General features: G+C 46.6%; 1 protein-coding gene across 1 annotated transcript; it reads right to left on the bottom strand.

Annotated features, from left to right (window-relative positions):
* Positions 1–15,035: 15,035 nt before the first annotated feature.
* On the bottom strand, positions 15,036–52,002 carry Kl (klotho). The gene is given in 7 exon segments (XM_028878104.2): positions 15,036–17,051; positions 18,728–19,829; positions 25,381–25,433; positions 25,436–25,648; positions 27,173–27,683; positions 51,162–51,263; positions 51,265–52,002. Coding segments are annotated over 7 exon segments (3,048 nt in total). The 5' UTR covers positions 51,997–52,002; the 3' UTR covers positions 15,036–16,716.
* Between the last annotated feature and the right edge of the window lie 20,087 nt (positions 52,003–72,089).

Raw genomic sequence — 72,089 nt, 5'->3', positions numbered from 1 at the left:
CAAGACATCAACTATAGTCATTTAAGGGGAGGGGAGGAGGGAACCTCAGCTGAGAAAATGCCTCTATAAGGTCAGGCTGTAGGTAGACAAACCTGGAAGACATTTTCTTTTATATATATATATACACACACGGGGGGTGGGGGGGGGTTGTTCCGAGACAGGGTTTCTCTGTGTAGTTTTGGTGCCTGTCCTGGAGCTAACTCTGTAGACCAGGCTGGCCTCGAACTCACAGAGATCCTGACTCTGCCTCCCAAGTGCTGGGGTTAAAGGAGTGTGCCCCTGCTGCCTAGCTTGGAAGGCATTTTCTTAAACAGTGATTGATGGGGGAGTGCCCAGTCCATTGTGGTGGTGCCACTCCTGGGCTGGTGGTCCTAGGTTCTGTAAGAAAACAGGCTGAGCAAGCCAGGTGGAGCAAGCAAGCCAGTAAGCAGCACCCCTCCATAGCCTCTGCATCAGCTCCTGCCTCCAGGTTCTTGCCCTGCTTGAGTTCCTGTCCCGACTTTCCTCAATGGACTGTGACTTGGAATATGTAAGCCAAATAAACCCTTTCCTCCTCAAGTTACGTTGGTCATGATGTTTCATCACAGCAATAGTGACCTCCAATAAGACTATCACAGTATCAGAACTGCAGTCTGATAAAGATCATGATGGTGGGAGACTGCGGTGGAGACTGTGCACATGACCGCAGGGGAGCAAGCTGTGAGTGAAGTCAGAGCCAGTCGGGGGCAGAACAATCTTCAGAGGCCCGTTCCTAGTGGTCTGCTCTGCCAACTGGGTCCCACAGCCTCCCAACGGGACACCACCTGCTAGGAAACAAGCCTTCAAAACTTGAGTTGGGGAGAAGTTCAATTAGTACCCTATAAAAAGCTGTTCTTTGTCCAGGAGGAAAAGGCAAGCATTGCAGATTGGTGCCTTATGTGGTATGTCTGCTGTAATCGGTGCTGTGACGTATAATATGGCTAAGAATAAAGACTGCACTCTGCTTCCCCCAGAAGCCGAATCCTTTGCCCATCTTCATTTTGGTGTCCATGGTCCCTTCAACCCTGGTCTTTCCCATGTCAAATGATGCTCCAAAGGATTCCTGACTAACTGGTTTGGCTGTGATTATTTTTTTTTTTAATGGCTGAAGATACTATATGATAAAAATTAATTAAATTATTTCTCTGTGGGGACTATTATTCAACTATGAATAAATAATGCTGATATAAGTATCACATGTATTCTTATGACATTATATTGCTATGTATTTTTTAAATTATTTTGGATTTTTTGTTTTTTTTTTTTGGGGGGGGGGCAAGGGGAGAAGGCTGAGACAGAGTCTTCTGCAGCCAGGCTAGCCCTGAGCTCATTTGCAACAACTGAGAATGACCTTGAACTTCTGATCCTCCTGCCTCCGCTTCCCAGCTGCTGGGCTGACCTGTGCTGTCGATCTCTTAATTTACCCAGCTGTCTGGCACTAGCTCTCCCAACCCCACCCCTTCATTCTTTCCTCTACCCAGAAAGGTGAGTGACATCTTCAGTGTGTACACGGGTGACACACCACGGAATTCCACGTGAGGTGCTGCACATCAAATATCCGCCTGAGTCCGCTGCTCTGAGTGACTTGGTTCTGTCTGGAAGTTTGCTGTGTTTTCTTTTCATTCTTAAGGTTTGAAAAGTTTTCCAGACTAGCATCGGTGACTGGGCTGCTGTTTCATCCCTTCTGCTTGGAGCTGAATGAATGGTTCCACTCTGCACAGTGGGATTGTTCTTGACGCTGGAGACGTTTTCTTACCCCTTCAGTTAGTCACTTCCTCATCATTGCCCTTTCCCCGGATCTTCTTCATCTTTGTGTATTCGAGAAGTAGTCTCAGAGAGAGTCAAACCATAATCCTGTCTCCTGGCGGTCGTGGCTTTTCTCTCTCTTGAGCTATTACCTAGACTGTTAATGTCAGTTTCAAAGACACTCGCTTCACTCCATTTGCTAGCAGTTCTTCGTTGTTCTTGGTTTTGAGACAAGGTCTCACTATGCAGCTTGGAACTCTTTCCGCAGACCAGGCTGCCCTCAGACTCACAGATCCGCCTGCCTCTGCCTCCAAAGTGTAGGATTAAAGGTGTGCGCCACCAAGTCTGGCTGTTTATTAGTATTTTTCAGTGCAATTATCTATCAATAATCAATCACCAATGTATCAATGTTTTGAATATTTGTTAATGACTCTCGGATGTTTCTCAGTTTGGTTCAGATATAACCAGGCCATTTAAGATCTTGCCAGACTGTTCCCCCTGTCTTCCTTCAGACAACGAGGCCTTGCTGGACACTGAGGCCTGTTGCACATGTTAGATCCCTTCAGATGGATAGGTGCTTTCCAGTGTGGTCTGCATAGATCAAGAGTGCTCAAAACCCTTTTAGGGTCTGCAAGGTCACAAATGTTTTTGATATAATGTTGACAAATTGTACGCTGTTTCCATCATTTTGAAATCTGTTCTAACAATTAAAAAAACATAGGTAAAACTGCTGCTTCTTTAGTATGAATCAAGGCAGCTTCATGCAAATTTATCAGCTGTTACCGTGTCCTTCACCGTCACATACTGAGAAAGTGAAGAATTAAAGACTCAACCTCACTGAAAAGGTCACTGTACTAAAAAGCAAAGCCGACCTCCCTCTCCAGCACAGTGGTAGCCAGGTTGCTCTAAGATCATCCTCTGTCTTGAGATTTTTATTGCTGTGAAGAGACACCATGACCATGGCAGCTCTTATAAGGGAGAAGCATTGAATTACGATGGCTCACATTTTCAGAGGTTCAGTCCACTATCATCATGGTGCAGTATGGCAGCATGCAGGCAGACATGGTGCTGGAGAGGGAGCTGAGAGTTTTACCTGTTGACTCACAGGCAACAGGAAGTGGTCTTTTTCACTGGGCGTGGCTCAGGCATATATGAGACCTCAAAGCCCTCCTCCACAGTGACACACTTCCTCCAACAAGGCCACACCTCCTCATGGTGCCATTCCCTTTGGGGGCCATTTTCTTTCAAACCACCACACCTTCCCTGTAATAAGCCAACTCTTGACTTTGGAGAAAGAAAAGAGGATGGAAATGATAGCACATGGAACACACACCAGCGCTTTTACAACAGCTGTAACTGAGGCAGAAGAGAGACACCCACCCCACCCCCAGCTGCCAAAAAGCAGGGCATGCTCTGGACCCACTGTCCGGCCTGATGGCATGCCAACTGTTCTCCTGAACAAGTCCCTTCTTCTCTCATGTCGTGGTGTGTGTGTCTGTGTGTGTCTGTCCGTCTGTGTGTCTATCTCACTGAGTTTCATCAGGGCTGCTTGCATGAGCACAGGTGGGAGGTTGTGACTGAAGCTTGGTTACACCATGGACGGCCATGACAGTCCTTCTTCCTGTCACCACTGTCAACACCCCATAGGAAGGGGGGTGTCCTACGCCCTTCCATGATGAAACAGTGAGCTGCCCAGTCTTAAGGGTAACCACAGAAATGAGTCAAAAGTCCTCGCTCTAAGAAACAGGAAATCTGGATTTGTGTGCTAGGAAGTGAACTCAGGTCCCTGGAAGAGCAGTACATGCTCTTCAACACCGTTCCGTCTCTCCATCAACACAGCTACTGTGAAATGCAAAGGCACACAGTGATTTCACAACATATCCTAATTGTGCCTCTGACGTGTCCCTGTGATTTGGGAAGCTTTGATGGTGATTTCTGAGCCTGCTACTGAAATCACCACCAGGCACTGACCTGACTTCCACCTGAGGAAGCACTGGCCTGCCTCAAGGCAAGCGTGTGATACCTGGGTCAGGCCCTGTGCATGTGGCTGCCACCAATCCACGCTTACCCATGCCACACTGCAGCTGGTGTAAGGAAGGCGCTCTTATACTGGCCCATCAGACGTCACCAGAAATCACAAGTCCAAAGAGAAAATGTCCTTAATTTTGAGACAGCTACAGAGGGACATTCATTCAGCCAATGGACACTGGAGGGAATGCACGGGCACAGATCACAATACCTTGAAGCCACCCTGCCTGGGAGTTGAGAGACATACCATACCGTTTGCTTTCCTCCCCCCTAGTGGTATGGATTGAAGTGCTTAACATGGTTTTTGTTGTTGTTTTAATTGCCAATCTGATAAATAATTTACCTTATAAATCTGCTGTTTACAACCTCTCAGAAATGGCAGAGGCTTTGGGTAGCCCTCAAAGCCAGAGGCTGTCTTTCCTCTCCTGGTAAGTCAGTTGGCCGTCTTCCCTGGACCACCTACCTTTGAACAATCACTACTGAATTGCGGGGGTTGTTGGGCCTGAGTCCCAGTCGCCTGGCTTGGAGAACATGACGGCCATGAACGCAGCCCACCCACGGCAGCAATGCTGGAGTGTCCCTACTCAGTTCCCAGCTCCCCACCTGCCTGTACTGAACCTGCATGGTATTACTATCTCCACACCCCAGTTTCTTGTGTGTAAAATGGGGATACAACACCTTTCAAGATAGGGTGTGACAAATGCTTTCTGATATCTGTGGGGCGTTTACCCACCAACCCCACAGTTCCCCAGAGTTTTCTTGAGTGTGAGCCCAGGAAATATTAGATAGAAGGATTTATTGCAGAGAATCTTGTGGAGATAAACAGATAGAAAATAAAGGATAGCCTCGAGAGGGCCTGGAACCTATTCCAACAGGGCCCCGACTGTCTCTGCCCCAGGGTTTTTATAGAGACGCCAAGGGAGGAACAAAAGACCTCCTCCCCCAGCACAGCCAAGTGGAGACCATCTCAGACACCTGCACTCAGGCCCGTGGTCCTGATCATCCTCTATGCGGACCTGCTGGGTAAAGCCACAAGGAACCGAAGAACGGGCTCCCACAGCTATCCAGTTCCAAGCACTTGCGGTACAGTCTCTTAGCTTACAGCACTCATGCTCCAAGAAGACAAAATTCCAGCTCTCTATTCAGTGTCTGAGGAAGCTGACCACCATACCTTACCACCATACAACGGTAAATAAAGATGACATATGGCCTAGTGAAATGGAAAAGGACAATTGTAGCTAGAGTTTTCTGCCTTGCCACAGTCAGACAATCTCTGTCACCCCAGTCCACACCTCAGACCAACAGTAAACACAGAGACTTATATTGCATACAACTGTATGGCTGCAGTTCTTCTAACTGTTTTATAGCTTAATTATATTTCATAATTATACTTGCACGTGGTGTGCTGACCGCGTCTTCACATGTGCTGTCATGGCTGCGGTGATGTCTCTCTGATCAGCTTCCACTTCCAGAATTCTCCTCTCTCCTTGTCCACTACTTCCTGCCTGCCATGCAATCAGTGTTTTATTTATTGACCATCAGAGCAATTGACATACAGACGTCCACAGCAGACAATTCTGGTATTTATAACTATGAAACAAAGTTTTACAACTGTGCTTTAAACTTCCCAAACAAGCTCTGTATTTTACCCCCATTTTTGAAAATTAAGATTTTTTTTAAATAAATGCTTTAGCTGACTTTCTGAAGGGGCTCACCCAGGAGCAGAAACTACTCCAGAAGGTCACTGAGAATTTGAAACTGAGGAAAAGCTGCCTCAGCGTTAGCTGAGGGTAAATATCTTTATGTCACACATAGAGAAAGAAGCCACTGGGCCTGTAGATGATGAAGCCTGTCCTTGAAAAAAAAACCAGGAGAGTCTCTGTACACAAGCCACACCCACGGCTGTCATTGGACGGCTGGCATTGCTGGGTCTGAGTCCAGCACTTCCTCCTACCCACACAAACAGAACACAGGCATTTCTTGAATACCATGCTTTAGTTGTGAGATGAAGCTTTCAGACATACATGATGCCTCAGCCTGATTTTGAGACATAAGTCAACACTGGGTTCTGCAAAATGGAATTTAGGATGGAACCAGTGATTTCACATTAAATTACATCAACTTCATTGGGAGATACAAAAAGATTAATTAGGATTAATTAATCAGTCCTATATGATAATAGATGGCCATTTAAAAATCTTTTCTTTCTTTCTTTCTTTTTTCTTTCTTTCTTTCTTTCTTTCGTTATTGTTGGTTTTTTTGTTTGTTTGTTTGTTTGTTTGTTTCTGAGATAGGGCTTCTCTGTGTAGCCCTGGCTATCCTGGAAGTCACTCTATAGACCACATTGGCCTCAAACTCAGAAATCCACCTTTCTCTGCTTCCTGAAATGCTGGGATTAAAGATGTGGGCTACCACTGCCCTGCCAAATATTTGTTTGTTTTTTGACAGACTTTATAAAGTGTAAGTATGACCTATTAGGAAATTAAAACATCAAAGTGATGAATTCAAGGCTGGGAAGCTGAGACCAACGTACTCAAGAGTCTCTGTGAATTGGATCTGTTTTGCCGATGTTTATCGCATAGATAACTTGAAAGTAATTACTCTTAATACACAGTGCTCCCAGTTTACTTTCAAGAGCAACTTGTAAAGAAAAGGATTCTCTTACTTATATGCCCTAGACACACTCCATCACCGAAAGAAACCAGGGCAAGAACTCAGGCAGGAACCTGGAGGCAGGAACTGAAGCAGGGGCCATGGAAGAGCGCCGCTGACTGGCTTACCCCTTGGCTTGCTCAGCCTGCTTTCTTAGACAAGGTGCCCCGGGGTGGGTGGCACCACCTACAGTGACCAGGAACTCCCACATCAGTTGTTAATCAAGGAATGCCCCCACAGCCTTGCCTAGAGACCAATCTGATGGAGGCATTTTCTCAACTGAGGCTCCCACTTCACAGGTGACTGTAGCCTATGTCAAGTTGACAAAAAGCTATTCAGCACAACACTATTTTATTTTATTACTATTTTTATTTGTTTTGCCTGTAGGCACGATTGTGTACCAAGTGTACACCTGGTACCCATGGATACCAGAAGAAGTCATCATATCCCCTGGAACTTGGTGAACTACCTAGTGGGTGCTGGGAATTAAACTTGGATCCTCTGTAAGAGCAGAACCACTGAACCAGCTCTCTAGCCCCACACAGCACCATTTTAAAGAACCATGTTTTGCTGAATGTCTACTGAGAAGATGACTAAATATCACACTGTATATAAATTATCTAGCACCACTGATAACCAAGGCTTTTCAAATGTGTCTAAATTGGCTAGGGAAGAACAATATGTTTGATAACTCTAGTATCTTGCGCACATTAATTATGTGTTAATTATTTGTTGAATGAACTAATTAAGGTCAGTGTGTTATTACAGTTATTTTTATTATATTTTAATTCTCAAAAAACTGCAGTCCATGAGGATCTGTTAAAATGAAATAAATATTCTAACATCATTTTTAAATGACTGAGACAGAAGCTAAAGACATTTTACAGCCTGGAGGTGGTCACCATGAATACCATTACCATCATAAATATTGTTAATGTGATGTCAATTTGGCAAAATGCCAGTAAGAATCCCACTGGGACCCAGGTAATTTGGGGAGGAGAGGAAAAGCAGTTACCTGACCTGTAATTAAAGAACCACCTGTAATCTATTTCTATGTTCTGCTCGTTAGGCATTCATTTACATAAGATATGTTTGTTGAGTGATTAATAAACCTCCTACAGAGTAACATGACAAATAAGATCAAAATCTTGCTTTGGAGAACCTTATCTAACGGAAAAAATCAACCAGGCAAGTCCCAGTAGGGTGTTCTGTAAGGTTTCCAGAGGTCTGCTCACTGAAGTCATCAAAGACAGAAATGACCTCTGGCACAGAGAGGACTGGAGAAGTCTAACCAAAGAATCCGAAGGGAGAAACTGCTGTAAGCATAAAATGAAGTGTGTGTGTGTGTGTGTGTGTGTGTGTGTGTGTGTGTGTGTGTGCTAGAAAGAAGCACTGCGGTGAATACAAAACGTCGAATTTCACACCGAAGCAGCTCTGAGGTGGCCAAGTCAACCAGGGAAAAAGAGGGATGCTCGGAGGGAAACCGGAACCAAAACGTAACCAACATTCCTGTGTTCACACCCACCCGGCCAAAGCTAGATAGGCAGTCTAGGAGATACAAACCATGCCTGTTAGATGCTTTTCTCCATTGCTGTGATAAACACCACGGCCACAGCAGTTCTTACAAAGGGGAAACATTTAATCGGGTGGCTTGCAGTTTCAGAGGTTTACTCCATTATCATCATGGTGGACCTGGAGTCGTACGGGCAGACATGGTGCTGGAGAAGGAGCTGAGAGTGGAGAAGGAGCTGCATCTTCATCCCACAGGCAACAGGAAGTGAACTGAGATACTGGGTGTGGCTTGAGCATATATGAGACCTCAAAGCCCGCCTCCGCAGTGACAGTCCTCCTCCAACAAGGCCACCCTCCCAGCACACCTCCTCCAACAAGGCCACACCTCCTCCAACAAGGCCACACCTCCTCCAACAAGGCCACACCTCCTCCAACAAGGCCACACCTCCTCCAACAAGGCCCCACCTCCTCCAAGGCCACACCTCCTCCAACAAGGCCACACCTCCTCCAACAAGGCCACACCTCCTCCAACAAGGCCACACCTCCTCCAACAAGGCCACACCTCCTCCAACAAGGCCACACCTCCTCAAAAGGCCACACTCTAGCACCGCTCCCTATGAGCTTCTGGAGGTATTACATTCAAACTACCACAGCCATTTAGGAAAGAGTTTATTCTGGCTTATGGTTCCAGAGCAATGCGAGTCCGTCTGGTGAGGTGAGGAGCTGGCAACCAGGCAGCAGGCATGCGGCAAAAGGAGCCAGAGGCACACCTTACCTGCGTGGTGTGGTGCGTGTTGTGGTGTGGTGTGTGTACTGGCTGTTGTTTTGTGTGTGTGTGCGACAAGCCAGCGAACTGGAAGTGGGTGACATTTTAAACTCCCAAAGCCTGCCTCTACTAACAAACTCCTCCAGCAAGGCCACACCTCCTAAATGTCCCTCAAAATAGCGCCACCAACCGGGGACCGAGGGTTCAAATGCCTGAGTTCAGGGGGCCCATTTCTCATCCAAACTACCATGCCCAAGTAAGTAACCCACATGTGTTTTGAAGTTGGTGCTGCCATGATCCCAGCACTTGCGGAGTTGACCCGGAGGGTTGTTCCGGGTCAGCCTGGGCTACATAGCAAGCACCAGGCCAGGCTGAGCTACAGGGTCAGCCTCTGTCTCAAATATTCCAAGTTGGAGAAGCCAGGACGAGATGACTAGCTCTCGTTTTGGCTTCCATGGTAATCCCACCGCCCCGGAGAGGCTGCTCCAATGGGGCTGAGGACTTTCAAAAGCTCAGGGTGACCGGACTGCATTACCAAGGTTGGAGCCCACTGGTCATAATCACCTCCATCTCTTCATAGACAAATACAGTGCCCAGGGGAAAGGTGTCTTGCTCCAGGTTATAAAGCAACCTTGCAGGTAGAGCTAGCAATGCCAAGACCCCTATCAGATTTGGGACCGCCACTACTCCATAAGAGCTGGATCCCTCCCCACCCCAAGCCCTCTACTTCCAGATGTAGGAGTTGGCAGAACCCTTTCTTTTCAAGAGTGTTTTCCCGGGGCTGGGATTGTGGCTCAATTGAAAGCGGGCTTACTAAGACTGCAAGAACTCTCAGTCCCCAGCACCACAGACACCAGGGGTGGCCATTTATGTTTGTGATCCCAGCTCTTGGGAGGTACAGACAGGAGGATCGGAAGTTCAAGGCCATCCTCTGCTGCATAGTCTAGGCTGCATCAATACCAGTCTAGGATACGTGAGACCTTGCCTCAGACAGAAAACAACAAAAACTTTGTGGTGGTGGATTTAGCTCAGTAAATAGTGGAGCATTTGCAGAACGAGTAACAAGTATAAGGTCTGAGATTCAGTCCAGCACTAGGGGGAAACACACACACACACACACACACACACACACACACACACACACACAAGCGCGCGCGCGCGCACAAAGAGCTCATTCTGTCATTCTGACTTCCTGGATGCTCTTGAATATCTTCCTGAAAGATTTGTCTGTACTCTGGCTTCCTCGCCTTCTTACACAGACCGAATCAGCTCTTGCTCATCTTCCATAGGGCCCCATGGGTCTCAGAGAACAAGCTGCCAGAACTGCTCCGACAGCCCCTTGCCAGTCATCCTGCCAGCCCACATGCGCTGCCACCGTCTCCCAAGGCACTTCAGAAGAGACCAGAGTCACCTGCGTCTTGACACACCCAGGCTCCGAGACCTGTGGGTGCCACTCCGTTCAGGGTCCCCCAGAGCGGACCCCTCACCCGCTTTCCTGCTTCTCTGGTGGAGTCTTGGCGGTGGCATGTGTCTCCAGGCCTGCTGGAATGGTGCACCTCAACTTCCTGTCTGACGGGATGACTAATCTGCCCTGTGCTTGTGACGGTGGGTTGGTAAGTCAGTGACAGGCAGGGATAAATTAAAGTCATTTTATCATGGTACCAATAACAATAAAAGCTGCTTGATTTATCATCTTGTCTACGTACTCATCTTCACTGTCAATCTTTCTCTAATTTTATGTCCATTACTCTCCTTTCTGGCTTAGCACTTCTGCCCCACCCCCACTCCCCACCCCATCCCCCCACCTCCATTCCCATCCCCACCCCACCCCCACCCTGTCTATTGAAACATTTCTATTTGAGGCCTTGCGACTATTTACCAGGGATTCAGGACAGCCTGTAATTTAAAGGGGGACACAGGCTATAAGGCCTTTGTGTCCTAAACGTAGCACTATGGCCTTGAACACTGTACACTTTGCCGGCTAGTCACTTGGATGTGATTAGCCAAAGCTTTGACTCACTTGCAGTGAAATTTCACTATGTGGAATGCCTTAGGCGACACTGCGCTCCAGGCGGTGCGTAGACAGCTGACGGTACAGCCAAAGGAATGGAATTTCCAAACTCATCAATTCTCGGGACTTACTAAGGGGAAGAGGGGGTGTTTCTATTGAAAATAGTTTATACAAAATAAATAAAGTCATTTACTGTTAAATTGTTTTACCATAAACTAGGCATATTAGAAGATTGTACTAAACTCAGAAACTCCACTAAAGGTTTTGGAAATACATGAAAAATGAATTTGTAGGCCAGGCGGTGGTGCCGCACACCTTTAATCCCAGCGCTTGGATCTCTGTGAGTTCGAGGCCAGCCTGGTCTACAGAGCGAGATCCAGGAAAGGCGCAAAGCTACACAGAGAAACCCTGTCTCGGAAAAAAAAGAAAGAAAGAAAGAAGAAGGAAGGAAGGGAAGAAGGAAAGAAAGAAAGAAACAAACAAAAAAGAAAAGTGAATCTGTAACTATTTACCAATTAAATAACAAAGAGACAAATTGTCATGTCTGTCTGTGTCATTGGACTGTTTCAAAAGAGCAGATGGTACAATACACAAATACAGAAGCCTTTTCCCCCAATGGCCTTCGGATTCTACCCATAAAACATCTGTATAATTAAACAAAATAACACAACAAAATAATTTAGTATCATAAAGTAAAGGTAAGAATTGAGTTTTCAGTTTTACTAGGGGAGTCTGTCTATGAACATGTCTATGAAAAGTCGCAGATAAAATAACTAATGCTCCAGGGTAAATAAACCATTTTGATAGTAACAGACTTTGTTTTGCAATATTATGCTCTAAATATTGAGTTATCAACAAATCTGAAACATGTTGAGAATAAGTGGAATTAGTCTAGAAAAAACTTTGTCTGAGTGTATCCTAGGCTTTTCATCACTGTGATGAAATAACAGTCCCCCTCTCCCGCCAGAAAACCCCAAACACCTTTAGGAGGGAAGCCATCTCCTTAGCCTAAGACTTTGGACTTTTGTTCAGTGTTGAAACTATTAAAGATAATGAGGGGCTGGAGACATGGCTCAGTGGTTAAGAACTCTGGCTGATCTTCCAGAGGACCTAGGTTCAGTTCCCAGCGCCCGCATGGTGATTGGTAACCATCTGCAACTTCAGTTCCAGAGAATATGACGCCCTCTTCTGGCCCTCATGGGCACTTCATGCACATGGTGCACAGACATACGCAGGTAAAACACTCATACACATAAGAATAAATAAAATCTCAAAAAACAAAAAAGGACAATAAGGGACTTCTGCATGCCATGTATTTTGTGCCACGAGATGGCCACGAGTCTATAGGAGCCATGGGTAGAAGGTAATGGTTTGAATGGAAAAGCTCCCCATAGGCTTCTGTGTTTGAACACTTGGTGTCCAGCTGATGGCCCTGTTTGAGAGACTTTGGAGACAGTAGGAGGTTGAAGTGGGTTACTAGGGGCAAGCCTTGAGTCTGCATAGCCTTGCCAGCATGTTGTACAGCAAGAGGCCTGTGCCAGATGCCAGGACCTTGACATGGCGCTTCTTGGCAGAACTTTGAGCTAAATGAACGTCTATTCTTTAGGAGCGGTCTAGTTTGAAGTACTCAGTCACCACAGTAGTAAAGGACGGCAGCCCCACTGGCCAGAAAGCCCTGCTCCATAGGCCATCTCTTCTTGCCCCACCCCAAGTCCCCAGCTCTGAAATGAGAGGCTCCTTACCTCCTCCATCTGCCCGTGGTTGGCATGCTCTGAAGTTCTACTGGACACAAGGTTCCCATGATGCCCTCATTCGCCTGAAGGGTTTTGAGGTGTCCTTTCCCTCTTCCTGAGAACTTTGCCATTCTCTTTTTCTCCTCTTTGGCTTTTTGTCTGTGTTGTTTTCTCGGGTCTCACCTCCTGTTGTCATCTGAACATCCCTATTGCTCTGGTCACCTCTTGGGTGTCTTAACTAACTTGTTAATACTTTTTACTTTATTACATTAAAAAAAAAGTCTCAGGCTAGCCTTGACCTCCCAGTTATCCTCCTGTCTCAACCTTTCAAGTACTAGATTATAAGCACAAGCTTGCTGTGGGATGTTCTGTATGGCAAATGTGTTGCTCTGATTGGTCAATAAATAAAACACTGATTGGCCAGTGGCTAGGCAGGAAGTATAGGTGGGACTGACAGAGGGGAGAAAAGAAAGAACAAAGAATTTCATTTTAAAAGAAAATCCATGCTGAGTGGTGGTAGCACAGACCTTTAATCCCAGCACTCAGGAGGCAGAGCCAGGCAGATCTCTGTGAGTTTGAGGCCAGCCTGGTCTACAGAGTGAGTTCCAGGAAAGGTGCAAAGCTAGAAAGAGAAACCCTGTCTTGAAAAAAAAATCCACTAGCAATCTACAGGCACATGATTATGGTTGAATATAAAGATGCACAAAGATTGATTATAACACTTCATCAAGAAACAGAATTGGAGGCATCACCATCCCGGACCTCAAACTCTACTATAGAGCCATAGTAATAAAAACAGCTTGGTACTGGTATAAAAACAAATACAAATGAATCGAATTGAAGACCCTGACATTAATCCATGCACATATGAACACCTGGTTTTTGACAAAGGAGCCAAAACTATACAATGGAACAAAGAAAGTATCTTCAACAAATGGTGCTGGCATAACTGGATGTCAATATGTAAAAGATTACAAATAGATCCATATCTGTCACCATGCACAAAACTCAAGTCCAAGTGGATCAAAGACCTAAACATAAATCCAGTTACACTAAACTTAATAGAAAAGAAAATAGGAAGCACTCTTGAACGCATTGGCACTGGAGACCATTTCCTAAATAAAACACCGACAGCACAGACCCTGAGCACAACCATTAATAAATGGGACCTCTCAAAACTGAGAAGCTTTTGCAGGGCAAAAGACACAGTCAATAAGACAAAAAGACGCCAACAGATTGGGAAAAGATCTTCACCAATCCCACATCTGACAGAGGATTGATCTCCACAATATATAAAGAACTCAAGAAACTAGACATCAAAGCACTGAACAATCCAATTAAAAAATGGGCTAAAGAGCTAAACAGAGAATTCACAAAACAAGAACTACAAATGGCTGAAAGACATTTAAAGAAATGCTCAACATCCTTAATCATCAGAGAAATGCAAATCAAAACGACTCTGAGATACCACCTTACACCTGTTAGAATGGCTAAGATCAAAAACACCAATGACAACCAATGTTGGAGAGGATGTGGAGCAAAGGGAACACTCCTCCACTGTTGGTGGGAATGTAAACTTGTACAACCACTGTGGAAATCAGTATGGCGGTTTCTCAGAAAATTAGGAATCGAACTACCTCAAGACCCAGCCATACCACTCTTGGGCATATACCCAAAGAATGCTGATACATACCATAAAGATACATGCTCATCTATGTTCATAGCAGCACTATTTGTAATAGCCAGAACCTGGAAACAGCCTAGATGCCCATCAACGGAAGAATGGATGAAAAAAATGTGGTACATATACACAATGGAGTACTACTCAGCAGAGAAAAACAATGAAAGCATGAAATTTGCAGGCAAATGGATGGAACTAGAAAAAATCATCCTGAGTGAGGTAACCCAAACCCAGAAAGACAGTTATGGTATGTACTCACTCATTGGTGGATTCTAGATATAAAATGAACAATCAGACCACAACCCATAGAACCATAAAGGCTATATATATATATAGCATGGAGGTCCTAGGACGACTGTGGCTTATAATAAATTTCAGTTTTACTCAATTATTGAAAAAAAATAGCCAAATGAATAGAAACACATGAACTATGAACCAAAGGCTGAGGGGCTCCCAGCTGGATCAGGCCCTCTGAATAGGTGAGACAGTTGATTGGCTTGATCAGTTTGGGAGGCATCTAGGCAGTGGGACCAAGTCCTGTGCTCAATGCATGAATTGGCTGTTTGAAACCAGGAACTTATGCAGGGACACTTGGCTTAGTCTGGGAGGAAGGGACTGGACCTCCCTGGACTGAGTCTACCAGGTTGATCGCAGTCCTCAGGGGAGGATTTGCCCTGGAGGAGGTGGGAATGGAGGGTGGGCTGGGGGTAAGGGGAGGGCGTGGGAGAGAATAGGGAACCCATGGCTGATATGTAGAATTGAATGGTATTGTAAAATAAAAAATATATATCACAAAAAAAAAAGAAGTTATAATTAAAAAAAAAAAAAAAGAAACAGAATTACTTTTCTTTATACTCAAGGAATAGAGTAAATGATGCAGCAAGAAAATTGTTTTTAAATGATATTTATTATTGAACTAATTAATGGGAAATTGGCCCAACAAACAAAACAGTTTTGAGCTATTCTAACAATATTTTCCATAACTATTAAATTGGCTCTTGAAAACTAATGACAAAAAAATGAATAAAGAAAATGTATACCTACTTATAACATGATCTGACTACATAAAACACAACACATAGGAACTGTCAGTGGTGTCTCTGTATTATATTAGACGTGATCATTTTTTTACATATAGTTTTTCTCTTTTAAATTTTTACAATTAATATATATTAATATGTAATCAAGAAAAATAGAGACATAAAATAAACTATTGATTCTATAGCATTTGATCTCAATAACAAGTCCAGTTTTATAAAGAACACCACAGCAAAAGCTGATTGTTGATGAGGAAAACCATACCACATCGCAAGATGAGTTATGCATTGTGACCCTGCTCTGACTGCCTTATCTTGCCTGTCTGGGATCGGCTTATCTCTAAGACCACTCAGGTGTAGCAAGAACACGTCCCCATGTGAGACTCAGTAAGACTTAGGGTAGAGGGTGTTGAAGGAGACCTAATTAGCCCTTTCAATACACGTCAGTAGTGTGGTCGGTGTTGAAGCTCCAAGTAGGACTAATTCAAAGCCCATGCCCAGGTGCAGAAGCACAGAGTGGCTCTCAGCGACCACAAAGACAGATGTCCGGTGTCTTCACACAGGGTTGCTCTTGGATCTGCTCTGAAGTTTGAAAACTATTGTGTCAAAGCATTGACAGCATATTCTGAAGAATGCAACAGAGTCATTCTTCACAGGTTGAGTGAGAGTTCATCTTTCTTCATGTGGGAAAGGTCATTTCATTCATTCCAAGGTCTGCTCAAAGATAAAAGGATGTTCAATCAAATCACTCATGTTGCTCATTAAAAAAGAAAAGGGAAATATCCCTCCTTTCTCTTCCCTAGAACGGCTGCAAGGCACTGCATTCCACAGTCAGTTTCAAAGAGGCCAGCAGCTCCTGACTCATCTTGATTTTTTGCGAACATTATCAAAAATATCTCCAATGTGCAGGCCCTCAAAGGAGAGCCAGTAAGAGAGAACCCTCAAGGATCTGTGGTTTAGAGGACACTTCAAAAACATTCACAAAAAAATGTAAATTTCCATAATGTGCTCTCTAAGTATATTCATAAATTAATATTAGCAGCATTTGATAAAAACAGTGCTCTTAAAAGGACTGTTTTAGCCTAGGGTCTCTTGGCCATCTCTACTATAAATTATTCCATCGTTGCCTTGTGAAAATGGATCAGGGGAAGTCACAGCTGTTAGGCATTAACTTGGCAATTGAGAGATTGTTACTTCCAAAAGCATGTGGAATTTAAAAATGGGCACAGACACATTTTTATCTGTGTTCCTAATGTTGTTCTTCCAGCTCTGTCCAGGTAGTTATCGCTGTTACAGCTACCATGTCTCCTGCCTTCTGTACAGGGGTACTGTAGAAACTGTGCTGGGTATAGCTGCATAATCGCCCCCAAAGAGAGCAAACTCAGGTACTAGTTATCTTACCAATACTTTATAGTCACCGATGCCTGTCACAAAGCCTCTCCCATCTGTGACAAAAAAAAAAGTTTTCTAGAATCCAAATGTGTGTAACGTGGCTTCACAACATTAAACAAAGAGCCAGGCAGATGTTCACACTACTTATAACTTCTGCCTTTCCTGGAGTAGTAAAAAATAAGAGAGAGAGAGATAATAAAAGCAAAAACCAGAAAGGCCAGGAAGACTAGTAAAGACTTCCGGGTGTGGAAAAAGCTGCACTCGGTGCACACGCTGTTTTCCTCTGGACAAAACCTTCCCTGTGTTTCAGAACCCAGGAAGCCATTGTTGTCGATAATTTTCCTATAATGTCGCATAGATGGTTTGGGCTCGAACTGATTTGCTGCGTATCGATAAAATCCGAACTTCGGAGCTGAACGGTCGTTAAGTGAATAAGCAAAGTAGCCACAGAGGTTGATTCCATCCAACACGTAGGCTAGGGAAACAAAGGATGGGGGAGGGTTTACTGAAATATTTCACGCACAACTCAGCCTTTTTATACAGCCTTGGTGGATAAAGAAGGGCCTCAATGCAATTCAGTAAAACTTCAGACTCATCAGAGTTCACTGGAAAAGGTTTTTACATAAGAATAGGCAAATATCAAGACAATATGGGAATACACTACAGAGTTAGTTTTACACAATCAAACCTATGCCTGGCTTATTTTTAATGCATCATGTAAATAAAATGGCTGTGGTAGCAGCAGCATCATAACGTCATACAATAGGTATGACATATCTACATGCACATGGTGGGACTTTGTTCAGCCGTGGGGAACGAAAGGATGTGGTCTGCAGGAAAATGGATGCAGAGAGATCGTTACGTTAAGTGAAATAACTGAGACTCAGGCAAGCATTGTCCATTTTTCCCTCATGGCTCATATGTGACAGACACAGATACATACACACACACAGACAGCACACAGACATGTTCGTACACACACACAGAGGACATGGAAGCAGTTACAGGATTATGAGTGCTGAGGAAGAGGTCTAAATTGAGGAGCAGGGAGAACAAGAAAGAAATGGAGAGAAAGGAGCAAAGGAGAGCAGTTTCCTCACACATGAAGAATACACACACACACACACACACACACACACACACACGAGGTGTCCTGGTACTCTGGCCCTTACAATCTTGTGTGATTTTCCCACAGCCGTAGGTGTGGGAGTTGCGCTGTGGATGCATTCATTGAGGTTGAGCACCCCACGGTCATTTCTTCTAAACACGACAGCGAAGCTGTACCCATGAAATCTCAACAACCTGGCTGCCTAAACAAGACCTGCACAACACCACCTCCAGCTGACGCGCCAGCTTGGGTGGGGACGTCTCACAAGGCCCACCCCCAGCTGAAGAGCTACAGGCAATCAGTGGCTCCCGAGGAAGAATCGGTTCCCCCCGCCCAAAGAAGCCTCCTGACAAATCCAATTCCAAGTGGTCAGCCCTAAATACATGTACATGCCAGCAATATTAAATGGAGTTGGTAGTGTGTGCGTGTGCGCGTGTGCGCATGTGCGCGTGCGCGTGTGTGAACAGTAACAAAGAAGAAGTTATAGAATTTGAGAGGGAGTAGGGGACACAGAGTTAGAAGAGGAAATGGGGGACAGAAATGATACAAATACAGTAGTCATACAAAAACAAACAATTTAAAAAGTTTAAATGTGACAAGAATGAAGGCATTCTACAATGACACCACTCGTGAACAAAAATCTCATAAGGAACTCCGTTATTTTGTGTGCTCACCAAAAAAAAATTAATTTTAAAAACTAGGAAAGAAAAAATGTAAAAGAAGAGCTAAAAAGAAAGGAAGGAAGGAGGGAGGGAGGGAGGGAGGGAGGGAGGAAGAAGAAGGAAGGAAGGAAGGAAGGAAGGAAGGAAGGAAGGAAGGAAGGAAGGAAGGAAGGAAGGAAGGACAGATGTGGCGTCCTCGGAGGCTGAAGACAAGAGGCTAGGCTTTGATTAACCTCAGGGCAGTACTAAGGACTCTGTTTCACTACAGGGAAGATGCTGTCTTTAGTTCTACTTGAGGACGGGCAGTGTGTCCCTCTCCATCAGGAACCACACGCTCCGATGGTGACGGCGCTTCTGGGAGGAGGGGCAGAGAAGGCTCACCTTTCAGGGCCTCGTTCACGTAATTCTCAACATAATACGTCCTCAGCGCGTCCTGCTCCACGTGGGGATCGTCATCTACGCCGTTGGCTGTCACATACATAGGGAGGTCTCCGTACTTGAACCTCAGCCAGCTGAGCACTTTGCGCAGCCCCCACGGCACCACGGCCACCTGACTGGGAGAGTTGAGCCACGTGATGTCAGTCATCTCCTGCACCTCCAGGTAGTCGTTGTATTTTATCGGATCCTCCCTTTCCCAGTCTACAAGGATCGTGGTGTAATGGCTCACCGCCAGGAAGTCAAAGGAACCCTGGATTAGCTTTTCTTCGTCTTCAGTGAAATAAGGCAAGAGGAAATTGTTTTTTTGGTTCAGCCAGTCTCTCATCGCACGTGGATAATCTCCGGAGCCGAAAATCGGCTCTGCCAGCCAGCCAATATCAAATTCCAAAACCCTCTCGGCCACTTCTTTGTCCTTTTGGGAGAAAGGGCAGGCCGGCTCTATCCAGTCGGCCTGCAAGGCAATGGATATTTTGCCTTTCTGAGCCGCCCTAAACTTCTCATCGTACAGGCGCCAAGCCAAGGCGTGCGCTTTCAGGAGGTGGTGCCCGGCGCGGTAGGTCATGTTCCGTGTGTTGGGCTCGTTTATGGTGATCCAGAACTTGACCCAGCGGCCCAGCTCTTGAAAGCACAGATTCGCATAGTCTGCAAACGCCAGGGCGGTGTGCGGGTTCTCCCAAGCCCCGTGTTTGGCCAGGGCATGCGGCAGGCCTTGGTGCAGGGCTGCTGGTTGCCACAGGGCCACCACGGGGGTGATGTTGGCGTGCGCCAGCTCGCTGATGACGCAGCGGTAGAAATGCAGAACTGTGCGGTTCACTTGGGTCTGGTTACCCAGAGGCAAGATCAGGGCCCAGTCCAGGGAGAAGCGAAAGTGGGTGACATGCATTTCTCGAAGTAAGGCTATCTGAGGTCGGATGGCGGAGAAATCAACACAGTAGGGTTTTCTCTTCTTGGCTACAACCCCGTCCACTTTAATAAGCCTCTTACTGTGATGCACATCCCACAGGTAGATGTTTGGGTCGGTAAACTGAGAGAGAGTGGTGTCCACCTGCAAAGAGCCAAGCAACTGTTACCTACCTGGGCAGCTCAGGTAGTAATTTCAGCAACGTTAGCAAGCAAGAGATGCACAATCAGGGTCTCATCCAGTTGAACGCTTAAACTGTTGTTCATGAGAAAGAAAACATTAACCCACCTCCCTTTTTAAATGCACGTGCATATTACCCATAGTTCTTGCCAATTCAAACCCTTATATTAAGATAGGTTTTTAAGTCCGAATTTTGTCTCTTCAGATAACACACACTAGTGATTTCTATATACAGGAAGTCCGTGGAATACAAGCAGAGAATTTTTTATTGTTTTTTTTAATTAAAAAATTTTATGTAGCTCAACCTGATCTCTCCTGCCTTACTTAGCCTCTTGAACGCTGCGATTACAGGTATGTATCCCTGCAACTAGCATGGATGTTTTGCTTTTAATATAAGAAGCCACTAATGATGTGAGGCTGCTCTTTATTTGTTTATAAAGGTGTATTTATTTTTTGCTTTATACATATGGGGGTTTGCCTGCACGTGTGTCTGTGTACCACATGCATGCAGTGCCCATAGTGGCCAGAAGAGGGCATCAGATCCCCTGGAACTGGAGTTAGTGGATCGTTGTAAGCTGTCATGTAGGTTCTGGGAATCAAATCAGGCCCCCCTGCAAGAGCAGCCAGTGCTCTTAACCACTGAGCCATCTTCCCAGCCCTAAGACTGCTTTTTAGGAACAGAAACAATTTTGTTTAAAAAAAAAATAGGAAAAGAAGAAAATTTGCTTTTGAGTGGTTTAAAGTCAGAAAATGAAGTGGCATTACTAAACCGTGCTTGTGTTGAGGCTTGCTCTGGGTGCCGAATACGTGTAACTATTGCCTTTTGTTGGCTTGAGAGACAACTGAAAAACTTAGATAACACAAGGTGATGATTAAAAAGTCCGAGAGAAAGTATGCAAAGAAGCAATATTGTCATTGACCCACAGGGGTAATTTCTGAGTCGTTTTAGGTTTTGAGTTTTCTAAATTATCTTTTCATTAACAATAACTTTTCTCAGCCATGAGATGTGTTAGCCTCTAAATCGAAAATCGTCTCTAGGAAAAGCAGGCCTAGTGTGAGAACAACATCGTAAAATCTTGGGGCTTGCACAGAAAGGAAAACCCCACCTGCCACTGGCGACCAGCGTACGCTAGGGTTTGCTGGGAAATAATCCTCTGAGGACAGGTGCCTTCATCTGACCTGCCTGTAAGAGCAGGGGTCAGATGAACCCCAGACTTGAATCTGGGATGTCAGCGTGGGTTCTCCCAGGGGCGGGGCGGGGCCAGCGCTGGATGGATAAGGAAGAGCAATAACCATCCTCGGGTCTGAGGGAAACTGCCTTTCTGGAGCCTGGATCCGAGGCTCACCCACCGCTTCCCACAATGCTGAGGGAATGCGTCAGAAGCCCCTGCCACCGCCGAATGCCCACAAATGCTTCGCAGTTTCGGTTTCACGAGAGAAAATATTCACTTGCATGCTCTTTTGCTGTTCAGTCTTCAGAGCTTGAGACAACTCTTTTGGATTATTTTTATTCAGCTCTGAATGGGCTAAATTCGCAACTTCTCTCCCAGAATCATCCCAGAATAACAGTTTCTACTCAGTCTAACTAAAAACAAAATACGAAAGACCATGATAAGATTTCTGGTGGTGGGATCAGCTCTCCAAAATATGGGACACTTAGAAATGAGTGTTTGGGCAAAAGTCCATCTAACTTACAGTCATTTATTAACTTAGGTTTTACTAAAGAGTTAAAAAAAAATATCTGTGAGGAGGGATGGGTACAAAACATGTGTTTAATTTGTTACTGATGAAGTTTCTCCTCACAGGGGCAGACAGCAAAGAAGCTCCATGTTGTATGTAACCTGTTTCACTCTGTTCACTAAGAGCATCAGTGGTCATAAGCAAACAAACCCACGGTGAGCTGGGACCCTGGGTCTAAGCAAAGTGACAGCCCTGGGAATGCACCCAGCAGCAAACTCCTAATGGATCGGGGTCGTATGTAGCTAGGGAGATATTTTTAAAGTCATTTGGGTGAAATGTGTGCCTCAACTCTTGAGTTTGAAGGGAAAGAGAAATTTTAGTGGTTTGAAAAAAATCACTTCTCAAAGTTTCTTGGTGCAGTGGACAGCGGTTAATGCAGAAACTCACAACTCACAGACTATCTGGGACAGGTAGAAAGATTGAAAGAGCAGAGGTTGGGGAGGATCAGAGATACCCAGCATCTTCCAGCCACGTCAGGGATGCACTCATGAACTCACAGCCACCACGCTTGCCTTCACAGAATCAAGCCAGTCAACACCTTAGCATAAAATTTAAAAAGCGCCCACTCCTGAGAAGTAATGGGTAGATGATGGTGTCTAGGGGAGGGAGAGTCCACTTTCTTTAAGGGTGTAACCAGTGGATGGCCCTGCACCAGGATCACACGATACAAATCGGGGTCGATGCCTCTGTAAAGAGGTGGGAGGGTGTGACGTTTGGGAATTTGGGGAGGTATGGATGGATCTGGAAGAAGTTAGGGGTATAGCAGGAGGTAAATATGATCAAAATACACTGTATAGAATTCTCAAAGAATTCACAAAAATATGCTAAAAAAAAAAAAAAAAAAAAACGCTTCCCAAGACATTAATATAACACTGTGGAAATGCTGAGCACCACTTGTCAAGAAGACGCCCAGCTTGTGCTGAGAGAACAGAGAACATCTTGTCTTTGTCAGCCAGGGAGTTGCCTTGAGAGGAGCATGGACACCATAATGGAAAGCCAGCAGTGTGAGCAGAGAGAAGCAAGTGCTAGCTGGAGCCCTGTTCCCACCAGGGAGCTTCCAGAACGTCCACAACTGCAGCAGCATTCAGAGTGACTTTATGTCGGGTTCACAGGGGACACAGAGGACACAGAGGGGCTTGAACTTGTAGAGGGACAGACACCCTGAGTGGATGATCTCAAAGGACAGTACAACCTGAGCAACGGGTTTGGGGACACTGCATGGCTGACCTCCAGTGAGATCCTGACCCAGCCGTAAGAGCTGGGGCATGTGACCCAGTAACAGGGCCCAGCGGATGCAAGGCGCTGCAAAATGAATAGACAGAAAAAACAAACAAACAAAAAAACAAAAAAAACACAAACAAAAAAAAAACCCAGTTGCTTCCAAGGTATAAAAAAAGGAATTCTCTTCTCATTTTTGGTTCTGATAAGGGCCGCCCTTCTCTTTCAAGAACATAGAGCATATGCCTAGCACCCACTCATTGTTTACTAGGTCCCAAAGTGAGGACACAACCCCTCCCCAGGGAACAGGGTGAGAGGAGGGTGCCTCTCCCCCATTGCCCTGCCTCCCTGTGCAGATGCAAAGCTCAGTCTTCCCTGAATGCAAATGACTGAACTTGCCACTCGCCAGACTCCAGCTGCTGTGAGAGATGGCGTGTTTGAGCCTCCAGGGCAGGGACATGGCCAGCAGGGACCTCTCCTGAGGTGGAGAGAAAGAATCAGGACCAGGAGCCACTTGATCGATGCCTGGCTCCAACAAAGGTCAGGAGAGAGGGGCTGTGGGAGGCATCTCGCTTCCTCCTCTCCTCCTCTTCCTCCTTTTTCAACAGCCCCATTTCAGCCATCTCAGAACCTAAGTTTCACTGTAGATTCTGACAAAGTAGTGTAGGATGTCCAGATGGCCTTGTACTGAGGGAGAGAGAGGGGGATGGATCTGGAGGTCCCACCCTGAGTGGGATGGTGCTGCCATGGCTGTCTACATATATGTCCCATACATGTCTCGTACATCCCCATGGTGTTAGTCAGCATACCATCAATTCCAGCAAGCTGAGAGAATTGAGTTAAAGAGCCAAGGCTGATTAGGGCGCATGACTTTAGACATTCTGGTTCATAAGCAATGGACCTCATTGTTTGGGGGCCTGTGGTGAGCTGGTACCCCACAATGAGGGCACAGAGTACGACAGACGCTCCTGTCCTGGTTAAATGAGGGGAAAGGAAGAGGAAGTGGTGGAGGTCCCACTATTCTCTTCTAGGACCTGTCCTCTGTGACCTAAAGACCTCTCCTAACAGTCCCCGCCCCTCAGTCTTCAACCAGCTGCCAATAGCACCAAGCTGGAAAGCAAAACCCCACCAAGAAGCCCTGTGGAGACATTCTAGGCCCCTCTAACATTGGCTGGTTGTCTTTTGAAGGTAAAGAGGGGATTTAAGTCCAAAATCGCCTCTAGAATGAGCTACGTAGTCTAAAAGCCAAAAGAACAATGTACAGCAGCAGAGACAGAAATGCGTCAAGGATATACTATGTACTTCCTAACAAAAGAAAGAATTTTGATGTCTATACGAAAGCAAACATCTATTTCAGCGAGAAAGCCTCTCCTTGGGCCTGAGCATTCTTCCAAATGTTTCTTCTGAAGAGACAACTTGTAGGAAGTAGCTAGAATAGTGATTCTCAACCTGTGTGTAGTGATCCCTTTGGGGGTCGAGTGATCTTTCCACAGGAGGGAAAACAGATAAGATCATTGGAAAACACAGATATTTCCATAACAATTCATAACAGTAGCAAAATTACAGTTATGAAGTAGCAACAAAAATAATTCTGTGGTTGGGGGGGGGGTCACCACAACGTGAGGAACTGTGTTAAAGGGTCGCAGCATCAGGAAGGTTGAGGACCACTGGGCTAGAAGAATCCAACATGCTAAGCCTGGAGATCTGATTACAGACTCTGAACTTTTGTCTTGATCACTAGGGTTACCCAGCAACTTGCACAAGATTTTGTACACAATAGACAAGCAGTAACTGCTTACATAAAGTATTCAGTCAGACCATAAGAAATATGTCCCTTTAAAAATGGAGAAACTACAGGCAGTTTTGAGGACCAGCTACACAGCTGGTACTCAATAAATACTAAGTGATCATTTAGAAGTATCCCAGTGCTACCAATTAGCCACTGAAGCAATGGTTTGCTATCTTGAGGTGTTTTCTATGAGTCTGGAGTGGGATATTTACAGGGAAGAAGGATCTGCTAAATGTTCCAGCCTCATTCTCAGCAGCTTCCCTGAGGTTCTCTGGACTTCCATGCTGTATCTTACTTAAGAAAAAACTTAGGCCGGGCGGCATGGCACAGGCCTTTAATCCCAGCACTCGGGAGGCAGAGCCAGGAGGATCTCTGTGAGTTCGAGGCCAGCCTGGTCTACAGAGTGAGTTCCAGGACAGGCTCCAAAACTACACAGGGAAACCTTGTCTTGAAAAACAAACAAACAAACAAAACAAAACAAAAAAAGAAAGAAAGAAAAGCTTGACTTCTTAAGCAGAGACCATAACACTAAAGGCCTTATCTTTGTATTGTCTCACCAGACCTTAAATTTTTGGACCTAATGGAAAGTGCAAGATAAAGATGTTTGAAGAGTGAAGCATTCTGGACTATGTGCTTCATATGCTCACCAGGGAACCCTCTTTGCCTCAATGTCCAGACCGTGTGCCATGGCAAGAGCCTCGTGAGGATGTGCTACCCACCGGCAAGAGGCTTACTGATATTGCCGGTGGGTTTTGTCAGCTGACTTACTTGAACGTAGTTGTCAACAACTCCCCAGGCAAAGCCACAGGGAAACGTCCCTCCAGGGGCTGGTTTTCAGGTAGAGGAGGGAAGCCATTGTTCTCTATCAGCTTCTGGTAGAACAAGGCCGAAGACTTCGGCAGCAGCTCCTTGTCCTGACTCAGAAAGTCGACGTAGAAGAGTCCACGCCGGATGCCGTAGCCTCTGTGCCACTCGAAACCGTCCATGAGGGACCACGCGGTGTAGCCAATGACGTCGACCCCATCCAGCCTGATGGCTGCAGCGGGAAGAGAGGACGAGAGTGGTGTCACCCTCCACTGGGCTTTGCGTGACTCAGGAGCGTGTGAAGGGTTTTCCACCGAAAGAAACAAGGCAAGGCCTGGGGAAATGGCTGCTCTTTGAAAAGACCCAGGTTCAGTTCCCAGCACCCGCATGGTGGCTCCCACGTGTAACTCCAGTCCCAGGGGACCTGACGCCCTCTTCTGTGGTCATCGAGTGTCTGTGGTGCACATACACACATGCAAGCAAACATTCGCACACATAAAATAAAATTAAATAAAATCGCAAAAAAAAAAAAAAAATCAAAAGAAAGAAACACACCAGGTTAAAGCTTCCAGTGTGGTAAACAACTTTTTTCCTTGTTCACAAATGGCTCTCATCAAATCTAGATAACTCTACCAATCAGTGTCTTCATAGACAGTTTCACCTCCGCAGTAGCAGACAGTTTCTCATTCCCAGAGGTGCTAGGATGTCTTGTTCTCCCTAACCTGGGCACTGGACATTGTGACTTGTGTCTTTTTCTTATTCCTGGACTGTGGATGGAACCAAGGGTCTTGGGGTACCAGACACACACGCTATACCTGACCCACTTCCCCAATCTTTAGCCCTCAACCTACTAATTTATCCAGATCATATGAATATTCCTCTTGCTTTGAAGAGCATTTTATTGCTGATAGTGGTGATTATAAATGATCAATATACATTGTATAAATGTATGAAAATTTCAATTAAAAAATTAAAGAAAAAGCATTTTATTCAGCTAAAACAAATGAACTAGAAATGTGTACAGAGAACTAGATAGCCTGTGATTTGTAATACTATAATTTATAATCTAACAATGTAAATGAGAAACTGTGAGTCAACTAATTTCAAGTATTAATCCTGTTTTGTTCTTTTATCAACAAATTATCAAAGTTCCTTTTATGGGACTTTGAAAATTAAGTTTCTAAAGGGCCCAAATGAGAGAGGTGTTACATAAATACATTCTTGCTACTGTCCAAATTATCTACACTGTGACAAAAATGATAAGTCTATATTTTGCAGATAGTCTTTAAAGGCATGTATATGTATAGTGTGTGTGTGTGTGTGTGTTGTATTGTGTGGTTTGTGTCGTGTGTCTACAATGTGTAGTGTGTATATGTGTGATAGGTTTGTGATGTATGTGTGTGTGTTGTATGTGTTGTGTGTGTGTGGTGTGTTTGTGTATATGATGTGTGGTGTGTGGGGTGTGTTGGTGTATGTGCTGTGGGGGGGTGGTATGGTGTGTGTGTGACATATGTGTGTTGTGTGTTTGTGTATGTGCTGTGTGTGTATGTGTGTGTGTGATATGTGTGGTCTGTGTGTGATATGTGTGGTGTGTGTGATGTGTGGTGTGCGTGATGTGTTTGTGTATGTGCTCTGTGTGGTATGTGTGTGTGTGTGTGTGTGTGTGTGTGTGTGTGTGGTATGGTGTGGGTGTGTGTGATGTGTATGGGGGAAGCTGAATTTTGGCAGGAAACAGGAATTGTACTTAAAAGCCTACCTTTTAAGGTTTCCATTATGAACTTCTTGAGGTAATACATGTATTTGGCATCATCTCTTTTGGTGGTCCCTGAGACAAACCAACCGTTTTCCACGATAAATATTGGAGGGTGGTTATATTCCAGATCTATCCAAGACAGGAGCTGCCTCAGACTGGGGGATTCCAGTTGTCGGAACTTCATGTGGGGGTCCAACAGTTGAAAGCTCAGGGTTGGTCCAAAGGAAAGAGCGAAAAAGTCAGCGGTGCCTCTGATGAGCTTCTTCTCAGACTCGGTAAAGGCGGGCAAGAGGGAGGAGAGGTCGCTCTTCATGCTCTCTGGGTAGTCCCCGTCGATAAATACGGGTTTGGCAAACCAGCCTAGCACAAAGTCGAGAGACTTCTGGCACTCTCGGATGTTGTGCTCAGTCAGGCTTCGAGGACGGATCCAGTGGGAACTTAAGGCAATAGACACCTGGCCTCCCTGAGAGGGCCGGAAGGAGGCATTGTAGAGATGCCAGATTTTGGCATGAGCCTATGGAAAGAAACACACGGTGAATTTCTCCCTGATTGTGAGGAGACATGCAATGCTTACTGGATTCCCCAGCCTGCTGATATCTGACTTCCTTAGGGCCTAACACAGTGACAAGTCCACAATACAGCCATCAGCTACAGCCAGCCGGTCATTTCAAGGAAGGCCACCCTGCAGAGAACTGCCACCATGGTCACAGAGATTTCCAGCGTGTTCTAGCAGCCAATGGAAATATGCAAATTTGTTGTATTGAGTGTATGATTATGATTCACATTGGAAAAATTAATAAAATAAGAATGTGCTATAATATCTTACCGTTAAGTTATCTTTGGATTATGTACTTTTCAATTAATGGGCTTGATAAAAAGAACCAAGCTCCCATCTGTGACCATACCAGGAATTTCTAAATAGGATTATATGTTTTAGCCTAAGAGACTGGGAGTTTCCAAATGGACTCCGACTGTTTGAGTCAATCGACTGTTTCTCATCTGTCTCTCGTTGTCAGAATCCTAACCCATGCTCTCACAATCCCTGTTTTTCCCGATGAATCAGCCCCATAAATTGAAAGATGAGTCTTAGGACCCTGGCCCATGCTCCAGAGTGCTGAGAAAATGCTGGCACCTTGACGTGCAAGAGGAGACAACCAAATACAGCTGTGAGGCCAGGGCTGGGCAGGCTCGGCCGGAGCCCTTGAAGTGTTGCTTTTTCCAGAAAACACTGCTGACTCCTGATAGCTCGTTTCTTTCTTCTTCACTTTACAAGCCAGAAGCTAATCTGGGTGTTATTCCCTCCTGACCTTTGAACTCCTTGACGAGTTCTTCCTATTCTCCTACAAACACAAGGGCGATTTGTCAACCTTTTATTCCCCCCCACACATTTGGAAAACCCTACTCCCATTTGCCACTGGACTCTTCGTAGTTTCCAGAATGACTGATCCAATTTTCCTCTCACTGCACGAGCCAGAGGATCTTCTGCTCACCACTCCAAAGATCCTTTTTGTTTTCCTCCAGTGTTCTTCCAGTTTGTCTCAGCACAGGCACCCAAGAACGGTCTCATCACCCACCTTCCAAGTTCAGCGAACCATTCAATGAAGTCAATTTGTTTGTATCTCTCGGGCTGACTTTCTTTAACAATATGCCTCATTTCACTGAGGGCAATATTTCAGTGATCTGAGGAGGCCGTCTATAGGCTAAGAAAAAAATAAAAACTAAACTGTTGACCAAAGCAACAATGGCTTTGGCCTGTATGGCTGGAGAGCGCTAAGACAGTCCCTCCTCGTCACGGCTGGCTCGGTGTTAACTCTCTCTAACTTCTCTCCATCACCACACCTGCCCTCCCTTCACTGTTGGCAAGGAAACCTCATGACCATCTGAGCGGTAAACAGAAAAGTCAGTGAGCAGGCTGTGTTCATCCTCAGGAGTCGAGACGGGATGCTCCTACCTTGGCCCAGATTGCGACCTTTGAACACTGGTGTCCTGAACCTAATAGGCATTTATCCACAGAATGGGGCGGAACCGGAAGAGCTACTCGGGAGGATGAAACCAAAGCACCACGCTGTCCAGGCCTGCCTGGGCGGTAGAGCAAGGCCTGTCTCCAAACCTTTACAAAGCGGGAGCCGGAGGGGAGGAGGGCGGGCAGGCACACTGAAGATAGAGCTCAGTGGCAGCGCTCTTACCAGCACGTAAAGGCCCTCGGTTTAATCTGGGAGAGAAACAAAAAATCACCAAAGAAGAAAATGAACCCCCCTTTCATGCAAGAACAGAGTCTGATCCAAAAGATGTTTTCTAGAGCAGAAGAGTCAGGACACAAAGGACACTCACATGGTTGGGTGACGCCATTGGCAAGCCTCCAGATCAGTGTCTAGTGGTTGCCTGTGGAGGGTGAGGACCCATGAGGAGTCACGGGAAGTTTTGTAGGACAGTGGGAAGGTTCTGTACCTCTGTGGGAGGATTGGTCACATGGATGGGCATTGTCCAGGCTGGCTCCTCTGTCATAGTGACAAAATACAACCAAAAGCAACTTAGGGAAGGAAAGGGTCTATTTGGCTCTCAGGTCCATTCTGGAGAGAAACCAAGGCAGAAGCAGAAGCAGAGAGTCCGGAGGAACGTTCTGGCTTGCTCGGCGAGCTGTTTGGTAGAGCCCAGGCATACCTGCACAGAGACACACTGGGCACTGGGCACTCTTACATCAATGAAGGAACGCCACACAGATGTGCCCACAGGTCACTCTGATGGAAGCAATCTCCCAACTGAAGCTCCTCTTCCGAGGGGTATTAAGTTGACAAACAAGATTATCCACCGCACATGGAGTTGCCAAAGCTCATCAGATGGTGAGTAAAATATTAAAGATTTGGAAGGAAACAGATTGTGAACATATTACTAGTCGTAAAGGCGCTCAGAGTTGTACATTAGCCAGAATTTATGTGACAAGAAACATCAATTTTTCTCTGAAGCATAAACTCAAATCTGCAACTACAGGGATAATTTATTACTTTTTTTTTTTAAATCCGTAACTTTGTTTTTAATTACAAGAGTCAACACTCATTCATTTGTGCAACTAGTATTATACTCTGCCCTTTGCTGAGTGTCTTTTCACGGAGCTTATGTCCCAGGGATGAGATGGACAGTGAGGGGAGGGCTGGCGATGGTGGAATGGGAAGGGTGCAGTTAGATTGGAAGGGTTGGCAGGGCATCCTTTGAGGAGAGACCCAGCCAATAAAAAGTGAGAGACGTTAACTATAGCAAGAGTCGGGGATGACGGCATCCAGGCAGAGTTGACCAGTTGTCTAAGGGAATGGACTCGGACTGCCCCAATTCTGCACCCTTCCAAGCCTCGTCACTACAGACAAACTTAGGTACCGGCTCTGCTTATCTATTTCTCTCTTCTGTTTAAAATAAGGAGAGCGGGCCGGAGAGATGGCTCAGCCGCTGAAGGCTAGGCTCACAACCAAAAATACAAAATAGGGATAGCAATTTTCCATCCCCATCCTCATGAGAATTGAGTAAGTTGATGCTGGTTGACTATGCCTAGCCCCCAACACCCGAACTCTGAAATGCTCTGAAATTCATTGAGAACCAATTCGTTGAGACCCAACACAACCACCACAGGTGGAAAAGCCCATCAGCCCTCACATCAGGGTTCTCGGTCAAAAGGCAGATACCCTGTAAAAACTGACCATAGAAGCGTCTGCCTGAGGAAACACACTGCACACAACACATAAATGAATCTTGAGTTGACTTGGTCCCAACCCCAAGACATCTCATTATGGATATGAAAATGTCACGAAGTCCAGGATCTGAAAGACTTTTTCTCTCAGCCTCTTGGGGTGAGGCTTACTCAGTCTCTACCTGGATGGCTGAAACTGTGACTGTCACCTAGTAAGCACCGTGTGCTTCTCCTTCGACTGCGGTCGTAACGTCATTTGGTTTAGGATGATGAAAGATGACTGGATATGAGGTGGGGGGTGGGGAGGCAACCGGGGATCCAACAGACCAGTTAGGCAGCCACTGCAGTAATGATGGTGCCAGGCAAGAGATGGTGGCAGTTTGGACCACCGGTCCAGGTGAAACATGACGATAGACACGGGGATACTGACGAGCGGCCAGACTTCAGTTATCACTGACGGTGGAATCAGTGTAGCCGGCTGATGTACTGGATGCCACCCGTGGATGTAAGAGAGGAAAGGAATCACAAAAGAAGCCCCAAATCAAGGAGACCAGATTCTCTTCAAGTCACAGAACCCTGTCTCAAGGAGGATGCCGGGGAGAAAACCAGGCATTAAAAAGTGAAGGTTAAAAGAAAGTCCCAGGTGATGTTAGCATTCGTTCTAACACATCTTGGGCACCATGCTCAATGGGTCACTTTGTTGGGACTCTTCCTTAGATTGAAAAGTTAAAATTAAAATGGAATCATTCTTAAAAGATTAATTTAATCCCGTGAAAACGAATTTAAAATCTTAATTAAATTGACTGAGACCAACAGTGAAAGAATTGAAATGCAGCCCATAAATAGAAAATAATTCGGATACCTGTGTGAGTCACTCTGCATCTAAGAGCGGTGGTGTAAGGTCCCAGAGGGAGATTCTTAAGAAGACCGACGATTGAAACTTTATAAGGGAACATAGGGTTGTTTTTTTGGTTTGGGTTTTCAGTTTTTTTCCCTTTCTGGCATCCTTTACCTCAACTTCCAGAGCCATGACACGTTTGAGGACTTTCTCAAGGTCACTGCAGTGCTGAGCGAGTTATACAAGCTCGCTGACTGGCCTGATGCCCGTGTTTATAGACCAAATTATCCTCTGATCTGTATCAGCACAATCTGTGGATTATAAACTGCCTCCTTAACAGAATTTCAGTCAGTCCCCCACAAGACACTCATCTAATGGTTTCCCCAGAATAACCTTCTATAGTCTCCATCCACAGCACAGCCAGCCGTCTCCACACAGGGTTCCTTAAAAGTTGCCCAGAGCCAAGCCTGACACTCAGGCAGACAGGCAGCATGGACTCCTGGCACCTAGGATGACGTCCTTGCCTTTACTGAGGACGTGTGTGTGTGTGTGTGTGTGTGTGTGTGTGTGTGTGTGTGTGTGTGTGTGTGTTGGGGTGTGTGTGTGGTGTGTGGTGTGTGGTGTGTGGTGTGTGGTGTGTGTGTGTGTGGTGTGTGTGGTGTGTGTGTGGTGTGTGTGGGTGGGTGTGGTATGTGTGTGTGTGTGGTGTGTGTGTGTGTGTGTGGTGTGTGTGTGTGGTGTGTGTGTATCTAGTGTGTGTGTGTATCTAGTGTGTGTGTGTCTAGTGTGTGTGTGTGTCTAGTGTGTGTGTGTCTAGTGTGTGTGTGTGTGTGTGTGTGTGGTGTGTGTGGTGTGTGTGTGTGTGGTGTGTGTGTGTGTGGTGTGTGTGTGTGTGGTATGTGTGTCGTGTGTGTGTGTGGTGTGTGTGTGTGTGGTATGTGTGTCGTGTGTGTGTGTGTGTGGTGTGTGTGTGTGTGGTGTGTGTGTCTAGTGTGTGTGTGTGTGTGTGTGGTGTGTGTGTATGTATGGTGTGTGTGTCTAGTGTGTGTGTGTGTGTGGTGTGTGTGTGTGTGGTGTGTGTGTCTAGTGTGTGTGTGTGTGTGTGGTGTGTGTGTATGTGTGGTGTGTGTGTCTAGTGTGTGTGTGTGTGGTGTGTGTGTGTGTGTGTGTGTGTGTGTGTGTGTGTGTGTATCTAGTATCATTCCTCAGGAGCTTTCGATCTTGTGTTTGGAGACAGTGCCTGTCATTGGCCTGGAACCCACCAGTTAAGCTAGGGTGGCTGGGTTTGTGACCCGGGGCCAGCCTGTCTCTGGCTTTTCAGTGCTGAGATAACAAGAGTGTGGACTGTGACCTTTTCTTTTCCCACGTGGGTTCTACAGACCAAACTCAAGAAAGCCCCTTGCTAACACCCCAGCCACTCAGCCCTCGACTTAGGACTCGGTTCAGTCACTTCTCTTTGTTGCTATGATAAAGATACCAAGACCCGACTTGTGGAGGAAAGAGTTTCTTTGGCTTACATATCCCTATCTCAGTCCATCATCGAGGGAAGTCAAGACAGAAACTAACCAAATGATACTCACCTACAGACAACTGTGTAGAGTGCTGGCCAGTTCATGGGGTCATGCACATGTATACAACAGCCATACATGGGACTGGTGTCTCAGTGTGCTTCTACGGCTGTAACAGACCACGACCAAACACAACTTGTGGGGAGAAGGGTTTCTTTCGGCTCATCCCTCAGGTCACCCTCCATCCGTCTGAGGGAATTCAGGGCAGTAACTCCAGCAGGAACTGAAGCAGAGACCATGGAGGAATGTGACTTACTGGCTTGTCCCCCCATCCCCCCCCCCCCCCTGCCGGCTTGTTCTGTCTACCTCATTATACAACCTAGGACCACTTGTCCAGGGGAACACTGCTGACCGTGGGCTGGACCACCCCCACATTCATCTATAATCAAGATGATACACAGCAGAACGGCCTGCAGGCCAGTCTCATGGGGGTATGTTATCAATTGAAGTTCCCTCTTCTCAGATGACTCTTCACATGTCAAGGTGACAGGTAACCACTCGGGACAGCATTTTCAAGGATGTGTACCAAGGACGTGATTAATATCTATTGTCTCTCCTAGAGGAGCACAGACATTTCTAGTGCTCTCCTGTTTCTCTGATTTCTCTGACTCTTGTGTAATGAGTACATATTGCTCATCACATGGGGGGAAAAAAAGCCCTGGATTTCCAAGTTTATAGAATTTCCACTGCTCTGTTTCTCTGCACTGATGCTCATCTATCCTGATTGGTAGCTGTTTTCAATTTCTCACTAGCTGGAAGCCTTGGATCGTATGACTAATTAAATCCTTGCCATTCAGCAATTATTGATTCGCTGGTCTCCTCTTCCTGCACCTTTCAGTCAGCCCCAACTCTCACAAATGTGAAAACACGACAGTTTCACACATCTTAACCTTCTAATGCCTGGAAAATATTATAGCTGGAAATGCTTGATTTGTTCTCAGAATTCCTAAATCATTAACACTGGAAGGTCTAGTGCAGAGGCTCTCAAACTGTGGGTCGCGACCCCTTTGGGGGGTCACAGATCAGATATCCTGCATACCAGACTTTTACATCATGACTCATAACAGTAGCAAAATTACAGCGATGCAGTAGCAATGAAGTAATGTTATGGTTGGGGCCACCACAACACGAGGAACTGCCTTAAAGGGTCGCAGCACGAGGAAGGTTGAGAACCACTGCTCTAGCGATTCCTGTTTCCTGCCTGTCAAGCGGTCTCATTGATAATTGCTCTTTTTGACTGGGTTCTATTTCACCAAGTCACCTGGACCTCTCCAAAAGAAACCTAAGATCGTAGCGTTTAAGTCAAACAGCGGGGCTCTCTTCTCGAGCCTCCACTGCCTTTTGGAGAAGGCATGTTGGTAGCAAAAAGTCTTTACACCATCTTCTGTATTAGTTTCATGATCGGAAACTATCGATTGAAGGCGCAGATGTAAGAATGTACCCAGTTTGCTGTGAAAATGACGCTATCCACATAATTAGCATAAAAAGATTAATAGTTTGTGGCTTTTAGGAAATAAATTTACAATAGAGACTATGGGAGCAGAGTATGAAAAGGTGTTTGCTTGCTTATATATTTAAAAATGTTGTTTTTCTTTTGTTGTGTTTTGTTTTGTTGGACACAGGCTCTTACTATGTGGCCTTGGCTGTCCTGGAACTCGCTCTGTAGACCAGGCTGGCTGGAAACTCCCAGGGATCCACCTGCCTCTGCCTCCCAAGCGCTGGGGTGAAAGGTGAACGCCACCACACCTGGCATGAAAAGTCTTTAATATGAAGTGATGTGGATTTGACAGGAGTACCAAGAGACGAGCTGGAATCCTGACATGATAATCAAAGTCTCAATATCATCTGCCGCAGAAAAGGTGTGAATAGCTGGAAGCTGGGATGATTTCTCTTCCCAAATGTAGACACCCCTACAGTCCTGACTACGGCGACAGCTGTAGGGCTTCGGAGAGGTGGCTCGAAGCCCAGCATGGGAGGAACATTGCTCCCATGCCCACCATCAGGCTTTGCTTGGGAGGCAGGTTAGGCGCCAGCAAACATCATCTGGCTTCACCTGCCTGATGCAGGATGCGATTGTCTGGGACAAATGGGGCTCTGCTCACAAGTCTCATCCTCTGTGCACCAGTCCTGACATTTTCACAGTAATTACTAAGGAGGAGTGTGTATGTGTGTGGGTGTAGCTGTGTGTGCACACCCCCATGAGTTATGTAAGTGTGTCTGCTTGTAGGAGAAAGACAGTGTTTCATACACATGGAAGTAACATCCTGAAGTCAGGTCCTTGAAGTCCTTTCTCAGTTCTGTATCCTCATAAAGCCCATCTTTTCCTCCAGCTGATCCCAGACCAGGTGCAGCCAATGCATATATTTGCATATATTTACATATTTCCTTGTAGTTCTCCTGTTTGGTTAAAGGCATGCTCTAGCAATGCACCATAATGAAAAATTTTAAATCAAGTTGTAGCTTTGGAATTTTGTCAGTTGAAGTCATCTTGTCTTGGTTTTGCTAAGTGGGGTATGTAAAAGGTCTTTTTCACTCGCTTCAAAATTCTTTAAAGGAAGCCAGGCATGATGGTACACATCTTTAAGGCCAGCACTCAGAAGGCAGAAACAGTGGATCTTTGTGAGTTGGAGGTCAGCCTGGTCTACATGGGGAATTCCAGGACAGCCAGAGCTATATATATATTCAATATATATATTCAAAAGAAGGAAAAGAAATTTCATAGCTCTCATTAGGCAAGCACATCAGTAAATCTTAGACTAAGATTTGTGCCTCAGTATTTATCTGTGCAGAACTTGACAACATCTGTTAAATCATTCTACTTGATACTAAATCACATTGCTACAAAAATCCTTTTGGGGCTGGAGAGGTGGCTCTGTGGTTAAGCTGCTCTTTCGAAGGGCTGGGGTTCAGTTCCCAGCACCCACATGGTAGCTGACAACCATCTGTAACTCCAGTTCCGAGGAGTACAGCGTCCTCTTCTGGCCTCCTCAAGTACTGCCTGCATGTGATACATAGACATACATGCAGGCAAAACCCACATACATAAAAATAAATAACTGAAAATAAACCACTCCCAAATCACCGATGTTAGATTGTTAATAAACTCTCCCAGCTCATGGCCAGAATTGTCACTGGCTTAGATAGCAAGCCCACTGTCATTACTGGAGACATGGAGGGGTGCCAATATTCCAGTTTGTACCTCTATTTTTCTAATACCAGGCAGCCATGAACCAGAGGGAACCATACCAGAGAAACGTGAAGGAAGAGCGAGGGAGGCACACGGTTGGATGAAGAACGGAGATAAGACCGTGAGCCCTGAGATGAGTACCATCTCAAGGTCAGCAAAGGCCACCCGCAGACCGTCTGTCAAACAGGATCTCTCACGTCACCGCCCATCACTATCAGCTCCTTTGCGCGTTCAGCAATGCTGAGGCGAGCGTTTCTCCACCGTCTACACTCTGTCCTTCCCCACCAGGTTCTTCTGCCTTGAATCACCTGGGCAGCCCCACCCGCCCTGTGCCTTCCTGGTGATCAGCCCATAGGCTGACGCGCTGTTTAAATAACTCACCTCCACCGGCAGGCGAGGGGGAAAGAATGAAACGTGGATGTGTTTCTCCATCAACAGACAGGGTAAGGTTACAGAAAAACGTGATGTGACGTACGGGTTCGTGACTAGTCAAAAGCAGCCCGTCTGCCTCCCACCCTCTGCCCCGTTACCTGTCTGTGGCGGGACGTTACTCAGACCACAGGCTATGGAGCCATCCCGAGGGCGCCTTGATGACGCTGACCCCTGAGTAGACAGAAGACCGTGATAGCGTACAACGATAGTGGTGCTGTTTCTGGGGCCTTCTGTGTTCTCTCAGCAAGAGGAGTGACCAGCGTCAACCAAGGCCGCAAACATGACTCATAAAGAACATTAGAATGTGACAGGTGCTTCGAGGAGGGAGGGGGAGGAGGAGGCGGGGAGGAAGACGGGAGGAAGAGGAGGAGGGGAAGGAAGAGGAGGAAGAGGAAAAGGAGGGGGAGAGGGAGGAGGGAGAAGAAGAGAAAGGTGAGGGGGGAGGAGGAAAAAGATGGGGGAGGAGGAAGAACATAAAGACCTGGGGTGCCAAAGAGGGGAGCTAACTTTTCAGAGATGTGTGCTTTTGTTTTGTTTTGTGGGGGTGTCTGGTGGTGCCCACCAGGCTTTATTTTCCGTCCATTGCTATGACGTGGTTTTAACGTCTTTATTTGTATCTCTGCCGCGGGGACCCCACATGTACCCCTACCAGCAGCATCTCCATCGCTCTCTACAAGGTAGTGTCCACCTTCAGGGATCTTAAATTCCCTCGCCCACGGCAAGTAGCACCTCTGGAGAATCAGAGAACAAGACTGGGCAGGCAGGCCTGCTCTGAGGCCTCAGCCCCAGACACAGGCAATCCTGCTGCTCCGTGTCCAGACTCAGGAAAAGTGTTCCTCACAACCTGCCTTTGTGATCGGAAATTATTCCCCAAGGTTATTTTTATCCTTTAAAAAAAAAAATGTCCTTGGTCTTTGCCCAGATTCATTTTCAAACACTTATCCCGTGGTTTTAATATCAGCACATGAGCCTCTTGGCTTCACAGTGTTGAATGGTCGTAACATACGTAAAGTTGGCTTCTAATTGGGGGGTTCACAAGAACCCTCAGATTGTATTTTCAGGAGCCACTGTCATCCCAGAGGAGTCTGGGTTTGTTTGCTTTCTTTTTTAAAGCAGGTCCTGTTGAGTCTTCTCTTCAGAAGCCGGGACAGCAAAGCCATGAAACTTTGCGTTGAGTTTCACCAGCGGCACCTCTAAGTTTCATGTGGCCTGGTCTCCCAGAAGTGCCCCTCCCCCACCTCCCCGGAAATAATCTCCTCCACTTCCTGTTAGGCTGAGATGCTGGGAGAAACTGTTTTAAACGGGAGGTCAGGATTTGTCTGGTGGAGAATGCGAGCACAAAATTAAGGTCATAAAGCTGGTAGTCTGACAGGAGAAGATATTCTAAAGAGAGACACCCTTGCTCCTCCCCTGGGCGACTGGACTATTAAAACAATGGTCCTCAAAGAAATAAATCCCAGCTCCCAGGAATGCAGCCTGGGGAGAAGGAAAGCGAAGCACTGGTACCAGCTAGAGGGGAGTGTGCCTTCCCCAGGGAGATTTCACAGTGTTGACAACTCATTAACATATGCATATTTCTGGTTTTTTGTTTTTGTTTTTGATCTTTTCCATGAAATTTTAATGCTCCCACAGAAAAGAGAGAGAGAGAAAGGTAGGCATCTTTCTGTCTCTGTTTGGGCCAAAGTGTAAATCCGTCCACTTTCCATTATCACCTGGCTTCCTAATTTCTTTGAAGATGCATTGGCTTTATGAAACGGAACGCCTCTCTGTACCAAGGTCTCTGGTTCTGCCCATGGCTAGAGAAGCAGGGTGAGCCAGGGAGACTGGTTCAAGAAGAGAGAAGAAAACAAGACATCCCCCCCCCTCCAAAACACAACAGCAGGATCCTTGGAGTGCCTAAAGGGCTGAGTGGGGGACCGGAGGCAGGAGGGAGGCCAAATGGTACAGTGAGCGCAGGACAGGGGCTTCCTCTGCCTGTCCCTGGCACACAGGGACACGTCAAGCATAAAAAGACAGAAAAAGAATGCACACTTGAGCTCTACGACCTGGTGTGCTCCTACAGACCTGCCTCCCTTTGGAAGTGGTCTCTAGTCATCAAAGCCAGCAAGTCTCTAGGAGTCTGCATCCATTCCAAACCCATCAGCTCCAAGAGTGGCCTCACAACTGGCACTGGGCCATGCAGCAGCCATCAGACACCCCGAAGGATCACAGAACACTGGGCACTTAAAGTGGATGACAATCTTCCACTTAAAAGATTTATTTTAATTTTATGTGTACGAGTGTAAGCCTGCATGTATGTATGGGCACCACGTACATGCAGCGCCAGAGGATGCCAGAAGATGGCGTCAGATCTCCCAAGAACTGGAGTTACAACAGTTGTGAGCTGCCATGTGGGTCCTCTCAGGTCCTCTGTAGGAGCAGCCATCATCACAGGACCACCTCTCCAGCCCCAAACTTCTTAATTTTAAAAGGAAGCAAATGTAGAGCTCATAGTCATAGACCCAGGAGCAAAACGCTGTGGTAGTAAAATGTGGTAGTTAAAAAGAATGCGTTGGTACCAAAGAAAAGACCACTGGAGGCCAACACAAATGAACAGGGTAAGCCTGGCAAGTTAGCCTCAAATAATGTGATAGTATTAAAGTGCTCATCTAGCAACACAATAGTTAAATGTCTATATGTTATAACTTTATAGTTGATAAACCTTTGTGTGCTGTGGTTGGGCTTAAAAAGAAGACACGCAGGACAGATACAACAGTACAGTTTCTGTTTTAAGAGTGGTGTTTTGAAGGCAGTCAGTGGTTAAACAAAAACTTGATGGTTGCTTCTTAATGACAAAGACTGCTAGAAATCTGAAACACTAAGGGGAGGGTGTCACTTGAAAAGGTGACTCACGCCGTCCCACGGGGTGTACTCATAGCTACATTTCTTACACTGTTTGTAGTCAGACCTGAAAACTCACCAGACCTCATTCTGAAAACACGGCAATGTTCCGAAGCTTGACTCAAAATGAGCTCTACGACTGGAACGCTATAAATGTTATGACTAGCCAAATTAATTTTTAAAGTGATGCTTTAAAAAACACTGATGTCCTTTTTATTTTTATGGCAGTAATATATGTTTATACTTTAAAAAGACAAATGCTGGGGCTGGAGAGATGGCTCAGCAGTTAAGAGCACTGGCAGTGTGTACAGAGGACCCGGGTTCAATTCCCAGTGTGTTGTGGAATAATCTTCTTTGTACACTGTGAAGATGTACCATTCCGATTGGTTTAATAAAAAACTAAATGACCAATAGCTAGGCAGGATTTTCAGGCACACAGGATGCTAAAAAGAAGAGAGGAGATGCCAAAGGACACCGAGTGAGCAGGATGGGCACTACCTGGATGAGGTAATAAGGCCATGAGGCAGACAGTGAATTAATAGAAATGGGTTAAACTAAGTTATAAGAGCTAGTGGGACAAGCCTAAGCTATCGACCGAGCTTTTATAATTAATAAAAACATCTCCATGTGGTTATGTGGGAGCTGGCTGGCAGGACAGAAAAATCCACCCATACACATGGCGGCTCACAATTGTCTGTAACTCCAGTTCCAGGGGATCCAACACATGCTCTTTTGGTTTTGGTAGGCACTGCACGTACATGGTGCATATACAGACATATAAGCAAACATACATGGACACAAAATAAAAGTAAATCTTTAAAAATGTCAGATATAATTCCGAGAAACCTAGATGAAAAGCTATAGTCCTCCTTACAGTGCAATCCTGACTTTCTATTTTTTAATTTACACTGCTCACACTTGCTCGTTGTGGACAGTATCCACTGGCTTCCTGTTTTCCGGAAGCTAACAGTTTAGCTCTCTTACCCTGACAAATTAGCCTTGCAAGGTTTTGGTTTCACTGCCATCCAGTGCGCCATCGAAACTATTAGTCACAGACGAGCGATGTGGCGCAGAGGCGGGTCTGCCTCCGTTTTGTTTTCTCTGGAATCAGTAGCCACACGGCTTTCTCATTTGCCTGGTCTTGGTTGTGCCTGTGGCTCAGTGATCTTCCTACCCCCAGCATCCTTCCAGTACAAACTCCCCCGCTCACATCCACCTGGAGACACACGTCAGGAATCTTCCTCCTTTCTTTCTGCTCTGGCTCCTCTATGCCTTCAGGACAGCTCGCCTCCCAGCCAGCACTTCATGATTACATTCCAGGCTTAAACATGGTCTGTGCACAGTTTTCTTCCTTATTTTCATGATTTTACATGGAAGCTATTGTCTAGAGCAGTGGCTTTCAACCTCCCTAACACTGCGACCCTTTAATACAGTTCCTCACGTTGTGGTGACCCCAACCATAAAATTATTTTCCTTGTTACTCCATAACTGTAATTTCGCTACTGTTATGGATCGTAACGTAAATATCCGATATGTGACCCATGTGGGGATCTAGACCCCCAGGTTGAGAACCTGTGCTCTAGAAGGTTCCTGAGACAGGGCTCATGGAAGAGACTTTTTTTTTTGTTGATGGTGGTGGTGGTTTTTGTTGTTGTTGTCTATCTGAGAATTTCCATACTTTACCCTCATGAGTAATTAATAGTGGAACAGGAGTTGCTAAATGGTCTTATTAATTTAAAAACAAACAAACAAACAAACAAACAAACCCAGAGCCAGGTATCGGGGTGAAAGCTGAAAGATCAGAGAAATAGAACAAATCAACCACATGCTCTTACCACTAGGAAATGCTCAGCCCAAGAGAGCTACTTCCTGTATACTCACACCTTATATCCCTTTCTGAGCCCTGACATCTTACTTCCTCTCTCTGCCCAGCTCTTTCACTTCTGTCTATCTGTCCAGACCTCCAGACCTCTATGGTTAACTAGTGCTGGGATTAAAGGCATGTGCCACCACTCCTGGCTCTGTTCCCAGTGTGGCCTTGAACTCACAGAGATCCAGATGAATCTCTGTCTCCCGAATGCTAGGATTAAAGGCGTGTGCCACCACTGCCTGACCTCTATGTTTAATACAGTGGCTGGCTTTTCACTCTAATCCCCAGGCAAGTTTTATTTGTTAGAGCACAAATAAAATATCACCACATGATAGTATAGGTGAGTTCTAGGTTGGAAATAATTTTATTGATTGATTGATTGGTTGGTGGGTTGGTTGGCTTTTCAAGTGAGGGTTCCTCTGTGTAGCTTTGCGCCTTTCCTGGAACTCACTTGGTAGCCCAGGCTGGCCTCGAACTCACAGAGATCCGCCTGCCTCTGCTTTCCAAGTGCTGAGATTACGGGGATGTACCACCACTGCCCGGCTTACTCACCCAGCCTGTGAAAAGCTGCCTCACAGACCTCCACCACCAGCCGCCTGCTTGGTGTGTCCGGCCCACCTGCCCAGCACAGGACTGGCGAGCTATTTCCGTACAAAAAGTGGGACAGGAGCCCAGCTGTGCCCATCCGAGGACACACTGCCTGGGGCTCTTCCCACCGCTGCTGAGCGGTTCCCACGCAGTGGACACCGCCTGGGGCTCTTCCCACCGCTGCTGAGCGGTTCTGGTTCCCACCCAGTGGACACCGCCTGGCTCAGAAAGCCCAAAGCAGCCTCCAGAGAGAGCCCGGCGGCCCTTGCTCTCCCCTGGGCAGCCCTCCCCTAACCCCCCACCCCCCTCTCACCCTTCAAACCTGGCTTGTCTCTCCTTGATGCCCTACGATCGTCAGTACTTACTTCTTCTAGGGCCTTCGAGTGTTCTAGCGTGGCTACCTGACCGCTGTCACATCCCTGGTTAATGTGTAGGTGAGGCAGGACGGGAGCCTTCCCTTGTCCCTCTCCGGCACTTTAAACCCGAGCCAGACTGCACCCGGCCCCTCCCAGAGTGAAGGGTGAGGTGGAGGAAAAAGGGGCACCTGTTGTCCTGTGTCCGGTAACACAGGCTTGGACATGTGGCCCAATTCAGCAAGAGATGCCAAGTCCTCCCCCCATTTAACTGCACCTCCCAAGACCCCATGCTACACACAATGGAAGACCAGGCATCTTCGGGGCATATCAGCCGGTGAGAGAGAGCCATGCTGTCTGTGAGCGGCGGGTTGACTTCAGGAAGAGCGCACCTGAGCGCATACTAAAAGGAGACTCCCTTCCGCCCCTACCTCCTGGAGAAGCACATGGCATCCTGGGAGGTCTTGGGGCAGTGAGTGGGGGGAAAGGGTTGAAGCGGGAGGGCCTGTGGATGGGATCAGAGAGATGTGGAACCAAGGATGGGGATAGAGTGTCCCCAGAGACTCCACAAGGGCGTCTTGCCCACTGAGGCTGTGGGGGCGCCACCCTACAGAGAGAGCCGTAAGCTTGCAGAAAACGCTATAAACGTCCACTGGCACCAGGAGTCTGTCCTCTGCTGGAGCCTTGCTGATTCCATGCCCGGTCTCCAGCATCCATCACATCCTCTCGTGGAGCACTATGGGTAGGGGTGGAGCCAGACAACGCAGACAGCCTTTTCTGCCTCGTTTTCTTGTGTCTTCCCCCACATCTCACGCTGACGGGTCAGAGGATCGATCGAGAGGCCCACTCAGCGTTTACATTGGTCCTCCACACCTTCCTGCTGCTGCTGTGAGCTCTGGGGGGAAAGTCCCTGAGAGTCACGGTGCCAGCATCTAGAAGCAGACTTTCTTAGCACACAGGGGAAAGACTTAGGAAGCACGCGCTGCCTTTTCAAATATTTAGAAGCTGCTGCCCCTGTCCATTTTCCGTTGCTATAACAATATCACGGTCTAGGGAATTTTTAAAAGAAAAGTTACTTCTCACAGTTCAGAAGGCCAAGAAGGCCGAGGTCAAAGAGCGGCGTACAGCCTTCCCAGTGCATCATGGGAAGCAGGGACAGCAAGCAGAGGACAAACTCTGTTTCAACAGAGCCCATCTCCGGATGCCTCATCCACTCCACCAGCAAGGCATAAAAAAGCCTCCCCCAGGCTCCACCTACTGCAGCAGCAATTAATTCTCAACCCGAGTTTTGGAGGGCGACAAGCATTCACCCCACAGCAGCTGCCCTGTGCAAACACGATTTGTTTTATTCTTTGAGACATAGGAAGGCAAAGAGACAGCCAGGGACTGAGCTCTGCAGGTGTCGATTCCAAACAAACGATGAAACCCAGAGACAACTTGACAGGTGAGGAGGGAACGCTGAGATTCTGGCAGAAGTTAGAGGACCCCCAGAGGGTTCATCCTGGGGGGAAATTTGATGTGGATTTCCCAGACCCTTCCCAACACTACCATTCTATTTGACAACTAAAAGGGCGCTTATTGACACGGAAATAGACTTGATAGGAGCACTACATTAAAGTCTACGTCCCTTACTGCTTTCAATGTGAAAAGTATACTAGGCCAGAGCTGTGCTGGCTCCTGGATGATGTTCTGACAGCCATACGTCAGGCAGTCTACTCAGACTCGGGCCACACACTTCACCAAATACTTAGGTTCTCTGTAGCCCTTACGTCACATTGTGTCAGCCAAACTAGACACTTGCTCATACATTTTATAGAGAATAGATCATTTCAAAGATCCAAAGAAGTAAAATTCTATTAAAATAACCTCCAGAAAGACTTCATTCTGTTTTAAGTTCCAAGTTCAGAAGTTAAGTGAGGGCCTGGAGAGATAGCTCAACAGAGAACCTGGTACTCTTGCAGAGGACCCAGGTTCGATTCCCATCGCCTACATAGTAGTTCACATCCATCCATGACTCCAGTTCCAGGGTGTCTGACACCCTCTTCTGACTTCTAAGGGCACCAGTCATGTGTGTGATCACATACATACAAGCAGGCAAAACACTCGTACACATAAAATAAAATAAATAAATCTCTTAAAAAATAGAAATATTACATACACAGATTGTCACCTCAAAGAGTCGTAAGTGTGAGAAAGGTCTGTCTGTCTGACTGTCCGACTGACAAATTGTGGCCACGGTGTTGTCTTTAAAAGGTGAGTAAGAATGTATCCCAGGACACAGCACTAGCGTCACATCGGAAGCACTCGACCTGGCACAGGAGCACATGAAAAGCACACTGTGTGCCCACTTAAGTGTGTGGTAGAAGTATAACTCCGGGGGCATTTCTGCAGAGGGCGCAGGTCTCAGAGCGTGCAAGAATTAGGGGCGCTGCTGCTCCTGCTCTCTACCTCACCCCCTCCCAGCAGGCATGCATTCTAGCCTCACCCTTCACCTAAATGCTTCAAAAATAGTATTCAGGGAAATAAAGCACCTTCCCACAAATTGACTATGACGAACTGTGGCACGTGACAATGGCATTGTTAAAAACGATGAGTTAACTCATGTCTTGGGTGCAGAGAAGCCATGGCTGACCACAGTTCAGCTAACTACAGTTCGGCTCACTGTGCCCGGGCACTGACAAATTTACTCAACAGTTTTCATTTCCTCTTTCTCTCCACCTCAAAGCAACTGGCCCTTGAACGGTTTGTCTTTACTACTTTTGAATTCTGTAAATGTGGGAGTGGGGGGTTATCACCCATGCCTGAGGAGGCTAGAGGCATCGGAGCCTCTGGGAACTGGAGTTGCAAGCGGTTGTGAGTTACCCAGTGTGGGTGCTAGGAAGCCAACGTGACTGACCTTCTGCACGAGCTGGGTGTGCTCTCAACCACGAGGCACCTCCCCAGTCCCGCAATCGCCATTTCAAGAACATCGCTATGATTTGGAAATCACTTCACCGGTTCTTTTCCTTGGCCTTGACCTTAACCTCCAGAGACCATTGTGTTTAATCAGGTATGCATCGAGACGCAAGTCAAGTGCCTTGAGAGGCAGCTTAACTGTTTCTGATTTAAGTGCACACTGAATTCACCATGTTCTATAAAATACATTAACCTTCAACCCAGTTGATACTTCCAAAAGCATTTTCATAAGAGGGAAATTCCTGAAGTGTGGCTTGGAAGTACACATTGTGTATCATTTGAATGCATGCACGTTAATTACTTGGGGGATGAAAATTCAACTAGATGACTAAGTTTTCTCCAATATTCATTCAAGTTAACACAGACTTCACCATTCACCCCATTCTGAAAACATCTTCGTGATGCAGACTTCTGGCAGCTTCTCACCGGAAGTGGTTACAAAGGAGCCACAGGGCAATGACCTTTAGCAGCTCGCTCTGACTGCCAGATTTTACCTACTCAGTGTAGTTTCGGATTAGGCTTTGTTTCCCCCATCCCACCAGAGGGTGGCTAGGTAGACAGACACACCAACACAAGGCACAGCCTCCCCCAAGAGCAAAGTTGTAAAAGCAAAGCTAAGCCCCTGACTAGCTGGAATGCAACTCCAGCACCCGTCAAAAGCATATTAGGTTGTTTTTGGTTTTTAAGATTTTTTTTTCATTTATTTGTATGTGATCTTACAGAGGTTATGTGCCTCATGGTCATAAGCCCACAGGAGCCCACAGAGGCCGTAAGAGGGCTTCAGATGGCCTACAGCCAGACTCACAGGCCATGGTGAGCTTCCTGTGGGGGCCGGGAACTGAACCTTGGTCCTCTGAGAGAGCAATCAGCGTTCTCTCCAAAGAGCCGTCTCTCCAGCCCCAGGATGACGTTTAAGAAAGAAGCAGATGAAGGGAACGAGATTTTCCTGCTTAAGAAACTGACCAGCTAATGGGGTGCACAGGGTGTGTGTGTGTGTGTGTGTGTGTGTGTGTGTGTGTGTGTGTGTGAATTAAACATAGAGACTGTGGTAAGAGGCACCAGAGGATCATGGAAGGAAGGAAGGATGTTCAAGTGTGAGGCCCAAGGGGTATGCAAACCGGTTCTTAGGGAGTGGGCAGGATTCTAGACAGCAGGGATTTGTGCCTTTCACACACAACGAAGCTCCTTCAGAACACACCCATCAGGCCACACGGCGAGGAGCAAGGGATTAAGCCCGGGCACTACTGAGGCAAAATCCCAGGGTAGTCTGAGCCCCAGTCCTATCATAGATACAGCTCAGTGGTACAGTGCTTGCCTAGCAAGTTCAAGGTTCCGGGGCCAATCCCCAGTGAGACACACGGAGAGGAGGGACAGGGAAGGGAAGAGTTAAAACTGGGGCCTCCTGACCAATTGGAAGAGCAGAGTACCACAACACAGATGGTGTGGTAGTTTGAATGTAATTGGCCCCCATAATCTCATAGGGAGTGGCACTATTAGTAGGTGTGGCTTTGTGGAAGTGGTGTGGTCTCATTGGAGGAAGTGTGTCACTGTGGGGGCGGGCTTTGAGGTTTCCTATGCTCAGGATACCGCCCAGTGTCTCAGTTCGACTTCCTGTTCCTGGCAAGACTCTCAGCTCCAGCACCAAGTCTGCCTGCATGCTGCCATGCTCCCCACCATGAAGATAATGGTGAACTGTAAGGGAGCCCCAATTAAATGTTCTCTTTATAAGAGTTGTCATGGTCATGGTGTCTCTTCACAGCGATAGAAACCCGAACTAAGGCAGATGGGGAAATGGGAGTTTGGTCTCGGATATATTGCTTGTGACTGACTTGCCTACTTGCTAAGTAGACAAGACTATCAGAGTCAGATGCTCAGAGAAGTCGCAGCTGGAGACTGAATCTGACTGCGTGGAATTGCGGGGGTGGGGGCCCAGCTCCCGGGGAGGGGAGTCCCAAGACTCACATGGAGGGCTGCTCCATGGGAGGCCCCAAGACAGAGCTCTGGGTCTTCCATCAGACACACTGGAGATGAAAGGAAAGTCCAGGGTATCAAGAAAAGACACACGGGAGAACAGGTATGCCGGCTGCTTTTATGCCAACTTGGCACAAGCTAGAGTCATCTAAAAGAGGAAACCCGAACTGAGAAAACACCTCTCTAAGATCAGGTTGTAGACAAGCCTGTGGGCTTTGGTGATTGACACAGGAGGGCCCAGCCCACAGCAGGTAGTGCCACCCCTGGGCTGGTGGTCCTGGATGCCATCAGAAAGCAGGCTGAGAAAACCATGAGGAGAAAATCAGTAAGCAGCACCCCTCCATGGCCTCTACATCATCTCCTATCTCTAAGTTCCTGCCCCAGCTTCCCCGATGATGGACTACAAGCTGAAATAAACCCTTTCCTCCTCAAGTTGCTATTGGTCCTGTGTTTCATTCATCACAGCAACAGAAACCATGAGACCGTGGGGGATCTGAGCTGAGGAGTTGATTCAAGAAAGTAAGAGCGATGGTTTAGAAACAGGATGTGGTAGATCAGCCAAGATGTGAGCTTTGATACCAAGACATGAAAGAAATCCACTCTGAATGAGGAGGGGTGGAGCCAAATGTACCTTCGCCTTGATTCTGGACCTCTCAGAAATCCATAGGCGGAACAAAATCTCAGAGGCACCCTCTGGTGAGACTTCCCAACTACAGACTTTGGGGAGGGGGCGGGCGGCGCGGTTATCAAAAGCCTTATCTCAAGAGCCGTGAAAACTGAGATGTCTGACTGCCAGCCAGAGGAAGAGAGCTTATCCTGTTGTAGAATTCAGATGAGCAAAGTAGCCGGCCAGCTCCATGCTCTGCAGGCAGCTCCTTCCTTCATGCCATCCCACCCCACCCCACCCCAAACCATGTCCAAAGTCCACGTTCACACCAGAAACCTTCGAAAGCGTTTGCAGAGACCTCCACTGTGAGCAGGGCCTCCAAACTTGCAGGAAGTTTGCCCAGACTCAGGCTCTCCAAGTCATCAGAAGGTGATTTGAATCCCTATGAGGTGGAGATTCCAGGCTCTGCCCCAGTCTCCAAAGCCCACCTGGAGATTAGAGGAAGCTCAGGGAGAGATGTTGGCTCACCATATCCTTTCCCAGCATTCCACTCTGAAATGCAAATTAATACTCCAAGGGCTCAGGGCCCCTAACTCTTCCCTAAACCATCAGTATCTAAACAGAAAGTTCCTATTACCAAAATCTGCGCATTTTAACATTTTCAGATATAGTAACCCCTCCATCATACAAACACTGAGAAACAGCACCCAAAGCTCAATAAAATAATCTTACACAACGGCATTCATTTGCGACCCCTCACTTCTAAATAAGGTAACAGGACGACTAAATTCTAAACCCAAAGGAGTTAAAAAATAAGATTAATATTTCACAGTAACTGGGGTTTCATGTGTGACATCAGCAAAAAATGAGCCACGTGCCTCCGGGTTACTAATTTCCCAGGGCTGCAAAGTCCGCTGCATTTCTGCAAAGGACAGTTAGTGTTTGGCAACATGCTTGTGTAATTCCTCAAAAACACAGCAGCAAAGTTAAGTTAACCACAGGACTGACCAGGAGCAGGAGAGAGTGTTTATGCCATCCTTCATGTTATAAATGATCGTTAGCCCCAGAATAACAGTGGCCCACTTCCACAGACACCGAGTTTATTGTATGTACGCTAAAAACTAGAATTTGCATAATTTAAATTTTAAGGAGTGAGTCTTAAGCTAGACACTAATCTACTTCTGATGTGGACTGATAATTTGTTTTTTTTTTTCTTCAATAGGTGGTACAGTGGTCGCGCGCCCCCCCCCCCCCCATCCTGCCCCATAGTTTTTATAGACCAGTCTGTCCACTGAGCTGATTTGGTTCAGGGCTTGTTGGTTCCCTGGTTCCCTTAAAAGATGGGTATATTGACAACACTTAGGAATCACTATTCTAAAAGTACCAGTATACAAAGATACACACCTACACGAAACCAAGATCACAAGCAAACCCAGATTTTTGTAAAGCTGGCTTACAATATCATTTAGCCAATATGACATGACCAGCAGCTCATAGCACAGTCAACTCAACAGGCCAGCACTGTTCTGCCTCAACTGTCCAAGAAGCACACTTTAGAGGGGTTTGTTTTGTTTTTTGTTTCTTGTTTTTTTTTTTTTTTTTTTTTTTTTTTTTTTAATATGAGAAAGTATTACTTTCTTGCTAACAGAACCTTTCATGTGTTTGGTTGGTTTTTGTTACATTTATTTTAAAAACAGGATTTCACTTTGTAGCCCACACTGTCTAGAATTCACTGTATGCCCAGACTGGTCTGGAGCGCATGGCAATTCTCCTGCCTCTGCCTTCTAAATGCAGATTATGGCTGAGTGCCACCATTCCTGGCTTGGGTTGTTTGTTGTTGTTTGTTTGTTTGTTTGTTTTTGAGTGGAAGACTTGTATAGATATTTTAGTAAGGACGGGTTTAGAAATGTAAGATCTTATCCATGGCTGTTTTATGGTAATTCAAATAATCCCTTTAAGTCTTTGGAAAAATAGCTCTTAAAAATGAGCACCGATTGGCAGTTTACAGTATTCAACAAACACATGAAAAGATCTTTAACTTCACCATTAACGAAATGTGAATTTTTGTTTTTGTTTTTGTTTTTTGTTTTTTTTTTTTCAGAGCTGAGGACCGAACCCAGGGCCTTGCACTTTCTAGGTAAGCGCTCTACCACTGAGCTAAATCCCCAACCCCCAACCCCCGAAATGTGAGTTTTAAAATGACAAAACTATAGCCAGGTGGTGGTGGCACTCGCCTTTAAATTAAAAGTGTTTAGAACAGGCCTGGCTTAGCGGGTTAAAAAGTGTTCAGAACTACCCTTGATCTTCAAGGTACTCAGAACCACCGGCTAAACCTGGTAACGACTTCGCCCGTGAGGAATGCCTTCCACCAGAGACAGCACTGTGACAGCACAGGGTGTTGGTGAAGCCACAAGCTGTAGTGAGTTGGTCCTGTGTTTCTGGGCCTCTCTTGCACGGTGTAAAGGACGTCTTCAGTCCCATGGTAATTATGATGGTGGAGGCAAGGCAGTTCCCTCTCCTACCCTGCCTCAGAAGGGACCTCTAAACACAGCTGGAGCCCAGACAGCTCAGGAGTGAGGTTTCGACACCTTTGCACTAGATGCAAAGTAACCTGTGCCACGAGCAAGACGGAATTTACTGAACTAACACGCAAGTTCTTGCAGGGTGCAATGTCTGTCTACAGCTTGTGGACAAACGCGATGCTTTCGCCCACCCTCTTTATTCTGTGCCCGCAGCTACTTCTAACAAATCTTCCCCGCCCTTATTTCTAGAAACGTCACAACACCCAGGGAAAGGCGCTGGCTTATTTGCTCACTAAAGAGAGTCCTGTGTCCTTTTTTAGGGGCCCTAACGCGCGCGCGTGCGCGCGCACCGCCAGATTTCCCTCCAGTTTCTAACTCCACTTCTAAGGGGGAGCCCCGGAGCTGCCGAGGGGTGTCTCCCTGCGAGGTGTAGGTCTTGGGTGATCTCGTAATGGGCTACAAGTGTGGCTTCCTGGAAGTGGCCCTGGTACTTCTGAGGCCCTCTCTCCCCCAAGGTGGCCCCCTGCCTGGCCCCTCGCACTCACCAGAAGTAGGTTGTGCGCAACCAGGTACCCGAGCCTGGAGCTGCCCCGCACACCCGGGGCCAGGCGCCCAGTGGCGTACCCGTGCCAGGCCACCACGTACGGAGTTGTCAATGGTGATCCAGTACTTGACCTGGCCACCGAAGTGGCGAAAGCAGAGCTCGGCATAATCCCTGAAGTGGTCGGCCAGGGCACGGTTGGCCCAGCCGCCATAGGCGTCCTGCAGGCGCTGCGGCAGGTCCCAGTGGTACAGGGTGACCACCGGCTGCACGCCCAGCTCCCGCAGCCGCTCCAGCAGCCGCCGGTAGTAGCGCAGCCCCTCGCGGTTGGGGGCGCCCGCGGTGCCATTGGGGAGCACCCGCGCCCACGAGATGGAGAAGCGGTAGTGGGTGACCCCTAGTTCTCGCAGCCCCTCCGTGTCGCGGTAGACGTTGTTGTAACTGTCGCTGGCCACATCTCCAGTGGAAGGTAGAGGAGGCAACGGGGCACCCGACGGCGCCACGGCGATCGGGGAGTCGCCTGGGGTGACCGGGGGGTGATGGGTGAACGTGTCCCAGATAGACGCGCCTTTACCGTGCTGTCGCCAGCCGCCCTCGGTCTGGTAGGCGGCGCTGCCCACCGCCCAGAGGAAGCCGTCGGGGAAGGTGTCGTGGAGGAGGCCGGCGGCCTCTGGGGCGGGAGGGCGCGCGAAGCGAGCCCAGGTCTGCGCGCCCTGACCCGGCTCAGCGCGCAGGCAGCGGGCCCGCAGGGCGAGCAGCAGCAGCAGCAGATGCAACGACAGCAGACGGAGCAGCAGCAGCCGCCGCGGCAGGCGGCGAGGAGGGGCGCGGGCTGGCATGCTGCGGGAGCGGGGAGGGCACCGCGCAGCGCCCCTTTATGTCCGCGCCCGGCCGCCCGCCCCCCGCGGTGCCCACCCCCGCTCCTGCCGCCCGGCGGCGGACAATGATTACCCAGAGCAGGCGCCGCCCCCCCTCGGCCTGTTGGGGGGGGCGTGGGGGGGGTGAGACAGGGGCTCAGACAGCCAAGGTGCCGGAGAGATCGCCGCTGGTGTCCTCGGGGACGTCGGAGAACAAGCACCTGCTGCGCCCAGCTCGGGGAGCAGTGCATCCCGCATCCCACATCGTGCATCCCGCATCCCACAATCCCATGTCCTCCATCCTGGGATGTTCCCACGTCGCCCACTCCCTTTACCTTCCCGGGACTGGTGTTCTTGGAGGACAGAGGCGGCTGCCCAACTTTACAGGATGTTTAGAGCCACAGGGGGAAACACCTGCTCTCCCCCTTCTCCCATTCTGAGCTTTCCACCCAGGGGAAGCTTCCAGATGACATCCCTGGAGAGCTTTGCCGGTGTCTGAACACCGCGGGAAGGCTGAGTGGGGATTCACGGTGGAACTCTGCCGGGTCTGAGGGAGTTCTGGCAGTGCCCTTTCTGATGAGGGAGTTCTCCATCCCGTCAGAGAAGTCGGCCCTGCCTCAGACTCCAGCCTGGGAAGCCTTCAAGAACACACAGTGGGGCTAAGATTTACACGTTGAACAGGGCTTCTGTTCTTCTTCCCTCCTCTCCCCTGCCTTCCCCTTCTCTCCGCTCTCCCTCCTCTCCCCTTCCCTCTCATCCCCTCCCCTGCTCTCCTCTCCTTTCCTCGCCCCTCCCCTCCCCTCTCCTCCCCTCTCCTGCTCTCCTCTCCTTTCCTCGCCCCTCCCCTCCTCTCCCTCCCTCTCCTCCCCTCCCCTGCTCTCCTCTCCTTTCCTCGCCCCTCCCCTCCCCTCTCATCCCCTCCCCCCCCCCTTCCCTCCCCCTCTCCTCCCCTCCCCTCTCCTCCCCTCCCTCCCCTCTCCTCCCCTGCTCTCCCCTCTCCTCCCCTGCTCTCCCCTCTCCTCCCCTGCTCTCCCCTCTCCTCCCCTGCTCTCCCCTCTCCTCCCCTGCTCTCCCCTCTCTTCCCCTGCTCTCCCCTCCTCTGCTCTCCCCTCCCCTCCCCTCTCTGTTACCCTCTCACCCTTTAAGTCATCAGTGTTTCTTAATCAGACACCCGCCCCGCCCCCACCCCCGGATTCCCTGGGGAATTTGTAGCGATGGGTTGTTTTCTGAAAGAAAGAAAAACTCCAAATCACTCAGATTTCAACTGCCACGACACTGAATCCCATTTATTATTCTTTGTCATCCTTCTTACGACTATCCACATTTTAGCTTCCAACCCTGACTTAACAAGTGGGGTCTCTGTGTAAGACCGCTGGGTGGGAGACCTCTACCCCACCACACACACACACACACACACACACACACACACACACACACACTGTGGAGGGGAAGTTAGCCCAAACATTGCCATGCCTAGAATGAAACAGAGTCAGCACATTGTTTCCAGTTCTCTCCAAGCCTGTTAAACAGAAGTTTCAAGCCACACAGAAGCCATTAACTGTCTCTCTGTATGTATGCATACATGATATACATGTGCATCCATGTGATTTGTGAACAATATCGTTTGTTGCGTCCATAATGGGAAGCCCAGACAAATGAAGGATCCCACCTTCCCCTTCAGTAAGTCACAGCTCAGCCTCTGCCACCCGCCCACAGAGGGATGAGTAACATCCTTGCAGAGTACAGGCACTCTGAGAGTGATGTCCTCGGAATTTCATACAAATTGAAAGTCAGTAAAGTTGCAAGTGTTACAGGTGGCGATGTTACAGTGTCGCTGCAGTGTCTCATTCCCGTATTTGATGAAATGTTCTCAGCCCCAGCTAGCATATGTTATCACATTAGTGAGATGAAGCCACCAGACAGGAGCAAAGACTCTGCCATTCTGTTCAGCGTGGCATTTCGATATCTCAATAAACGTAAAATTAACAAACAATGGTGCCTGAGCAATTAAAAAAAATCCCTCCCTTCCCAGTCACCGTCTCTTTCCCGGAGATTAAGCAGCACACATGTCTGCCTGCAGCACTAAGGGCGCCTTCTGGACCTGAGGCTTCTTGAATCAAAAGGAAAACAGTTGGGGCTGGATGTCTACTTACTTTCTGATGTTTAGTCTGTGTGCTCAGAGCAGACTCCATCTATTGTTTTTGTTTGTTTAAAAAAAAAATCTTTTACCAATAATACAAGAAAGAAAAGGGAATTTCTCTTATAGGAGTGGTTAAAAGGATGATTAAATGCTTCCCATTTGAAATTCATCTGCAAGAGAGACATGTGGTGTGTGAATATACTAGATGGAACCCCAAGGCTACCAAACTCGATAGCAGGGCTCCCAGATCACAGTTAATTCAACCCAACAAAAGCGATTCCATGGTAATAAAACTTGATTTCCAAAACTTTCTTTTAAATTTTTTTTTCAGATTTATTTTTACTTTATGTATGTGTTTGCCTGCATGTATTTATGTGTACCACATGCATTCGGTACCCACAGAGGCCAGAAGAGGGCATCACCCCCCTCCCCCGGAGCTACAGTTACAGCTGGCCATGTGGGTGTTGGGAACTGAACCCCGGTCCTCGGTAAGAGCAACAAGTGCTCATCAGTGCTCTCCAAGCCTCGATTTCCAGGACTTTCTGTTTATTGAGGTTCTGCTTGTGATTAGTAAGTTCCGGACTCCCACAGTATGAGTAAAGACTCCTGTAAATAAATCACTAATTCAGAGAAGTACCAGAAACCCCAGGATAAAGTGTTTTTTCTGTTTAGGAGACAAGAATACCAAAATGGAGATGTGATCATACTTTATTTATTTATTTATTTACTTATTTATTATTGAAAACATGTAGGCTTCAAATGCCTTGCAAGCTGAAATACTGCGAGAGACTGTTTCTCTTCTCTGAGTAAGAAGAAAATGTTGCAACCACAGCCAAGGAAAAGACGCAGTAAATTTTGCTTATTGACTTTGGCCATGGTGCTGAGATTGTTTTCAACAGGCAAACTGAGGCCAGCAGGGGATGGAGAGATGGCTCAAGAGTTAAACTGCTTGTTCCACAAGTTCAAGGACCTGAGTTTGCATCCCCAAAAGCCCTACAGAAATGCCTAGTGGGCATGACTGCCTGCCTGTAATTCTAGCCCAGGGCAAGCTGGGTAGCAAGACTATGCATGTCTGGGGGCTCTGGGCTTCATTGAGAAGACCTGCCTCAAAGGATAAGGTGGGAGAGCAATGGAGGATGACACCCTGAGAGTGTCCTCATGCATACACCCATGAAACTGGAAGAGGGGATCAACAATCTGATCATCTTTTTCTCCATCAACTCCATCTCTCTATCCCCTCTCCTCAGACCTGTTCTCCTGTGTGCACCTGGGACCACAGGGACCTGCCTGCCTCTATGGCCAATGGAACAGAAGGATTTTCCTTGATTCCAGTATGCCCAAGCACAATGTCATCCTCGCAAGTGCTCAGTTCACCGGCCACAGACCCTCACCTTCCATGGGAATGCATTTCTATCCACAGCAGCAAGCTCGTGGCGTCAAGGTGGGAAGTCATGTGACTGAGAGGTTCTCGGAGACATCCAGGCAGCACATCCCTGCTCTCCAAGGCAACTCGGAACTCGAGAACCAGGATCAAGTTCAAAATAAGCTGTTTAATTTGCTAGGTGTCGACTAATGACAGCGAGAAGTTGAGAGACAAGAGAAATTGCCCCGTTTTGAGTTTTCCAGGAGAGACAACAAAAAGTAGCCCGTCAATTAATTTGGCAGTAGTATACAGAATTAGCTGAAAGAGAAGATGCCAGAATCTAAAGGATCACCCGGAAAGAAGCCATAGTAACTGGACAATGAATTAAGAAAGCCTCGTGCGGGCTGGAGAGATGGCTCAGAGGTTAAGAGCACTGACTGCTGCTCTTCCAGAGGTTCTGAGTTCGGTTCCCAGCAACCACGTGGTGGCTCACAACCATCTGAAATGGGATCTGGTGCCCTCTTCTGGCCTGCAGTCATACATGCAGTATACATAATAAATAAATAAATAAATAAATAAGTAAATAAATAAATAAATAAATAAATAAATAAATAAATAAATAAATAAATAAATAAATAAAAAGAAAGCCTCGTGCCTCGCATGGTGAAAATGCAAAGATGAGGATGGAGGAGACACAGAGGAATGTCACCTGAATGTGGGAGCCTGCAGAGGACAGAAGACTGAGAACCGCTTAACTGGAGGTTAAAAAAAAAAAAAAAGACAGACCCATAACTACACTTAAGTACATGAAGTATGGTTCCTTTGGAAAAAGATGAATTCAGTGTTAAGTAGGGTGTGAAGTATTTGTCAAGGACACCCACTGAGATATACAATCAAAGCTCAGGGTACAGACTGAAGAAGTGGACAAGGAATTGGACTCTAAAATATAGGATGAAATAGGATGAAATGAGTGTAGTGTTGTTTCTCAACAACTAAAAGCCAAGGGCTGAATGCTGGTCTATGCTCCGTCTGAGGAGATGGATGAGATGAGAGGCAGTGGGCAGAGGCTTCTTTCCCATCAACTTGACCCACACTCAAATCATCTGGGAAGAGAGACTCTCAGTGGAGAAGATGCCTCTGTAAGATTGGCCTGTGGTCAAGCCAGTGGGGCATTTTCTTGATTAATGATTGGTGTAAGAGGCCCCAGCCCACTGTGGGTGATATCACCCATGGGAAGGTGGTCCTGGGTTCTATCAGAAAGCAGGCTGAGCAAGCTACAAAGAGCATGCCAGTAAGCAGCACCCTTCCATGGCCTCTGCGTCAGCTCCTGCCTCCAGGATCCTGCCCTGCTTGAGTTCCCGTCCTGACTTCCCTCAGTGATGTGACCTGAGAGTTGTAAGCGGAAATAAACACTTTCAAACAAACAGCTTCCTCACCCAGTTTCTTTTGGACATGGTGTTTAATCATGGCAATAGAAACCCTGACTTTGACAGATGAGAAACATCTGTCAAACAAATGAATAAAAGAATAAATAAATAAATAATAAATAATAAATAAATGAAGGAAGGAAGGAAGAAAGGAAGGAATGGATAAGTAAGTAAGTAAGTAAAAGTAAGTAAATAAATAAATAAATAAATAAATAAGACACAGAGAAGGACCAGGAATCCCAGGATGAAGGGTTTTTGAAGCTTAGGAGATAAGGAAGGAATGGATAAGTAAGTAAGTAAGTAAATAAATAAATAAGTAAATAAATAAATAAATAAATAAATAAATAAGACACAGAGAAGGACCAGGAATCCCAGGATGAAGGGTTTTTGCAGCTTAGGAGATAACAATGGGAAAGCAAACAAACAAACAAACATGATTACACTTGTTGAGAAAGCGCAGCTCATCTAGAGATTCGCTCATTTGGTGACTTTGGGGACAGATTTTTATCAGTTGTGGTGGAATGAAGCCAGGTCAAATTGCAAGGCGTTAATGAGAATCTACAGGAGGCAGGAAAATGCTGTCCACAGAATATGGCCTTCTGAGAGGTTGGAAGTGGAAGAAAGAGGAAATAGGTCGCTTGGGGAGCGACAGAACGCAGACAAGCATTCCGGATGATAAACTCGCTATGCATGTGTGGGCAGATACAGGAGGGCGGAGGAGAAGATGATCTGAGGCTTTCGGGAGAATCACGAAACAACACAGCAAGGCAACCCCAGCTGTGGCCCAGAGTAGCTCACCGTGGTCTTTCAAAGCCCCTTGGAAATAACAGAAAGCCCAGAAACCCAGGCGTGCACAGCTGGAATGCACGGCGGAGGGTAATGAGCACATTAGGAGGTGAACGAAAAGCTGAGACGAGAACAACGGAGAAGAGCTTTGAGAAAGTTCGAGACAGCTGCAAAAGGCTTCTCAGGAGGGTGACGCCGCAGGCTTTCTGGAGCAAAAACAGATTTCAGGAGTCATTAGAAAAATCTCAAGAAAAAAATACGAAAGAAGAAAAAGTATAAAATCAGAGAGCTGGTGACCTTTACTAAGCCTTTGAACACTATTTGACATTTCAGCTTGTGTTAAGGGACATGCACGAATGTCAAGAGGTCTTGGTCCAAAGTGCAGAAGGCTCCTCCTAGAAGGAGAAGAGTCAGTGAGTCCGAAAACAGAAGCCGACATGGCTAATTTCCTTCCGAGTTTGTGAAGTTGACTGAGGCACCGCTGAGCAAGACCCAGGCTTCAGTGCCTCATTTTAAAGCCATCAGTTGGGAGCTGGAGAGATGGCTCACATAGCAGCTCACTACCATCTGTGACTCCAATTCCAGAGGATGCAACACCCTCTTCCGGCCTCCACAGGCACCGCATGCACACGGTGCACATACACACATGCAGACAAACACTCATCCACATAAAATAAAAACAAGCCTTAAAAATATTAAAATTATCTGTCTGTATAAACCAATTTACCTCAACTCCCTTACCCAGTCGTTTCAAGTCCTCTATATGTGCTGTTTAAAATCCACTATTTTGTAGGCTTGGTGAGATAAAAATATAGCCATATTTCTTGTGCCATTGAACAACAGATTTGCTGTTTCCTCAGATATAATTGGTGCCTTGATGATTAGGATTAAGGCCAATAGTTCACAATTTGAACAGTCTAATGAACATCCAGGTCGTAGGTTTTTTTCTTTGGGCTGCCAGCTCACAAAAAAAAAAAAAAAGATGAGTGACTTATTATTAATTATAAAAGCTCAGCCTATAGCTTAGGCTTGCCCCACTAGCTCTTGTTTTTTGTTTTGTTTTTTCCACACAGGTTTTCTCTGTGTAGTTTTGGTTCCTGTCCTGGATCTCACTCTGTAGAACAGGCTGGCCTTGAACTCACAGAGATCTGCCTGGCTCTGCTTCCTGAGTGCTGGGGTTAAAGGTGTGTGCCAGCACTGCCCAACTCCCACTAGCTCTTATAACTTAAATTAACCCATTTCTATTCATCTATGTGTTGGCATGTGACTTGTGGCTTTTATCTCTCCTCCTGCATGTCTTATTCCCTCTCCATCCAGCTGGTGACTCTCCCTTTTTTCTTCCCCGAGTCCTCTCTGCCCCCAGAAGTCCTGCCTGACTTCTTCCTGACTAGCTATTGGCCATCTAGCTCTTTATTAAACCAATCACAGTGACACATGTAAGCAAACTTTTCTACCTAGACTGCTGGCCAGCTCTGTCCCATCAGCTGCTCCCCAAATGACAACACAGCCCTAATTTTAATTATAAATGCTCGGCCAATAGCTTAGGCTTGTTTTTAGCTAGCTTGTATAACTTAAAATAACCCATTTCTATTCATATATGGGCTGACCTGAGGCTCAGTTACCTAATATGTGTACTTCCTATCCTGCTCACTCTGCCTGTCATGGTGTCTCCTCTGACTTTGCCCTTTTCTCCCCCAGCATTCTCTCTGCCCTGAAAATTCTGCCTAGCCATCGGCCAATCAGCTTTTTATTAACAATGAGAACAACATGTCTTCACAGTATAGAGAAGAATTATTCCACAGCAGACACATCTTCACACAGTGTAAAGGAATGTCCCACAACACATCCTGCAACACACCCATCAGGCTCTTTCTCATAATTATCACCCTGTGCCTGCCACACCTTTGAAACTGGTACCCTGGGTCATCAGGGCATTGGCTGGAACTGAAAGTGAATTAACTATTTGGAGTGTGTTCGCGTGGCAGACATAGTATGTCTTCTATGGCCTACGTCTTACGTATCTAGCTTTGGGGTTCCAGTTCAGTTGTCTTCCATTGTTTATTGTTCTCGTCACCTCACCTTGACCTCTCTTAGCTCTCTCCTGACATCCTTCTGAGAGCCAGCTTCTCCTTGATTTCACCTGATAGAGTGAGCCAGGTATTTAAACTACTGCGTCTGCCTTGCATTTTGCCTGAAACATTTCAAGCCTCCATTAAAGCCAACGGGTTTAATTGGCAAGCACACACAGACGTTACAGAACCTCAAATGGGCAAAAAGATCCAAAACATCCAACATGATCAGCAAGAGACGACAGAAGCTGTACAAAAGAGTCTAGGAAAATGTAGAGAGAAAACTGTATTCCTGGGATAGAAATAGTGAAAAAAATACAGGAAAAATATAATGTTGAAAACAGCTCTGGAGAGATAAGTAGCAACTTAGTGTGTGTGAAAATGTGGGAAGGGAATGCTTTTTTAAAAAAGGGGGGGGGGGAATGAGCCGGGCAGTGGTGACACATGAAAAATAAACAAACAACATAAATAAATAAATAAATAAATAAATAAATAAATAAATAAATAATAAATAAATGAAAATGGTTGTTCACTAAGAAAAAACTAAGCAAGACAAAACTGGATTCCAAATTCACATGCCAATAAAGCATCTCTAATAGACTAGAGAAGCAAAAATTAAAATGCAGCAAAGTAACAGGGAAAGAGCGTCGTGCTTTTATAATCTTTTGGTTATAAAAGGCCTTTCTGAGCATCAGAAACAACCTGGAAAAGCTAATTATAATTCAAGTGAGTGGTAGTTAAAGATGCTGCTAAGAGAGCTGGACACAGGACAGACCGGGCGGCAGTTATTTGGAAAAGGTTAACATACACAACCATAACTAGTTCTGCTAAATAAACAAACTCATTGTGTAACTCATCAAAAGACACTGACAGGCAAGGACCACAGGAAAAAAAAAAAAAGAAGGAAACAAACCCATAAATACAGCAAAACGGGCCTACTAAGATCATAGAAGTTGTTAGAGAGATGCCATGATTCATCCCAAGATAAAACCTTAGAAAGCACAAAGGCAGAGTTAAGGGGGACACCGATGTGATGGACCGGGTAAAATTTATCAGGAAAGAAATTAAATAAGATTCGCTCACGAAACAGAACGGAGTAGATGCTGCTGCAGATCCTGCTGTTGTTGTTTACAGTCTGCCCAAGGGCCATGAGAACCAACCGCAAACCAAACCAAACCAAACCAAAGCAAACCACGCCCTAGGGCTTGTCACGCCAATACCATTGGCTGAATGGATCAAATTCTCACAGTAATGGAACCAAGAAAGGACTGATGTGTAGTGTTAGATACAGGGAGACACGCACATCTGTCAAAGCTGCGGTTCTAAAGCCGACCACTCTCGGGGAGAGTAATTCGCCCTTATTTAGAAAAGTTCACACGTTCCTGCCTTACAATCCAGAAGCGTTTCTTACTGTAAGGACGGACGTACCCCACGGCAACTGCAGCAGCCCATGAATAAGGATGTGTGTGCACAAATGTCCTGCCTGTGACAAAAACAAGAAACCCCCATTGTCCACCACCAATGAAAATTACATCAATTATGTACAAACTCAGATTTTTAACGATCCCCTGGTGGAAGATAGGCCACATGCTTACCTCTGCGGCATGGGATTGGGGGTGATTTTTTTCCTTTTTCTTATTGTTTTTACTTTATGAATTATTCCGATTTTTCACACCTCAAGAGAAAAACAAAACAAGAAAAGCAGGTGGGGGAGGGGCTCCCTGCTCTAAGTGCCGGGAGGTACAGACACCAGCAGAAATCAATGCTGTACAAGACTGTAGCCAGCCAGTAGCTCTTCTGCTTTTTCTCTTTACCAACTCTGTTTCCAGAGAGAAGATGTGGGGAAAAAAAGAGAAAGAGGGGGGGGGGAACCAAACCAGAATCTCAAACACATTCTGCATTCCTTTTAATTTTTGTAAGTTTTATTTTCTGCATGTGTATGTTCATCAGCAGGATGCCTGGTGCCTGCGGAGGCCAGAAGAGGGCGCCAGATCCCCTGGAACTGGAGTCGCTAATGGTTGTGAGCTACCATGTGGTGCTAGAAACCAAACCCAGGTCCTCTGTGAGAGCAGCGAGTGTTCTTAACAGCTGGGCCCTCTCTCCAGCTTTTACCTTGCTTTTAAAAAGATTTTAAAATCATTTTTAAGTGTGTGAAGGGGTGTGTGTGTGCACATGAATGCAGGAGCCCACAGAAGCCAGTGGTATTGGATTCCCTGGAGCTGGAGCTACAGCCCTATGTGGGTACTGGAAACCTCTGTAAAAGCAGTATGTGCTCTAAGCCTCTGAGCCATCCAACCCCAGGAATCTACATGCTTTTGTTTGTTAGTTTGGTTTTGTTTTTGGTTTTTGGATTTTATTTCTATGTGTAGTCCTGGCGAGTCCTGGATCTGGCTCTGTAGACCAGGCTGGCCTCGAACTCACAGAGATCCTTCTGCCTCTGCCTCTCAAATGCTGGGATTAAAGGTGTGCCACCACCGCCCGGCAAGAATCTACATTCTTATAAAACAAACAAACAAACAAACAAACAAAAAACAATGCAGGAGAGAGAGAGAAGAGAGAGAGAGAGAGAGAGAGAGAGAGAGTAGATCTCCGCGAACACTAACATTATCAGAGCACATCTGGTCCCTCCTGGAAAAGCTGTCACTCTGCCCCTGGCAGCTCAAGAGTGGGCGTGGCTTCCTTCTGGAAGCACTCCAATCGTTCTTTGAGCCTCCACACATCTGTTGACAGGTCCCTTCCAGCTTGAGGGCAGACAGAGTGTGTTCTTTCAACCGCAGCTGACAGTGGCTATACTAGTCACTTGCTTTATCCCAACTAGTTGCCCCCCAATTGGTTAAGAAACAAGTCTTGCCCAGAAAGAGGATGAGGTGTCACATGCTCTAAACCCTCACCCATGTGGGAGTCTTCTCTGACTCCTTTTCCTCTTTTTAACATAGTCCTGCCCTTTGCTCACTAATTCTAACATTGATTTGGGCGATGAATATTCATTCAGTGATTAACTAAACCCTCTGCCTGATTGGAGGTTTCATCGTAATTGACAGCTGAACTTGACTCTGGTGGAATGATTGATTTAGCTCAACATTCCTTCTTCGGGACAGTCAGATCCCATAAACTAGACCGAGTCTCCTTGCCACAGGGTCTCAAAACCCCATGTTCACCTCCCTGACACTTACCACGGCTTTTGTGGATTCATTTATTCGAGGCCTTGTGTGAATAACATCTGACTCACCCATGAGTCTCAAGGCTTTTCAGGAGAGGAACGTGTCTACTTTTACCCTTCAAGATGCCATGAATTTGCTCAATATAGCAAGTCTTTATTGACTGAATAAAATGTGAGCAGAAAGTAGTCATCGCATTGACTGAAGTGAAGAATGGAAAAGGCCCCATCAGAGGGAGAGACAACTCCAGCCTGGAAATGTCACAGGGGCTGGAGGGACACATAGCATTCCTTGTTCTTAGATTTTTTTTTTTTAATTCATTGGTGTTTTGTCTGCATGTATGTCTGTGTGAGGGTGTCAGAAGCTTTGAACTGGAATTACAGACAGGTGTGAGCTGCCTTGTGGGTGGTGGGAATTGAACCCTGGGTCCGCTGGAAGAGCAGCCAGTGCTCTTAACCGCTGAGCCTTCTCTCCAGGCCCTATTCTTAGCTTTTAATGGTAAAGCAAGCACCAGTATATAATTAACAACCAGTGGGGAGAGGAGACGGTCTAAGAAAGAAGACATCAATGCCAGTAGGAACTCAATGGGTTAGAGCTCTATAACTCTGTAATGGGACAGCCAAGGGGCTGGCAGTGGCTTGGAGCTGAGTCCCAGGCTAGAACTCTATCGCTCAGTTTAGTGGCCGCTCAACAGGTGTCCACTGAACACGTTAAAGGCTTCCCTAGAGGCCCAAAATACACACCATGATCTGAAAGCTTACTACACAAATTACTCGATATTAAGTACTCATCCAGGGCAAAATGCCCCCAGTTCTCATTCTCTGAGGAAGTTTTGGTCTGTAAAGGCACCGAAAACACTAAATCCACAAGCACCACCAATCTTGGATGCAATCCAGGGCTAGGTTCCCATGAGGCCTCTGGACACAGTACTCAATCAATATGCAACCCTGCTGTTTGTGTATTTCTCTTAAGATAAATCTTATTTAATTTGCATTATTGATTATTAACATTGAACTCACAACAAACAGCACTTGAATCCATGCTCGAATGAATGCATACATTTTCTCCATAAGCACATTGCGACCTTCCTGGGGTAGGGACATTAAATAGTAACATTAAATGGTACATCCTGCAATATCAGCATTTGGGAGGTGGAGGTAGGAGGATTGTGAGTTTAAAATCATACTGAGCTATGTAGTGAGTGTGGGACAGCCTGGGCTACCTATGATCTTGTCCCAACAACAAACCCAAAGCCAAAGAGCAATACATAGATAACATTTAAACACTGTATTTTGTGTTTGAACAAAGGCAAAAAAAAAAAAAAAATCAGGAAATCATGGTACAAAATAAGCTGCAAGATGGACTGTTGTTTTTGGTGTGAAAGCTGAGACAGGAAGGCACAGAGTGGCCATGTTGGTTTCCCTGCTGGGCTGGCAATGAATATGGAGCATGCTAAGCAAGTGCTGTACCACTGAGCTACATCCCGGCAAAGCATGTTGTTCAGTTTTAGTTGGACCTGTGAGACTAACTCAAAACTGTCAGCACTGGACTGGAGAGGTGGCTCCGTGGACAAGAGCACTTGTTGCTCTTGCGGAGGACCTGGGTTTGGTTGGCAGAGTCACGTGTTGGCTCACAACCATCTGTAGCTCCAGCTCCAGGGGTTCTGATGCCAGGAATACTAAATACTAATTTTGTCACCAGCCACGAGGTGGTCTGGAACAAACTAACACACATTCTCTTTTGCATGGAGTCTTGATTCCTCATCAGCATTGCTGAAGGCGTATTCTACAGACACAAAATTACACATACAAGAAATGGTTTGTATCAAGGGTTTAATGAGTGGTAAACAAAATTAAGACATGGGGCGACCTTTACTCTTTAGATGGCTGCTTTGAAACAGAGATCAGTATGTGCAGTCTACTCCCTAGGCCACTACTTCCTCCCTGCAGGTATTTCATTCCTTCATTTCTTAGTTTGCAACCCAGTGCCTTGGAGTCTTGCAAGTTCAGCTCCAGATGCTCACAATGAAGTCCAATCAGGATAAGGTAGTACACAAAGTTCTAGGTTTCCTAGTGCACCCTTTAAAAAAACTACATTTATGTTACACGGTGGTCTGTTAAATGAATAAGCATCATGTCTATATGTAGAATGACATACCCTAATTAAATCTCTTTATTGCTAAAGATACTAACAGTCATTTTCACTGATGGAAAAGGTACCAATGGATTTTTAAAAATTATTTATTTTATTTTATGTGTGTGGGTGTTTGCCTACATGTATCTGTGCACTGCATGTGTGCAGTGCCCTCAAACATCAGAAGAGGGCGTCAGATCCCCTGGAACTGGAGCTGTGGATGGCTTTAAGCTGCTCTATGGGTGCTGGGAACTGAATCCCGGGTCCTCTGCAAGGCAGTGATTGCTCTCACCCACTGGGCCGGCGCATCTTCAGCCTCTCTTGTCCCGCCCCTTTTTAATGCAGGCTGCCGCAAGCCTGTGAGTGTGAGTGTGAGTGTGTGTGAATGTGTGTGTGTGTGTGTGTGTGTGTGTGTGTGTGAGTGTGTGTTCTAGGCAGTACATGCAAAGCATGAAAAAAAGGGAAGTGCAGTCAAATGGGATCTTCGTCTCTGAGGAACAAGTTAAGACAATGTACTTGGGACAGGAGCTGCTGGAACTGTGTGCATTGAGTCATCATCACTACAGTTTTGTGTATCTGAAGAAAACTACTTTTAGCAAAGTGGGTCTCAGTTTCTTTGTATTTTTATTTCTGCACGTGACTTTCCATACAGTAGCTTAGATAGTGATTTTAACAGATTATAAAGTACAAAAGACCAATTCTTTTCTCACCATGTCTGAAAAATATCTGTCTATATGGTTGCCTTGGACTCAGTTGTGTTCTTTCTCATTCCATGGGACCAATGCCGTTCTGCCCTGCACAGCTCAATGTCCATGCATCAGTCCATGTCATTCTAGACCTCGAGAGGCAGACTCACATAGTGTCGATGTGTTATTACTATTTCTTGTGAATGATGTGTTTTCACAGATCACCAGCTTGATTTCTTGGAGCTTATTTCCCAGGGATGGCATAAAGTGAATCTACTTGAATCCAATTTGAATAGATGATATGGATGGCTTCTAATTTTAAAGTAACTTCAGAGTTACCACATATTCATGGACTCTGTTGTTACCCTAAGCATGAACTGACTTCTCTTTGCTTTTTATGGTCCAGGAGGCTTCTGGTGACGCAGAATGCTTCTAGCAAATGCAGTGAGAATGAACTGCTCATTAGCACGCACACACTATTCATCTTTGCACAGAGGTGCTCTATATTCTCTCTGTAACTCGGTCTGATGTCTTTTTACCTCTGGCTGACTTTCTCACTAGGCAGGTGTCTTCATTGGCTGTGATGGCGTCTCAGGTGCTCCCCACATGAGTTCAGTTATTTCCGAAACTGTTGGTGCACATGTGCAGCTTACAGATTTCCCCTCTAAAATGAACTTCGCAAATCTTGAATTTCATCAGACAGCCAGGATCAGTTTGGCTCCGTGCCCTCCACTCTTGGTGAACTAAAGTAACGGCAGAACCTCAACCCGCTCCTGCGTCGTCTGGGAGCTATCCTTTAGGATCAGCTCTGTAATGCTAACAACACCGTCTTGGCCCTGTGGTCTCTCTCTGATTCGCTCTCTGGCTTCTGCTGGGAACGCACAGAAGTTGCTGCCAGCCTAGCTTGAAAACATGGTACAGATGGTCTTAATTACCTTCGTATGTGGTTTCATTACAAAACTAATAATCCAGAAACTTTGAAAACTATAAAAAGAACAAGGAAAATAATTAAGTGACTTGTAATCACTCAGAGGGGGTGCTGCTAGTGTTTTTATATGTTTCCTTTTGGCCTTCAAATAGTTGTTCCTCCTCCAGCAAGGCTGCACCCCTCCCCCAAAACAGTGCCACCACCTGGAAACCGAGTATCCAAATCCCCGAGCCTGTGTGGGACATTCTCAGTCAAATCACCCCAGTAAGCCTCAGAATTAAGTGGGGATCCCACCCTCTACACACCAACATTTCTGCTACTGGAGCAGACGTTGACTTTTCTCAGCTGGCTGCTTATAGTACCAGAAAGCTGAGTAACAAAGGATGGGGCAGGCTTTGCAAGGACAAGCGGAAGCTCAGCCGCAGACAAGTTGAAATACAGATGAGCGAGAAGGACCATCTAGATCTCCATCGCTTCACAGACATGCACAGGGAATCACTCCTGAGGGAGGAGATGGGCCAGCAAGCTGTTCTTGGGAGACTAGTCTGCGCTTTGAGAAGAGACAGCCTGCAGCTCCCTCACTTGTCAGGCACGCAGCAGGTTTCTGCAAATACTTACCGTGCGAATAAATGAATGAACGTACGTATAAACGATAGGCTTTACAGAAAGAGAGCTCCTGGCCTGCACTTAGAGCCGTCTGTAAGATTGCATTAATAGTGGCAAATTTCACTCATATCCTTTTTCATGCGGAGTGCAACTTATATTGAACCCTTCGTTCATCTGCTAAATATTTATAAAGATCAATTAGTGGCTTTTTTCATATGTATTCTTTGTCTCCTGTACTCATTTAAATATTTGAGGAAACCTTCAAAACTATTAATTTGACAGTTTGATTTCAAGTGGGGTCTGTAGCAGAGACTAGAAAATCTACCTTAATATCTGGTATGCACATATATCAGATTTTATACACACACATCATCTGAATTTGCATTAGTGGGAAAAATATTGTTGTATAGTCAATATCATGCTTGACAATGATCATGCTGGATAGTTCCTTTAAAAATTAAGTTGTCAAACACAGAGGTCATAACCACACAATTGCAAACATCTGGGAGAAAAAACCAAGCCAAACAGAAATTTTCCACATCACCAGTTTTAATATAGGGTAGGCAAAATTAATTAAAAGTCTCTATGATAGTCTGGTCTCTCGCTGTGGAACCATGGTGACAAATCCATGGGTCTGAATCTTCAGAATTCTGCCAATTAACTAACTCAATACATAAATTTGTGAGGACTTTTAATAATTACTGAGTGTATCTTAAATTGCTTAGTTTTTTTTCAAAATTATAGCTCTGATTCTTTAGTCAGCTCACTTGTTCTCTTTACTCTGGTTTTCTTCTACGAACCAGTGGAAGAGGGGCTGTCATGTGCAATCACTGTGGTATCCTTTTGTCTTGGCTGTCCTGAATGCTTGCCTCCCAGAATTCAAGATGGAAACATGATCCTGTAAATAGTATTATGCTAATAATATTTGGATCTGGGACCTCTGAGAGGTGACTCAGTTGTGACAGATCCATCCAGGGGTTAGGAGATTAGTGGCGTTATCTCAGGAGTGGTTTATAACAAGACCTTTCTGGCACTCTTGTCCTGTCTCTCCATGGCATGTCACTGGGACTCTGCAGAATCCCTACCTCTAAGATCCCGCTCATCCAATGTGGCTTCTCAGCTTCGGACTTTCACACATGCGTGCGCGCGCGCACACACACGGACTGTAAGAAATTTCTCCAGTAAATTACTTTGTTACAGCAGCAGAAATGAAGTCACTTCTGTTTCCCCAGGGTGACATGGGAAGTTCAGGTTGCAACTGGTCAAGCACAGGTTTCAGGGATGAGGGCTGGTCATCAATTTGCCTACTATCACTACACTGTAGTCCAATACGTTCCTGGTGTTGGCCTGCTTGTTGTAAATGTTTCCCAGCTCAGGCCAGGCTGTCCCCATCTTCTGGCATACCAATGTTCCCTTGGGACTTTGGCCATGGACTTACCCTAGATTGGGGCAGAGCCCCAGGTTAGCCCTTCTGGGTCATTGTGGTGAGCTCCCTTCAAGGGGCTTTACCAGCTCACTATAGACTGTGTATGAATAATACTTCACACTTTCTTCTCCATGTCTGCTTTTCAGGTTGACCAGTCTTTACACTTCACAGTCCTTGCCTCAGTATTGCATCCTGGAGACTTAGAGTTGATATCAATGGACACCATCCCCAGGACAGGGGAGTGCTCTCCTCCAAGGTGCTTCTCCAGTGCTGAGATGCTGGAAGAAGCAGAACTGGAAGAACGGGTTTTATAAGAAGTATGACCATAAGCTGAGCCACACTGCGTCCCCAGTACACTTACAGAGGAGTGTCCCTCGTTCTTTACTATCCCAGTGTCCCTGGACACTTTGGGGAGCAAGATTGGCACTGGCTCCTTACCAATCACAGGGGATTTCCACCCTAAGGTAGAGGCTTTGCGTGGCTCTTGGGACAGAATGAAGTTTGGTTTTTGTCATCATGATAAAATAGCTTCAGACAGGAAAGCGTTTATTTTAGCTTACGGATCACAGTCCATCAAAGAGGGACATCAAGGCAGGCACTTAGAGACCGTGGGGGAGTGCTGCTTACTGGCTGGTTCCCTGGCTCACATTCAGCTACTCCTCTTATATAGCTCAGGACTGCCTGCCTATGGATGACACCGCCCATGGTGGGTTGGGCTCTGTCACATCAATGATGAAGAAAATGCCTCACAGACATTCCCACAGGTCAATTTAGTGAGGGCAATTCCTCAACTGAGATGCAGAAAACTCTGGGCTAAGACTCAGGAAGCGTGTTCTGCAGACATGGTGACATTGAATGACAACCGTCATTCCGTCATAGGAAAGGGCTCTGACCATCTCTGGGATTTGTCTCTTCATTCAGAGACACACATAAGAGCGGAGGGCGGCTGGGAGCTGGCAACACCATATTTGGTTTCAGCATAGGGTGAGGTGGAGGGCTGGGCAGATCTGGGACCTGGGGGCAAGAGAGACTCTAGCTGTTTTTTTGTGTTGTTGGTTGGTTGTTTTTCGAGGACAAGGTTCTCTGTGTAGCTTTGTGCCTTCCTGGAACTCACTTGGTAGCTCAGGCTGGCCTCGAAACTCCCACGCAGATCCGCCTGCTCTGCCTCCCGAGGCTGTATAAAGGCGTGCGCCACACCGCCTGGCTAAATACATTTTGAATTGAAATAGAATATATCACGTCAATCTCTCTCACCCCCCTCCACCCCGCCCCGCGCTATCTTCCTTCTAACCCCCTCCACACCCTCCAACCAATAGCCTTTCTGTACACGCACAAACAGAAGAGAAGAGAGAGAGGAGAGAAGAGAGAGAACGAGAAGGAGAGACGGAGAGAAAGAGACGACGCCGAGCGCAACTTTTGGTATTCTGGCTCTCCCAATTTTCCTAGGAGAGAGAGAGAGAGAGAGAGAGAGAGAGAGAGAGAGAGAGAGAGAGAGATAAGAGAAGCAACTTTTTTATTCTGGCTCTCCCAATTTTCCTAGGAGGCAGATATATTCTTTTTTTTTTTTTTTTTTTTTTTTGGTTTTTCGAGACAGGGTTTCTCTGTGTAGCTTTGCGCCTTTCCTGGAACTCACTTGGTAGCCCAGGTTGGCCTCGAACTCACAGAGATCCACCTGCCTCTGCCTCCTGAGTGCTGGGATTAAAGGCGTGCGCTACCACCGCCCGGCGAGGCGGATATATTCTTAACTGATATCAATGGAGACAGGGTGTGTATCTTTCTTTGCGCTGCTGTAAGAGAAGCTGAGCCTAGGTAATTGACAATGAGCAGGGGTTTTGAAGTTGGAAAGTGCAGGCTAACGGGCACGCAGCTGGCGGGGACCCGCTTGTTACATCGTGCCATGAGAGACGGAGGACGGCAAGTGCTTGCCTGCATCCCTAAGTGAGCGACTGCTCAGACGTCAGCCTCCAGCCCTTTCCTACCTGCCGTCCCTCCGTTCATGAGGGGAAACTTCTTGTGACCCGTTCCCATTGCCCGTTGGGCTCCACCTCCCAACGTGGTTGTGTTGGATTGAGAGTCCAGCCCATGATTAAAGGGGGCACGCTCACCCCACAGCCCTCCTGTTTCCTGCTCTTTCACTCAGCTGTAGTTTAAGGCACGTCGGTGCCACCGTATGAAAACTGAACCTGTTCTTTTGATTGTGGCTTAATCCTCGTTGGTTGTCAGTCCCTCGCCTGTCTACCACTCCCAGTGACAAATGTCAGAGTACCAGCTTGCCACCACACATACCCTGCAATCCATACCAGTGTACGATCCCCTCATGGCCTAGCAGTGAGAACTTCCCTCATGTGGAGAACTTCCAGGAACACTCCACATAGGACAGCCAAGAAGGCCATGAAGTTGGCGTCCACACGGGTGGGCTGAGAACTGCCATTGCCTCTGGGCTAGCTGAATTGTTGCCAACCGGATACAAGCTGGACTCCTCTGAGAAGAAAGAATGTCAGTTAAGGAATTGCCTCCGTTAATTGGCCTGTAGGCAAGTCTGTGGGGTATTGTCTTGATCAATGATTGACATGGGCAGGCCCAGCCCATGTGGGAGGTGCCACCCTGGACAGGAGGTCCTGGACCCTGTAAGAAAGCAGGCTGGGCAAGCCATGAGGAGCAAGCCAGTAAGCGGGGTTCTTCCATGGGCCTCTGTGTCAGGTTCCTTCCTGTCTGGTCTGGAGTTCCTGCCCTGATTTCCCTCAAAGATGGACTGTCTCAGGGAAAGAGAAGCAAATTAAACTCTCTCCTCGTCCAGTTGGTTTTGGTCAGTAATTTCAGTACAGCGACAGGAAACCAAACCACTCTCTCTCCCGCCGATAGGGCAGGAGAGAACCTAAGGACCCCCACCCTCACCCAGAGAAGCACCTACCCCACCTCCACGGTCACCCAAGGGGGGCACCTACCCCACCCCCACCCTCGCCCACAGGAGACTTCCTCCAGACCTCTGATAACTGTCAAGCTAACCCAAGTAGCATTTCAAGGTTGATTTTCATTTATTTATGCGTCTCACCATCTCACATGGTGGTCAGCCCCCCAGAGCTCTTTTCTGTGACGGGCCTCTCTCTCTCTCTCTGTGGCTCATTTTTTTTTTCCTTTAGATATTTTGCTGCTGATGCCAGAAATTCCTTTTATGTTTCAGACATTAGTCCCTTTTCAGATTTAGGCATTGCAAATATATCACCCCTTTGTCTTACCACAACCTATTAGACCCCAAATGCATTCTATTAATTTTATTTACTTAGTAATTCCAGGTTTTAAATTTTTGATTAGCTTGGCCAAGAATCAAAGGTATATTCTCGTTACATGTGTTC

Source organism: Peromyscus leucopus, chromosome 23 (assembly GCF_004664715.2).
Source record: "Peromyscus leucopus breed LL Stock chromosome 23, UCI_PerLeu_2.1, whole genome shotgun sequence".
Classification (NCBI taxonomy): Eukaryota; Metazoa; Chordata; class Mammalia; order Rodentia; family Cricetidae; genus Peromyscus; species Peromyscus leucopus.
The sequence above is the reverse complement of the archived record's forward strand: the minus strand, read 5'-3'. Positions and strand labels throughout refer to the sequence as shown.